Source organism: Drosophila bipectinata, chromosome 4 (genome assembly GCF_030179905.1).
Source record: "Drosophila bipectinata strain 14024-0381.07 chromosome 4, DbipHiC1v2, whole genome shotgun sequence".
Taxonomy (NCBI): domain Eukaryota; kingdom Metazoa; phylum Arthropoda; class Insecta; order Diptera; family Drosophilidae; genus Drosophila; species Drosophila bipectinata.
This window is the reverse complement of record NC_091740.1, coordinates 5,829,414-5,898,974: the sequence shown is the minus strand read 5'-3', so window position 1 is coordinate 5,898,974 and position 69,561 is coordinate 5,829,414. Positions and strand designations below refer to the sequence as shown.

Genomic DNA, 69,561 nt, shown 5'->3' with positions numbered 1-69,561 from the left:
GTGGGTCGACGAATCCAAGGAAGAGGAGGTACTGGCGTTAACGCACGGCCTAGAGGAAAGATTCGGACAAAGATCAACCCCCAGGCAGAGAGCAGCCAGCGAAACCGAGAAGTTTATAGAGAGCCTGGCGGTACCAGATCCAAGAATGGGAAGGAGCATAGAGCCGCAGTCAAGGAAGTATGTTCCGGCCCCGGTGGATTACGCCAAAGTAGCCAGACAAGTGCGGGACTGGTCGTTTCGTTTCGACGGTACAGGGGACCCGTTAGAGTTCCTGGACCGAGTAACGTGGTCCGCAAAGACATACGGATTGGACATAAATACGATCCCCAGAGCCATGCCAGAGCTACTGCAGGGCAGGGCCCAAAGATGGTTCATCATGGAACGACGAAGAATGGCCAACATGGGCGAGGTTCAAGGCAAGCTTTGAGAATTTCTTCCTGCCGAAAGGATACTTCGAAAAGTTGGCGGACCAAGTTCGCCAACGGAAGCAGCGTCGTGGAGAGCCTTTCAAAGAATACATGGTGGACCTTCAGTCACTAATGAAACCATTAGGAGAAACCACGAAAGAAGTGATAGAGAGGCTCGTCGAGAACTGCATGCCAAGGATGAAGATGTTCATAAGGCCATACGCCTGCGCGTCGTTAGAGGAGGTGATGGGCCTAGCAGAGGAGTTTGAGGAATTAGCACAGGAGGAAGAGGCCTTTAACAGGCAAGTGGCCACAGAACAAAGGTGGAGCCACAGTCAGCCGCCCGTAAACGAGAGATATAAGAGAGAAGAATCGCAGCATAGCGAAGCGGCAAGGTACCAGAGGGACCAATGGACCCAGAAAGGACAAAGGGACGAGTTCCACCACCAGGCCGTCCAAAACACACAATGGGCACCGAGGTGGCAAAGAGAGGAACCGCGCCAAGGCCCACCGGAGCGACAAAACAGCATGAACCAAAGTTGGATGCCAAGATGGGAACAAAAGTTAGTATTTAGACCAAAAAAAAAAAAAAAAAAGTTAGTATTTAAAAAAATAAAAAACAAAAAAAAAAAAAGAAATAAAAAAAATAAAGAAAAAAAAAATAATAATAATATGAATATATATAGGATAGGAATACAGAATTACAAAAAAAAAAGGGGGGGGGGGGAAAATTTTTTTAAAAGGGTTAGCATAGTTAGTATTCAAAAAAAAATTAGTATTAAAGGATTTATAAAAAAAAAAAAAAAAAATAGTAGTTTTAGCATAGTTAGTATTTAAAAAAAAAAAAATAAAATAAAATAAAAAATAGTAATATATAAATATAGGGTTAGTATTAAAAATTAAAAAGAAAAGGAAACAAAAAAAAAGAGGGGGAAAAGGGAAGGGAAAAAAAAAAACCAAAAACGACCGAACAACGCCAGCGATAGGGGGAAGCCGTCTTCCGAAGGAGGGGGGAAGTGGATGGGCATCCACACCAAAGAGAAAAGCGATCAGTCACAGTTTTTTTTTTCGGTGAGCTGAGAGTGGCCACGAAGTTTTCGTTACGTTGGCAAGTGTCTCTGTCGTTCCCGAAGAAGGGGGGAAGTGTGAGGAGAATTAGCCTCCTCACACGCTAAGACAGCAATGGCCAATCAGTTTAGGGGGGCCGCGGGAGATAGGCCGAGGACCAATACGAACGGGGAATGGTAGGGTTTCACCATCAAGTACGAAGACGGAATCAACGTGGAACGTAACGGTTCCCGGAGCAGCAGCAGACGAATGGGAAGACCAGGTTACATCGCCCAGTGGGAAGACAGAATCAACGTGGAACGTAACGGTTCCCGGAGCACCAGCAGACAAATGGCAATGCAAGGTTACATCGCCCAGTGGGAAGACGGAATCGAGGTGGAACGTAACGGTTCCCGGAGCACCAGCAGACAAATGGAAATGCAAGGTTACATCACCCAGTGGGAAGACAGAATCGACGTGGAACGTAACGGTTCCCGGAGCACCAGTGGACGAATGGAAAGGCAGCGAGGGCAGTGAGGGGCAGAGCTCCATCATCGAGTGGGAAGACGGAGTCAACGTGGAACGTAACGGCTCCCGAGGCAACGGTGAGCACTATGAGCCCGCCGCGCAGCGGAGTTCAGGATGAGCGACCAGACTGGGGGCAGCAAAGGAGCAAGGAGCAACAGGAGAGGCGAAGGAGGCCAGCGGCACGTCGCATAGCAACAGCAGGGGTCAGCGGCCGAACGGAAAGGGGCAACGACCGCACGGATGGCAGCCCGCCAACGGGAAAGTGGCGTGATCTTGGAAGCAGGAGTAACGGCAGCCCGCCAACGGGAAAGTGGCGTGATTCTGGAAGCAGGATTAACGGCAGGAGCAGAATCCAGGAGGATTAACGGGCGCTCCAGTCAGTATAAAAGGAGGCCCACTGGAGCGGCTCGGGACGAGTCTTTTTAGGAAGCTTGTAGCGTTGAGTTGGAGGACCGCCTGTGGAGAGTCCGCCAGTCAAGTGTTAGAGCGTTTCTAAAAAGGATTCGGTTGTTTGAGTTGAAGGACCGCCTTTGGAGAGTCCAACAGCCAAACGTAAGGAGAACGAACGAGACAAGGAAAGAACAGTACGATGACAGTTACGTGGAAAGACCTAGGCGACAGGAGACGAGTTGGACCAGTTCCTGGCCACGGCAGGTAGCCTTGCTAGGAAGTGCAAAAAGGATAAGTCTGGCGCACGCCACTCGGACTCCTGACTCACAACCAACAGGCGTGGTCCTGCACCGGAAAGGACAGGCCAACTCAGGATCCCGAGCCCGGTTTCGCTCCGGAGGACGAGAAGGACAGGACGAGAGAGGATCGGCGTCGGTTGGTTTCCTCGAAAGCTACAGGGTAACAGAGTCGAGTGTGGGCTATTCCAAGTCAAAGCAGGTAGCCTTGCAAGGAAGTGAGGAAAGAACAAGTCTGGCGTACGCCACGCGGGTTCTTGACTGGCAACCAACAGGCGTGGTCCTGCAGGACGCGGATAAGCCAACTCGGGAACTCACGCCCGCTTTGGAACGCGATCGGGGAGGCTCCGATCACCTACCGAGCAGCTCTTGACCCGGGCCCAGTGGCGCGTACGCGCGGTGATCACCCGGACGAAAGGGAGGCGTGACGTACGGTCCTGGACAGGCGACTTCCGACCCCGTCGGAAACTGACAAGACTTCGGCGACTCCCAATCCAGGCCCGCCGGTGCGAAAAGGCACGGCGTCTCCTGGCGTAGAGGAGCCGGCTGTAGAGAGCTAACTCTGAACCAGGGCCGCTGGTGCGCATGCACAGCGGGTTGCGGGGACGACCACCAGTAGCCATCTCCCAAACCGGACTCGCCGGTGCGAAAAGCACGGCGTGTTTTCTGGCGTAGCGAAGCCTACTGCAGGCCGCACACCCCGAACCAGGTCCGCCGGTGCGCATGCACGGCGCATCTCCCTGGTGGTGCAGAGGTGACAGTCAGTAGCTATCTCCCGAACCAGTGTCGCTGGCGCGCAGAGCACGGCGTTCATCCTGGTGTAGCGGAGGCTACAGCCCGCCAACTCCCGAGCCCGGCGGTACAGCGCGTAGGCGCGTATCCCCGACGGCGTAGTGGAGGCTTTCAGTACATAGCCGAAGGCCAGACCAGATCAAAGAGGTGGAAGGCTTGACGACGGATCAACGAAGAGGAACCCCGGCAACGAGAGCAACAGCGGAAACACCAGCAACGGAGGAGATCACCCGGACGGGTACACCAAGGTCACCAAGGACGCACCAAGGGTCATTCCCGGGAACCCGCATAAATCACCATTGTAAGAGAGAGAGCAGAGAATAAAGAGATTGCACAAGGGAAAGCTACTTGTATTATTTTCTGGGCTTGGGCAATCACGTCGAATCTATAAATTCGGTGGAACGGATCCGCGAAACTCTGTGAGCTAGCCGCGGCAAATTGTGGCGAGCGGAAGCAGAAATAACAGTTCGTTACAACTGGCGCCCAAACTTCGTGATTGCATTTAGCCTAGAAAATAACGTAGCAGAAAGATGGGAAGAAAGAATTGGATCTACACATTGAGAAAGGAGGAGCTGAGCGAGGGTCTACCAGCAGACGGGACTGTGGAAGCAATGAGGTCCTCAGTGGCGAGGTGGGTCGACGAATCCAAGGAAGAGGAGGTACTGGCGTTAACGCACGGCCTAGAGGAAAGATTCGGACAAAGATCAACCCCCAGGCAGAGAGCAGCCAGCGAAACCGAGAAGTTTATAGAGAGCCTGGCGGTACCAGATCCAAGAATGGGAAGGAGCATAGAGCCGCAGTCAAGGAAGTATGTTCCGGCCCCGGTGGATTACGCCAAAGTAGCCAGACAAGTGCGGGACTGGTCGTTTCGTTTCGACGGTACAGGGGACCCGTTAGAGTTCCTGGACCGAGTAACGTGGTCCGCAAAGACATACGGATTGGACATAAATACGATCCCCAGAGCCATGCCAGAGCTACTGCAGGGCAGGGCCCAAAGATGGTTCATCATGGAACGACGAAGAATGGCCAACATGGGCGAGGTTCAAGGCAAGCTTTGAGAATTTCTTCCTGCCGAAAGGATACTTCGAAAAGTTGGCGGACCAAGTTCGCCAACGGAAGCAGCGTCGTGGAGAGCCTTTCAAAGAATACATGGTGGACCTTCAGTCACTAATGAAACCATTAGGAAAAACCACGAAAGAAGTGATAGAGAGGCTCGTCGAGAACTGCATGCCAAGGATGAAGATGTTCATAAGGCCATACGCCTGCGCGTCGTTAGAGGAGGTGATGGGCCTAGCAGAGGAGTTTGAGGAATTAGCACAGGAGGAAGAGGCCTTTAACAGGCAAGTGGCCACAGAACAAAGGTGGAGCCACAGTCAGCCGCCCGTAAACGAGAGATATAAGAGAGAAGAATCGCAGCATAGCGAAGCGGCAAGGTACCAGAGGGACCAATGGACCCAGAAAGGACAAAGGGACGATTTCCACCACCAGGCCGTCCAAAACACACAATGGGCACCGAGGTGGCAAAGAGAGGAACCGCGCCAAGGCCCACCGGAGCGACAAAACAGCATGAACCAAAGTTGGATGCCAAGATGGCAGCCTGAGACCCAGCATAGGCCGGCTCCGCAACAGCCTAGTCAGCAGTGGGCAGCAGGGCCAAGGCAGGGTTCTGTGGAAAACCCGGCTCAAGCATGCAACAGGTGCGGTGGCATGGGCCATTGGGCCAGCGGGTGCAGGAACCCACGAATTTTGTTCTGCAAGATGTGCGGCGCAATAGGGGTAAGGAGCACGGAATGCTGCCAGAGGGCGGGAAACGCGCAGCGGTCTCAGCAACAAGGAGGAGAGCCGGGATCGCACGGTGCTGCCTCTCAAAATTAATAGGAGGACTATCCGAGGAGGAGCAGCAGCTGACGGCAACCATCGAGGTCGAGGGCACAGAGATAAAGGCCATGCTGGACACGGGAGCAACGGCGAGTTTCATCTCTGAAGAGCTAGCGGAAAGGCCGGGGGTCACCGGGCAACGAATCGCAAAAAGGAAACTTGTGAAGCTGGCTAACGGGAGCCATACGGAGACACGCGTCGTGCTCCAAGCCAGGATAAGTTTCGGCGATCGCACAAAAACCCTAAACCTGCTGGTGATGCCAGGCATGGAGGACAATCTGGTGCTAGGATGGGATTTCCTCAGCGAGTTTGGCACAACCTTGACGTGCGCAGGCCACCGGATTTCAATACCCAAAAGGAAAAGATGGGCCGGCTGTCTGGAGGATAGACTGTCCGTAGCGGTAGCCGGATGCCCAGAAAAATGGGAAGAGGAACGTGTCAAAAGATTCATCGAAAGGGAACTGGAGGCGTTCGCAGGCCAGAAGGGCTGTTCGAACATAACGCAGCACAGGATCACGATGAAGGACGACATTCCCATAAAACAACGGTATTACCCCAAAAATCCAAAAATTCAGGGGGAGATAAACTCAAAGGTGGAGGAATTGCTGGAAAGGGATGCATCGATCCCTCAAATAGCGCGTACAGTTCACCCATCGTAATGGTGAAGAAGAAAACGGGGCAATGGAGGATGTGCGTGGATTTCCGACAAATTAATGCAAAATCAATAAAAGATGCGTACCCGAAGCCTCGCAAAAATTTCATTTTGGAGCAGCTGAGAGAAGCAAGGTTCTTCAGCAGTCTCGATTTGAAGGATGGGTACTGGCAGATCCCCCTAGAGGAAAGCAGCAGGAAATTCACCGCCTTCACCGTTCCAGGGAAGGGTCTATACCAATGGAAAGTGATGCCTTTTGGGTTGCACTTAGCCTCGGCAACGTTTCAAAGGGCCCTGGACCAGGTCATAGGCCCGGATATGGCTCCACACGCATTCGCGTATCAGGATGACATTATAGTGATCGGACGCACCAAGGAGGAGCATATGCGGAATCTAGAAGAGGTATTCAGGAGGTTGAGAGCGGCAAACCTGCGGATAAATACGGAAAAGTGTCATTTCTTCAGGCAGGAGCTGCTCTACCTGGGACACCGGATAACAAGCCAAGGGATCGGAATGGATCCGGGAAAGGTGGCCGCGATTACAGAGCTACAACTCCCGACGAACGTCAAGGGAGTGCGCCAGTTCATAGGGATGGCATCGTGGTATCGGCGTTTCGTCCCAGACTTCGCAGGAATAGCGAAGCCCCTGAACGACCTTCTGCGAAAAGGAACAAAGTGGGAGTGGACAACCAAGCACCAAGAGGCCTTTGAGACTTTAAAGTCACGGCTGGCGGAGGATCCAGTGCTAGCGTGCCAAGACTTCGAAAGAAAATTCGTGCTGCAAACGGACGCCAGCGACTACGGCGTCGGGGCGGTCCTGACCCAGGACACCGAGGAGGGCGAACGAGTACGGCGTACGCGACAGTCAAACGTTGATTGGGGCCGAGAAAAACTACTCCGCAACGGAAAAGGAGTGCCTGGCCATAGTATGGGCGATAAGGCAAATGAGGCCCTACCTGGAGGGGTACCAGTTCGACGTGATCACGGACCACATGGCGTTGAAGTGGCTCAATAACATCGAGAGCCCACTCGGCAGAATAGCGAGGTGGGTATTCGAACTACAGCAGTATGACTACGTCATCAGCTACCGGAAGGGAAAGCTCAATGTGGTGGCCGACGCTCTGTCCCGCCAGCCGGTAATGGAAAAATTTAGGAAAGCCATGGAGGTGGTCGCCAAAGTATGCGGGTGGATAAGCGCATTGAGGAAAAAGATGACAACAAGCCCACAAAAATTCCCGGATTACGTGGAAGAGGGCGGTTTGATCTACCGCCACGTCCCGCACAGATCCGGAAGCGAGGAAGTGGCGTCATGGAAGCTGTGCGTGCCGCTGGAGATGAGGCAGCAGGTCCTCAAGGAAAATCATGACGCACCAACGGCGGGACACTTGGGCGTAAGGAAAACCATAGCCAGAGTGGCCGCTCGGTATTTCTGGCCAGGGATGCAGAGGGACATCCGGAAATACGTCAGGAGATGCGAGACGTGCCTGAAGTACAAGCCGAATCAGATGCAGATGGCCGGGCAAATGCTGACACAGGTTCCGGAGGAGCCATGGGCGACGGTATGTGCAGATTTCGTAGGCCCACTGCCCAGGTCGAAACACGGCAATACGATGATCCTGATGATAATCGATCGGTTTTCGAAATGGACGGAGATAGTGCCTCTTCGAAAAGCAACAACAGAGGCGCTGCAGAAGGCATTCAGGGAGAGAATTGTCGCTCGGTAATAATAACCGAAAATAATAATAACGGACAACGGGGTGCAGTTCACCAGTCGCAGCTTCAAGAAATTCCTCGGAGAACTCGGCGTACGCCATCAGTTCACCGCACCATATACGCCGCAGGAGAACCCCACGGAAAGAGCGAACAGGACGGTAAAAACAATGATCGCCCAGTTCGCTGGGAAAGAGCAAAGGAAGTGGGACGAACACTGGCCGGAGCTAATGTTGGCGGTAAATTCCGCAGTCTCGGAGTCCACGGGGTACTCGCCGTGTTTTATAACGCAGGGCAGGGAGCCAAGGATGCCGCGAGCCCTGTTCGACGAGAATGTGTTGGGCACGGGAGCCGAACAAGGAACACCCATGGAAAACGCGGCGAGACTCAAGGAGACATTCGAGATAGTAAGGAGGAATATGGAGCGAGCTGCCCAGGACCAGGCGCGACATTACAACTTGAGAAGGCGGAAGTGGATCTCAAAGGTCGGTGAAACTGTGTGGGCAAAGGAGCACCACCTATCAAAGGCGGCTGAAGGATTCGCGGCGAAACTGGCCCCTCGGTATGACGGGCCATATACGGTGGTGGATTTCGTTTCTCCAGTAATTGTCACGTTACGACACGGCAGGACAAGGAGGGAGAAGAGAGCCCATGTGAGCGAGCTAAAGGCTCAAGACACGGGAGAAACAACAAAGGAATAACGAAAACGGACAAATACATTGTGTCCGCATAACGGGCACACAAAAAAAAAAAAAACAAAAACCCCCCAAAGAGGAGGAGAGCAAGCAACGGGAGCAGTAGCGGGACATTTCCAGCAACGGGATATGAATGCGCTATATAAGTGGAGACATGGGAGATGGCCTATTCGAAATCAACACGCAGCCGCAACAATGTCATCAAGCGCATCAATGATTGTGTCTTCCGACGACAGCGACATTGAGATCGTCGGCGATCCTTCATGGAACGCCAAGAAGGCAAGGGCAGAGTGGATGGTCCGGCGGGCAGCAGGAGGAGGTGGATGCATCCCGGTCGGGTCCTTCGAGGTGGAGCGGCGGCGCAGGAGCGAGGAGCTGGGCCTGCACCTGCGAGTGGAGTGGTGAAGTCTACGGAAGACATGGCGAGGGCCCGCGTCAGGGTTATTGCCCAAATGTGAAGGAGGAGCACGAAGGAGGCCAGGCAGCGGCGCATCGATGGACGCATGAGGGCAATGGTCAGGGCGAGAGCGAAAACGGCACGGCAGCGGCGGACCCGGAAAATAGTGGAAACTGCGAGGAGAAGGGCCGCCGCCGGAAGGGTGCGACAGGCAAGAAAATGGAAGGCGAAGATACCGCCGACGCCACGCCCCAGACCGGAGAGGCCGGAGGAGAAGCCATGCAGGGCGGCCCCGAGTTGGAGGAGGGTCCGGGAGGCGACGCCGTGGCCCGCGGTGCCCCCGACACCGTGTTCACAGGAGCGGAGAGAGGAGCAGCCGGTGGAGAAGGGGCCGTGGGTGTGGCCGGAGCCGCGGAGGCCTGCGCTGGCCCGGCAGATATCATGCCCAGAAAAACGGCCGGCAAGGCCGGTGCTGGAGCGGCAGGCATCGGTCGGAGGCGGGCGAGAGGTGCCGGAGGACAGTTGGCCGCCGGAGCTTGCCGCAAGAGTGAAGGCGGAGTTAACGAAACGGCGAGGAAAACCCGGAAGGTGGTGCATCCTGGCACAGGTGGGTGCCACATGCTTCCGGGTGCGAGGAGACGGCAGAGGAGTAAGAGTGGTTAGGAGGAGTTGAAAAAAAAATAAAAAAAAAATAAAGAAATAATAAAAAACACAAAAAAAAAAAAAAACTGAATAAATATATAAATAAGTATGACGAAATAAAAAAAAATGAACAAGAAATATATCGGATTGAAAAAAAAAGGGGGGGGAACAAAAGTTAGTATTTAGACCAAAAAAAAAAAAAAAGTTAGTATTTAAAAAAAAAAAAAAAAAAAAAAAAAAAAAAATGAAATAAAAAAAAAATAATAATAATATGAATATATATAGGATAGGAATACAGAATTAAAAAAAAAAAAGGGGGGGGGGGGGGGAAATTTTTATAAAAGGGTTAGCAAAGTTAGTATTCAAAAAAAAATTAGTATTAAAGGATTTATAAAAAAAAAAAAAAAAAAAAAAAAAAAAAGTAGTTTTAGCATAGTTAGTATTTAAAAAAAAAAAAAAAAAAAAAAAATAAAAAATAGTAATATATAAATATAGGGTTAGTATTAAAAATTAAAAAGAAAAGGAAACAAAAACAAAGAGGGGGAAAAGGGAAGGGAAAAAAAAAAACCAAAAACGACCGAACAACGCCAGCAATAGGGGGAAGCCGTCTTCCGAAGGAGGGGGGAAGTGGATGGGCATCCACACCAAAGAGAAAGCTCAGTCACAGTTTTTTTTTCGGTGAGCTGAGAGTGGCCACGAAGTTTTCGTTACGTTGGCAAGTGTCTCTGTCGTTCCCGAAGAAGGGGGGAAGTGTGAGGAGAATTAGCCTCCTCACACGCTAAGACAGCAATGGCCAATCAGTTTAGGGGGGCCGCGGGAGATAGGCCGAGGACCAATACGAACGGGGAATGGTAGGGTTTCACCATCAAGTACGAAGACGGAATCAACGTGGAACGTAACGGTTCCCGGAGCAGCAGCAGACGAATGGGAAGACCAGGTTACATCGCCCAGTGGGAAGACAGAATCAACGTGGAACGTAACGGTTCCCGGAGCACCAGCAGACAAATGGCAATGCAAGGTTACATCGCCCAGTGGGAAGACGGAATCGAGGTGGAACGTAACGGTTTCCGGAGCACCAGCAGACAAATGGAAATGCAAGGTTACATCGCCCAGTGGGAAGACAGAATCGACGTGGAACGTAACGGTTCCCGGAGCACCAGTGGACGAATGGAAAGGCAGCGAGGGCAGTGAGGGGCAGAGCTCCATCATCGAGTGGGAAGACGGAGTCAACGTGGAACGTAACGGCTCCCGAGGCAACGGTGAGCACTATGAGCCCGCCGCGCAGCGGAGTTCAGGATGAGCGACAAGACTGGGGGCAGCAAAGGAGCAAGGAGCAACAGGAGAGGCGAAGGAGGCCAGCGGCACGTCGCATAGCAACAGCAGGGGTCAGCGGCCGAACGGAAAGGGGCAACGACCGCACGGATGGCAGCCCGCCAACGGGAAAGTGGCGTGATCTTGGAAGCAGGAGTAACGGCAGCCCGCCAACGGGAAAGTGGCGTGATTCTGGAAGCAGGATTAACGGCAGGAGCAGAATCCAGGAGGATTAACGGGCGCTCCAGTCAGTATAAAAGGAGGCCCACTGGAGCGGCTCGGAACGAGTCTTTTTAGGAAGCTTGTAGCGTTGAGTTGGAGGACCGCCTGTGGAGAGTCCGCCAGTCAAGTGTTAGAGCGTTTCTAAAAAGGATTCGGTTGTTTGAGTTGAAGAACCGCCTTTGGAGAGTCCAACAGCCAAACGTAAGGAGAACGAACGAGACAAGGAAAGAACAGTACGATGACAGTACGGAGACGAGTTGGACCAGTTCCTGGCCACGGCAGGTAGCCTTGCTAGGAAGTGCAAAAAGGATAAGTCTGGCGCACGCCACTCGGACTCCTGACTCACAACCAACAGGCGTGGTCCTGCACCGGAAAGGACAGGCCAACTCAGGATCCCGAGCCCGGTTTCGCTCCGGAGGACGAGAAGGACAGGACGAGAGAGGATCGGCGTCGGTTGGTTTCCTCGAAAGCTACAGGGTAACAGAGTCGAGTGTGGGCTATTCCAAGTCAAAGCAGGTAGCCTTGCAAGGAAGTGAGGAAAGAACAAGTCTGGCGTACGCCACGCGGGTTCTTGACTGGCAACCAACAGGCGTGGTCCTGCAGGACGCGGATAAGCCAACTCGGGAACTCACGCCCGCTTTGGAGCGCGATCGGAGAGGCTCCGATCACCTACCGAGCAGCTCTTGACCCGGGCCCAGTGGCGCGTACGCGCGGTGGTCACCCGGACGAAAGGGAGGCGTGACGTACGGTCCTGGACAGGCGACTTCCGACCCCGTCGGAAACTGACAAGACTTCGGCGACTCCCAATCCAGGCCCGCCGGTGCGAAAAGGCACGGCGTCTCCTGGCGTAGAGGAGCCGGCTGTAGACAGCTAACTCTGAACCAGGGCCGCTGGTGCGCATGCACAGCGGGTTGCGGGGACGACCACCAGTAGCCATCTCCCAAACCGGACTCGCCGGTGCGAAAAGCACGGCGTGTTTTCTGGCGTAGCGGAGCCTACTGCAGGCCGCACACCCCGAACCAGGTCCGCCGGTGCGCATGCACGGCGCATCTCCCTGGTGGTGCAGAGGTGACAGTCAGTAGCTATCTCCCGAACCAGTGTCGCTGGCGCGCAGAGCACGGCGTTCATCCTGGTGTAGCGGAGGCTACAGCCCGCCAACTCCCGAGCCCGGCGGTACAGCGCGTATCCCCGACGGCGTAGTGGAGGCTTTCAGTACATAGCCGAAGGCCAGACCAGATCAAAGAGGTGGAAGGCTTGACGACGGATCAACGAAGAGGAACCCCGGCAACGAGAGCAACAGCGGAAACACCAGCAACGGAGGAGATCACCCGGACGGGTACACCAAGGTCACCAAGGACGCACCAAGGGTCATTCCCGGGAACCCGCATAAATCACCATTGTAAGAGAGAGAGCAGAGAATAAAGAGATTGCACAAGGGAAAGCTACTTGTATTATTTTCTGGGCTTGGGCAATCACGTCGAATCTATAAATTCGGTGGAACGGATCCGCGAAACTCTGTGAGCTAGCCGCGGCAAATTGTGGCGAGCGGAAGCAGAAATAACAGTCGTTACAACGCAAATGCATACATTTCTCTCGCCACATAATCTTACTCGATTTTTTTGTTATTGATTCAATACCTTTGTAAATAAAACTAATTATTTAAATTTAAATTTGGCTTACCAGCTCCACTGAACCCACCAGAATTTGACGAAGATGCGCACGCCAAATCTTCACTTGGTAATGGTGGTAATGGTGATCGCGGCCTGTTTGCAGTTTTTTGGGAATTGTTTTGGACATTTTCAACATTACTCTCAATAAATTATATAGTCTCAGCATCCTCTAAAGCAGTATTAAGAGCATCCATTATAGCAATATCTTCGTCCTCGTCCTCGTCCTGAACACTTCTTCATCCGATGAAACTGAGTCAAATATTTTGAGCAACTGTTCATCTGTCAAGTCGAACAGCTTGTACCGAAACCGGTTTGCCATTTTCTATAATATTTCTTATTCTATTAAGTAACATCACTCCATAAACAGAAACAGACACATAAATAGCAATCAATTGTGAAATTATCAGCTGGCAACAAAAGTTGTTTTGGATCCCCCACCATGCCTCAAGGCACGTATCGCTATTTCGTTATCACAACGCATGCTTTTTATATATTTGCAAATCTTTTACTTAATTTTAAAAGTAAATAAACTTACCTTTCAAGACAAAAAATTATGACCTTAAAAGATTTTATATATTTACTACTATTTGAACAGCAACACACAACAAACCGCAGACCAAATTTTAAGCGCGAAAATTATGATAACGTCATGATAAAACCAATTAATCACAATAAAAAATCTAAAAATAAAGTCCCAAGCTTCTATCTTCAAAAATACGAAAGTTGATATTTCTACCAAATACCATTTCCGATCGTTCAATTATATGGCAGCTATAGGATATAGTCGGCCGATCCCAATTAAATTTCGAAGGTTGGATTAACTGACCAAAAATAGAATCTGTACCAAGTTCCAGCTTTCTATCTTCAAAAACACGAAAGTTGGGTCATTTCCGATCGTTCAGTTATATGGCAGCTATAGGATATAGTCGGCCGATCCTAATGAAATTTCGTAGGTTGGATTAACTGTCCAAAAATAGAATCTGTACTAAGTTTTAGCTTTCTATCTTCAAAAACACGAAAGTTGGGTCATTTCCGATCGTTCAGTTATATGGCAGCTATAAGATATAGTCGGCCGATCCTTATGAAATTTGGCATGTCGTAATGTGTTGCCAAAAATAGCTCTCGTGTCAAATTTTAACTCTCTAACTCTAAAAACACCAAAGTTATACCATTTCCGATCAATCAGTTATATGGCAGCTATAGGATATAGTCGGCCGATTACGGCCATTCCGATTTATACACTGCGTGCAAAGGAAAGAAGGGTGTGTGCAAAGTTTCAAGACGATAGCTTTTAAACTGAGAGACTAGTTCGCGTAGAAACAGACAGACTGACGGACAGATGGACAGACGGACATGCTCATATCAACTCAGGAGGTGATCCTGATCAAGAATATATATACTTTATAGGGTCGGAGATTTCTCCTTTACTGCGTTGCACAATTTTGGACAAAATTATAATACACTCTGCAAGGGTATAAAAATTAAAAACTATGGGAAAAAACCAGCCTTACGTCTTAGATGGTTAACTTGAAGGATCTGCATACCATTTAGTGACAGCGGAAAGCATGTTTGGCTATTAGGAGTAATGCGTTTATTTTAATGCGCCAGTCGGACAGCCACCTTTCCACTACTATTAAATGATTAGCCAGTTTGGTTGTTGCTTGCGTTGGGCATCTAAAGCGACTAAGGATAGCGATATCGTCGGCGAACGTTGACGTTTTTAGTTGTGCGCTCGTAGGAATATCCGCAGTATACAAAACATATAGACGCGGGCCGAGTGCGCTTCCTTGTGGAACTCCAGCTTCGATGGTGTAGTCGCCCGAAGTAGCAGTGTTGCATCTCACTGAGAATACCCTATTGTAGAGGTATGATTTCAGTAGCTTTTGAGTGTATGTTGACAAATACTTTTTAATTTCGTGCATGAGTTCAAGTCCAAACTCGGTCGAAAACTTGAGATACGTCGACAAAAATAGCGATAAATTATTCAAGTGGTATACGAACTACCGAACTGAGCGGACGTGCTTTGTCCGAGCTCCGGGAAAACTGAAAAATACAGCTAATCAAAAAAAACTGGGGTAACCCAATATACTAAAAGCGACAAACAAGCTTTTTATAACAGTTGTGATGTGCTAAACCAAAACTAGTGCATTGTTCAAAAAAAAATTAAGAGCCACGCAATGAGCTCATTGAGTAACGATCAAAAGAACGAGCGTAGAAGTTCAGTAAACCAAAGAAACGGCTTCTTCTCTTATTTTTCAACCCGCGATACCGAAGTGGAAAAATCGGCGATTATAAGCAACCCGGCGTTACTGACCGTTGAAACCCAAAGGGCACGGTCTTACTCCCGCGTCATGGAGTTCGCAGTGTAAAACCCCCCCTCCAATATCGGAAACAAATTTCGCACCAACAACTAGCAGCGCTACAACTTCTGCAACAACAGCGAAAACATCTGCAACTCAAAGTACCGCGACGTCAACGACTACAGCGAGTACAAAAACAACAACCTCGGAAAGTGCCAAAGCGGTAACGGCCACACAGACTGGAATGGATCGCTACATCCAAATTAAGCGCAAGCTTAGCCCGCAGAGTAATCCGGCAGGCAACAAAACAATAATTAACCGTGTCCTGAATATCGATAAAGAACCAGACAGATCCACTACTAACAGATTTGCCCTACTGGCGGAGGTTGAGGAAAACCAACCAGCCCAAGACACTGCAAAAAAACCCAAGCCCCCTCCAATCTATATTAGGGAAAAAAGCTCGAGTGCCCTGGTCAACAAAATTGCGTCGTTGATCGGGAACGGTGACAACTTTCATGTTGTTCCGCTTATCAAAGGGAACATTCATGAAACAAAGGTGCAAACCAAGTCTGAAGAGCACTTCCGAATCGTGTCCAAATATCTGGACACTGTACAGAAAAACTACTACACGTACCAGCTGAAAAGCAGTAAGGGCCTACAAGTGGTAGTAAAGGGAATAGAACCTGATGTTACCGCCGAGGAAATAAAAACCGCCCTTAAAGAAAAGGGCTTTGCCGCCAAGAATGTTATTAACATTCTAAATAAAGATAAAAAGCCACAACCCCTCTTCAAGGTCGAGCTCGAGCCAGAAAGCAGGTCGCTAAAGAAGAACGAAGTCAAATCAATCTACAACCTGCAATATCTTTTGCATCGGAAAATCACTGTTGAAGAGCCACATAAACGCAACGGTCCAGTGCAATGCACTAATTGTCAAGAGTATGGACACACAAGGTCTTACTGCACACTACGGGCTAGACGTTCAACAAATGGCAAACCACGTGCGGAGGGCTGAGCTCGATCTCCACACTACAGCAAACGACTCGGCGGCGGCGCTTGCTACGGCCCTTGATGCGGCCTGTAACGCATGCATGAAGGCGCGCACGACCTTTGCTCGGCATCATAAACCAGCTCCGTGGTGGACAAGCCATATCTCGGCTCTTCGTAAGGAGTGCCTAAGGGCTAGAAGATCCCTGCAGCGAGCTCGTGGCACTGACGCGCAGGAGCAAAGACGCCTAAAATTCAAGGCAGCGAGGAAAACGCTGAAAAAGGCCATACGGGACAGTAAGCGCGAGCTGTTCCTCAAGTTATGCGACGAAGCCGAACTCGACCCATGGGGACAGGCGTATAAAATCGTAACAAAAAAAGTCAGGGCAGGGAGCCAGCCCCCTTCAGACCCGGTCGCACTGAGCGCCATAATAGACATATTATTTCCAAGCTGTCAAGGAGAAGGAACACGCCCGGCTATTGAGGACGTCGAAGAAGAGTCAGTGGAAGCGGTCACAGCAGAGGAGGTGCTAGCGGCTGCACGAAATCTAGCTCCCAACAAAGCTCCCGGCCCAGACGCGGTGCCAAACCGAGCACTCAAGGTGGCCCTGGCCCAAATACCAGAAAAGATTGCAGCAGTCTATAATCAATGCTTGCTGGAAGGATCCTTCCCGAAGGTGTGGAAGAAGCAGAGGCTTCTTCTACTAACAAAGCCCGGTAAGCCACCCGGTGATGCCGCGTCTTACCGACCCATCTGCCTCCTTGACACCGTAGGCAAGGTATTGGAGAAGATCCTGGCCACGAGACTCCAGGCGGCGATAAGCCGGGAGGGCGGACTGGCGGAGGAGCAGTACGGGTTCCGGAAAGGGAGGTCAACGATAGATGCCATCATGAGGGTGAAGACCCTGGCAGCAAGCGCCATCCAAGGCACCAGATGGGAGGGGGGAACCAAACAATACTGTCTGGTTACCACCCTGGACGTAAAGAACGCATTCAACACGGCGAGCTGGTCGCGGACTCTCGAAGCCCTGAAGGAGCTTAGGATCCCGGAGTACCTGTTGAAGATGGTGGATAGCTACCTGAGTGACAGAATACTCCTATACGACACGCGGGAAGGCCAGAAAGAGCGAGTGGTCTCCGCCGGAGTGCCGCAGGGCTCTGTGCTAGGCCCGCTCTTGTGGAATACGATGTATGATGGAGTACTCCGATTACCCATGGATGAGGGTACTACCATCGTTGGATTCGCCGACGACATAGCCATAGTGGTGGTGGCGAAGACTGTTCGCGGGGTGGAAACCCAAACAAACTCCGCGGTGGCGAGCGTAGAGGCATGGATGTCTAGGGCAGGCCTTCAGCTCGCTCCACAAAAGACGGAAGCAGTGCTAATTTCGAGCCGGAAGAAGGTTGAAACAGCGACAGTTCATGTAGGAGGAGTGGCCGTTACCTCGGGGAGAGCTCTAAAATACCTGGGGGTCTGGCTCGACACAAGGCTCTCGTTCCGGGAGCACCTCGAGTACGCCCACAGGAGGGCGAGCGAGACGACGAGGGCCCTCTCGCGGATGCTCCTCAATATCAGAGGCCCGAGGCAGGAAAGGCGCAAGCTCATCACTAGCGTGGTAAGCTCCCAAATCCTGTACGCTGCCCCAGTGTGGGCCGAGGCGATGGGAGTAAGGTCCTACGCACGAGGAATCGAGGCAGACTACCGCCTATGCGCGCTACGGACGTCCTGTGCCTTCAGGACGGTTTCGGACGACGCGGCCCTCGTGATCGCAGGTCTGATACCTCTAGGAGAGCTAGTCCGAGAGAGGAAGGAGCTGGCCAACATGGCTCAGGACAGCCCCTCATCGGCGTCGGACAGGAAGAGGGAAGCGAGAGCCACTAGCTTGGCAAACTGGCAACGACGATGGGAGGCATCTTCCAAGGGACGTTGGACATTTCGACTCATTCCGGACGTGGGAGAGTGGACCGGAAGGAAGCATGGCCAGGTAGACTTTTACCTCACTCAGGCCCTCAGTGGGCATGGGTGCTTCAGAAGCTACCTAAAGCGTTTTGGCCATGAAAGTGAGGACTGCTGCCCGTCATGCGGCAGTGGAGTCGCAGAGGACGCACTCCACGTCCTCTTCGATTGCAGGCGATTTGAGGAGGATCGCCTAACCCTGGAGGAGATATTGAAAGAGGCCTTTACACCAAGCAGTATGGTGCCTCAAATGCTCCAGACGCCGGTCAAATGGGAAGCGATAGCCGAATTTGTGGCCAAGATGATGACGGAGCCGAGAGCCCTGGAGAGGGCGCGTAATGGGCGGGAGGAGTAGGGCGCCAGAGGTGTGCGAAGCATTGCTTCACGGCCGTACCGCACAACTTAGGCCCATGCTCCTACAGCCCTGTCGGGGAACAACAATGTATAGTAGGCTTATAAGATAGTTTTAATTAATAAACACGAATATAAAAAAAAAAAAAAAAAAAAAAAAAACCACTACGGGCTGTCTGTGTAGTCTGCGGGGACGCCCACAAGTCCGCTTGCTGCACCACAAACAAGGACAGAACCGTAAAGAAATCCGTGCTGTATGGAAACTGCGGAGGCAGCCATACAGCAAACTATAGAGGATGTATGGTGTATAAGGAGTTAAAGAGTCGCATGCGTCAAGCGACCGCAACGCGCAACCAAAATCCACAGAATGCGTACATTGCGTCAAAAACTACGCCAGACGTCTTCTTCGCCAAAGCTGCGAGATCCTCATTTGGTCCACTAAACACCACCAACGGCTTCTCCTACGCCGATGCTCTACGATCTGGAAGAGAAATTCCAATTCAGCCTAACTCTCAAAGCGCTCAACAGGCCCCAGAATAGCCGCACAGCAAAACGGAAACTATGATGCTTACCCTCCAACAAAGTATGATGGAGCTTATGTCATTCATGAAAACGACCATGCAAACGCTTGTTCAAAACCAGAACATGGTGATACAGCTGCTCGTAGCACAACAGTCTAAATAATCTATGCAGGCGCAACGAATATCAATGTGGAACGCCAATGGTGTCTCACGGCATAAACTAGAATTATCACAATTCTTAACCGAAAACCATATTGACGTTATGCTACTGGTGGAATCGCATCTTACAAGCAAATACAACTTTCATATAAGAGGCTACACAATGTACCGCACAGATCATCCAGATGGGAAAGCCCACGGCGGAACTGGAGTTCTAATCAGAGAACGCATTAAACACCATTTTCACAAAAGGTTTGCAACAAACTTCTTGCAGGCCACATCGATACAAATTCAGTCAAGCAACGGAATCCTTACAATCGCTGCCGTTTACTGCCCTCCTCGTTTCGCAATCTCGGAAGGACAATTTATGGACTTCTACAATTCACTTGGGGATCGATTTATAGCCGCAGGAGACTACAACGCCAAACATACGCACTGGGGATCACGTCTAGTGACTCCCAAAGGAAGACAATTGTACAATGCAATTATAAATGTGAGAAATAAACTGGACTACGTTTCCCCTGGAAGTCCCACATACTGGCCAACAGACTCACGAAAGCTCCCAGACCTTATTGATTTTGCAGTGACAAAAAACATACCTCGCAATCTAATAAGTGCCAAAGCCGTCTCGGACTTATCATCAGACCACTCGCCAGTGCTTCTAACGCTTCTTCAAAGCCCAGAAATAACCGAACACCCCTTCAGCCTGACGTCGCCAAAAACGAACTGGCTAAAATACAAAAAGTACGTGAGTGCCCACACAGAACTCGCCCCGGAATTTAACATGGAATCGGACATCGACAAACACTTCAAATCTAATCAGCAAATCGAACAGCTCGTGCGAGAAAAGAGGCCCACGCGTCGTGATTGGCAAAACAGCAGATCACCAGCTTCAAAACAACGCCTTAAGGATGCAACCCGATCACTCGACCAGGCTCTTCACCAACAGGAAGAAAATGCACAGCTGAGGTACATCCAGAATCTCTCGCCAACAAGCACAAAGTACCCCCTGTGGAGGGCCCACCCAAATCTTAGCGCCCCAATTTAAACGACCACCCCGATAAGAAACTCTTCGGGATGCTGGGCTCGTAGCGACGAAGACCGAGCTGAAACATTCGCCACACATCTCCAAAGTGTCTTCCAGCCAAACCCATCCTCAAATTCATTCCTCCTGCCAGAAATTCAGCCAGAGTCCTCCCCTCAGCCAGCCGCACCTTCATTCCGGCCGAACGAAATCGAAAAAGTCATAAGAGGGCTAAAACCAAAAAAGGATCCCGGTGGTGACCTATTGACCCCAAAGATGCTGATCGAACTTCCAAAATGCGCTATAGAGGTCGTCTGCAAACTATTTAATGGAATCATTAATCTTGGCTATTTCCCAAAAAAGTGGAAGAAATCCATCATTATAATGATACCGAAGCCTGGAAAAGACCACACAATTCCGTCATCATACAGACCAATAAGCCTTCTATCTTGTTTGTCTAAATTGTTTGAAAAATGCTTGTTAACACGCATAATACCACATCTGGAAGCTTGCAATATTATCCCGGCACACCAATTTGGCTTTGGAAGAAACCATGGAACCATCGAACAAGTGAACAGATTAACATCCGAAATACGCTCAGCCTTCGAACAGCGAGAATACTGCAGCGCTATTTTCCTCGACGTATCTCAAGCTTTCGACCGAGTTTGGCTCATCGGACTCATGTACAAAATTAAAACGTATTTGCCAACATACACCCACAAGCTACTGGAATCATACCTCTACAATAGGGTATTCTCAGTGAGATGCAACGCAGCTACTTCGGGCGACTACACCATCGAAGCTGGATTTCCACAAGGAAGCGCACTCGGCCCGTGTCTATATGTTTTGTATACTGCGGATATTCCTACGAGCGCACAACTTGCAACCTCAACGTTCGCCGACGATACCGCTATCCTTAGTCGCTCCAGATGTCCAACGCAGGCAACAACCCAACTGGCTAATCATCTCACAATAGTGGAAAGGTGGCTGTCCGACTGGCGCATTAAAATAAACGAACAAAAGTGTAAACATATAACGTTTACTCTTAATAGACAAACATGCCCTCCGCTTTTACTAAACGGTATGCAGATCCCTCAAGCTAACGACGTAACGTACCTTGGCGTTCACCTTGATAGACGACTTACCTGGCGCAAGCACATCGAATGCAAAAAGATGCACCTAAAACTGAAAGCCAGCAGCCTCCACTGGATCCTAAACTCACGATCGCCACTGTGCCTGGACTACAAGTTACTACTGTACAATTCAGTCCTAAAGCCAATCTGGACGTATGGCTCCCAGCTGTGGGGGAACGCGAGCAGCAGCAACATAGACATCATACAGCGCGCACAATCAAAAATCTTGAGAACTATCACAGGGGCACCTTGGTATGTTCGCAACGAAAACATCCACCGGGATCTGGGAATCCTCGCAGTGAAAGACGAAATCCAGAAGCAAAAAGAGTCATACAAAGAAAAACTGTCTTCGCACCCAAATTTTCTCGCTCGGGGATTGACTCGGGTTTCTAGCGTATCCCGCCTTAGACGCAACGACCTCCCAACCCAGCAATCGATTTTTAGGGCCGTCTAACTCCGTATCAGTCAATATGACTGTTAGTTAAGTTAAAATATAAGATTTGATACACCTCTTATTAGTCTCGCAAAGAGAAGATTCAAGAAATAAAAGCAACGTTAAAAAAAAAAAAAAAAAATTATTCAAGCTCGATGGTTCCGTGGTTTCTTCGGAAGCCAAATTGGTGTGCCGGGATAATATTGCAAGCTTCCAGATGTGGTATTATGCGAGTTAACAAGCATTTTTCAAACAATTTAGACAAACAAGATAGAACGCTTATTGGTCTGTATGATGACGGAATTGTGTATTCTTTCCAGGATTCGGTATCATTATAATGATGGATTTCTTCCACTTTTTAGGGAAATATCCAAGATTATTGATCCCATCAAATAGTTTGCAGACGACCTCTATAGCGCATTTTGGAAGTTCGAAGTTCATTGGCGTCAATGGGTCACCCCCGGGAGCCTTTTTTGATTTTAACCCTCTTATGACTTTTTCGATTGAATTCGGGTGCAGCTGGCTGAGGGTTAGCCTCTGGGTGAATTACTGGCAGGAGGAATGAATTTGAGGCTGGGTTTGGCTGGAAGACACTTTGGAGAAGTGTAGCGAATTTTTCAGCTCGGTCTGTGCTTTGTGCTTGGTGGCGAAAGATTCTGGATGTACCTCAGCCGTGCATTTTCTTCCTGTTGGTGAAAAGCCTGGTCGAGTGATCGGGTTGCTTCTTTAAGGCGTTGTTTTGAAGCTGGTGATCTGCTGTTTTGCCAATCACGACGCGTGCGCCTCTTTTCTCGCACGAGCTGTTTGATTTTGTGATTACATTTATCCATACAGCAGCGGACAACGGTAGAAGCGGTAGAAAACGAGAAGTTTAACGCTGCATATATTGGTATGTACGCTGAATTATTTATGTATTATTTTAAATAAAAATGTTAGGCTGCATATATTTTTATAAATTTTGTCCACATGCAGTTTGTTAGTTATGTAGTATTTATGTTAGCTCTTCTAATTTTCAAGTACGTATGCGACAAGAATTGAAAGGAGAGTGCAATATTTCAGCAAAAGACTTGGGTTTAATTTGTTTTTTCTCGTTTTTAAATTTTTTTCACAAAAACCTGCGGTTTTGCCTAAGGATCTTTTAACCCTGCTGTTACTTTTCTCTTGCAGTCGATGCAGGTGCAAGACATGTGGAGGCTTTCTGTGGAGGCGGTGGGATAATCCTGGTTCCTGGCTAATTCTCGCGAATGTGACAAGCAACGTATTTTGTTTTGTTTATGTATAAAAACTGTGTCACTTACTCTGTTTATGCGATATGTTTATGTGTTAATACCCGATATGCGATATGTTTATATGTTTGTTATGTTATTACCAACTTAACGCTATACAAATCAGATGGCAGCGCCTTGAATAAAATTATTAATAATGAAATTTTCGGTTCATTGAAATTATTAAATTGTTTCACAATTCTAGCCGATTTGTGTGTGCAAATTAGAATAAATTTGGTAATCCCTTTCTGCGGTCGGTGACGTCAAAGGTGTGGGAAATGAGTTTGATCCCTGGCGGTTGCCGAGGGAATTCTTCGTTCTATCGGAAATTTATGGTGGGAGTTACTAACTCCGTTGTTAATGCCCTTAAGGCACGGTTACCAATTTGACAAATGAATTGACTTTAACGGCTGTGCCGGAGTATTGAATTTACCTATAACTTCATTATAAATTCGTGTAAAGCTTAGATACAAACTGGCTTAAATCGAACAAATATTGGATATCATAGCAGCCACGTAAATATGAAGTGTTTGCAGCTTTTGGATAATCGGACATTTCCGTCGCGCGGCTAACTAATCCCCCTTCAGGAATGAGGCCGCTCTCAGCCGACTCTATTTGGAAAATCCTCGCTTTATGTTGGGCCGCTGTTTTTCGGGCCTGGGTGACTCGCTGATAGGTTAAACCGATGCAGATCAATGCGCACCATATTGCTCTTACAATAAATACCATCTGATACGACCAATGGTAGTTGATCTCCTTCCTGAACACCTTGATATGTTCCAAGTAACACTCACTCAACCGGTGAAGGTATGGAAAACTGAGGGAAGGCGAGCTGGGAACTCCTGGAGCCCTTTTCTGAGCTGTCAGTGGAGAAAATGTCTATTTGTAGCATTTCTCTTACGTGAGATGGGATTGGTGTTTCACCAATCATGTTTTTTGGGATGTTTATCATATTTAACCTTAGCGCATGTCTTGCAATTTGCAACAATTTCAATCGTTAGCTTGACCATTTTTGGGATGTAATACTCTGAGGGTACCTGCTTTACGTTTTCTTGGGCCGATCTATAAGCCCTGTTGTGCTCGACAGGGAGCACAAAGCTGCGTTTTGACGGAAATCGTGCTTCTTACAGACTTATCTGGTTTTGGAGAAATTAAGAGGCTTGTCCGTAGATTGAATAGTGTGGGTTAGTAACAGCTCACTGTGAATAGTGGCCATGCTTGAGAATGCTTCTTCCTCTTCTAGAACGTTAAGCTGTTGTCTCGAGAGGGCATCCGCAACGAGATTTTCTTTAACAGGCTGGTAAAAACTTTGGCATTGCACTCGTCGATGAACCCTTTCCACTTTTTGATTCTGGTATTCGGATTGCATACGGAATACTTTTACAATAATTGGAAAGGCACAAGATTGCACTGACTTGTTTTGGGAAAAGCGTTATAACTTTAACAATTTTCATAATTTTGTAATGGGTCTGTTTTTATTCAGGAATGCGACAATATTGATATGTGTTAAAAATGATACCATTTCTTACAGTTGTACCGAAAAAACAATTTTATAAGGATCGGCCGACTATATCTTATAGCTGCCATATAACTTAACTCTAATTTATTTCTACCATATTAATATTTAAAATGATCTATAAGTGAAGTTTATGTGATAACATTTAATGGTTGTCCCTAAAGGACAGTTTTAAATAAACGTTATCCTGCTATTACAAAAAAAAATATAACTATATATATCAGTTATATATATATAACTGAACGATCGAAAATGACCCAACTTTCGTGTTTTTGAAGATAGAAAGCTGAAACTTAGTACAGATCCTTTTTTTGATTCAACCCACCAAATTTCATTGGGATCAGCCGACTATATCCTATAGCTGCCATATAACTGAACGATCGGAAATGGCATTTGGTAGAAATAGAAGCTTGGGACTTTTTTTTGATGATGTGTTAGATGATAGGTCTGAAACAGATGTTACTGTTTCAGTGCGTATTAGGCTTAGCTCCAATCTTCTTGTTACAGCGAATTCCATAATGAATGGGTGTTTTCCTAACTCGTTGTTAGAACTTTTTGGGGTAGTGATAACTTTGTATCATTGGCGATATTTAGGGTTCCCGAAACGAGAGCCCCAGACATTTTATTCACCGGCTGCATAAAGCTGTTACCTTAACAGTTGTAGAACAGTTGCGTAGTTGTAAGCGGGCTGCTATGTTTATGCGGACTGAAGTGACCTGAATGTAGTTGGTTTCAAAAGTTTTTAGAGAAATATGGCTTATTCACTTATTTATTATTCGGGATACCGGTACCTCCGTGCGCTTTGCAGTCCAAGTTGTTTTTTTTTTTTTTTTTTTTCGCGGTCTTTCAGAATTTGGAAATGGCTTGTGCATCAATAAGAGCATCAGCTAGCATTCCTGTATTCATCATAAAGCTTAGAGGCCCAGACGACCGAGGGGCGCTCAAGAAACGATTTGTTAGAGTATATTAAGTTATTGGTTAATTATTAAGCTAAGAGGAGTTAGTAAGGAAATTTAAAATTCTATATTTTAAATTAGAGGGACAGGAAAGAGATGTAATAGAGTAGAGACCATTGTAGTTCGAACATAATACCCTAAAAGGGTCATGCAGTGCATATGTCGAACTACAACGGCTAAGGAACAGAGGACTAAAGTTTCGAGTCCTTCTATTAGGAATGTTGAAATTTAAGCGTGTTAGTAAATGCTGGCTATCTACATCCCCGTTAATAAGGTTATGCAGAAAAACTAAACCGAGCATTGTCCTACGATTTGTTAAGCTAGGTAAGTTAATAAGTAAAAGTCTGCTACTGTAGGATGGAAGCTCAAGATTTGCATCCCAGTATAGACCTCTAAGTGCAAATATTAAAAAGTTCTTTTGTACGAATTCTATGCGGTCCTTATGTACTCCATATTGGGGACTCCAGACACATGAACCGTACTCTAGTATCGGACGGACCAAAGAAATGAATAAAGTTTTGGTTATATAGGGGTCATTAAATTCTTTTGACCACCTTTTAATAAAACCAAGGACTCCTTTAGCCTTATTAACCATTAAGGAAATATGGTCGGCAAATTTAAGTTTTATGTCTAATAGGATGCCGAGATCATTAACCTGGGTTAATTATTCTAAGGCAATCCCATTAATGGAATACGTAGCTTGCAGAGGGCAAGAACGATAAAAAGACATATGCTTTCATTTTGATCCATTAAGTATTAGATCATTAGCCAAACACCATTTTTGAAAGTTATCAAGGTCAGACTGAAGACTGCATTGGGCACAGATGGATTTATACTGAAGACAAAGCTTTACATCATCTGCATACATAAGAACTAGAGAGTTCGTTAAAGCAGGGGGCAAGTCGTTTATAAAAAGCGTAAATAATAACGGGCCAAGATGACTTCCTTGAGGGACGCCGGATGTAGCACGGACCAGACGGGACTGTATGTTTTTAAATAAGACTCTTTGTGTCCTTCCATCTAGGTAGCTGGAGATCCACGTTAAGAGGTCTTTAGGAAAACCCAGCATATTCAGTTTACTCAACAAAAGTGAGTGATTAACTGAATCAAATGCTTTGCTGAAGTCTGTGTAAATTACATCGGTTTGATATTCCTTACAAAAGCCGTCTATGACAAAGGATGTCAACTCCAATAAGTTTGTGGTGGTGGAGCGACGCTTAATAAAGCCATGCTGACAAGGAGTGATAATCGAAGAGCAAAGGTGTTGCAAATGAGGGGTAATTAATTTTTCAAATAACTTTGGAATTGCCGATAAGATAAGTTGAAAAGTCTTAGAAGAGGTTTGCACAGAGCCCTGGCGCAGTATTTTAGCACACAGCCTGGTACTCCGTCGGGGCCTGGCGAATAAATGGGTTTTACCCTTAAAAGACCAGATAATAAGAGGTTCTCAGAAAAAGACGGACAGAAAATAAGATTTGCTGCTTGAATGTTATATGCGTAAGGCTGATCAGTCAATTTAGGAGGAGAATAAGTTGTTTGAAAAAATTCTGCGAATAGATCGGCAATGGCCTGATCCTAAGTCGCAGAGGAATTTTCAAACGTAAGCAGAGGTGAAAAAGATACGTGTTTACGCTTAGTGTTTGCAAAATTATAAAACTGCTTTGGATCCTGAGTAAATTGAATCCGGCAGCGGTCAATATAATTCCTATAACATTCAGCGTTATGCACGGTAAAATTCGACCGAGCTAGTAGGTATCTTGAGAAATCAACACTACTGCAGGTTTTTTTATATTTAAGTAAAAGCTTATTTTTTTTATTTTTTAAGTTAGCGAGGCACCTTGTAAACCAAGGAGGATTTGTTGAAGCGGACGGATGTTTCCAAGGCACACATGAGTCAAAAAATGTATTTAAAGTAAAATAAAATTTTTCTAAAGTGACATTAAGATCAGTGCACGCCAGAATATCAGACCAGTCAAATGTATCGATAAGGCTATTAAGTTTCTGAAAATCAGCTTTACGGAAACAGCGAATCTTATTTACCACGCTCGGAGACATCTGATCGATACCAGGAGTGGTTTCGATTGAGACCTCCAGTGTGGGGTGATATGGATCCTCTGGGGCTGAAAGGGGAAAAGCTCTGGAGAGAGCGGTACCATCCGGATCAGATACAAAACATAAGTCTAAGAGCCGACCTAGCGAATTTCTAACATGATTGATCTGACCTAGGGACATGTCAAACATGCCCGCGGTGAAGTCATGGTAAGTTATAAGTGACAAAGATGGTGAGTTATCGACGTTGGACCACTTTAATTCTGGGATATTAAAGTCGCCCACCGCTACGAGTTGGTCACGATCCGTCATAAGATTAGAGACGTATCGAATAGCGGACAAATGCTGCCAATATGTGGGCGGTTCAGACATAGGAGGTATATATGAACATGTAATGTATAAAGCTTTCACGGACATAGTGATTTTAACGCAAATAAATTCTATGTCACCAAACTCATGGGATTTCACCTCTTCAGAAGCAAAAGTAGAGTCTACCGAAATGAGGACTCCACCTCCTCTTCGCTGAGATCGATCCCGTCTAAAAGTGGTGTACTTACTTGGAAAAACTTCGGAGCTAAAGATCTCCGGATTTAACCAAGTTTCTGTAAATGCTATTATATGGGATGCAAAGAAAGAACTATCAGAATATAGCTTGGGGAGTTTGCTACGTAGCCCCCTAGTATTCTGATAGGTAAGAGTTAGTGAGGAAATTAGTTTTTTGGGTTAGTGGCCAAAGAAGAGGTGGAGGGTTGGTCAGTGGTTCCGATATTGGGAAGTCTCACTCCCACTGGTTTATTAACTTTTTTTTTTACGGAACTAGGCTGATGTTCTTGGACGAAAAGATTCTCTGGCCAAAAACTGGGAGAACAAATCGTCTTGAACATCAGCGCGGGCACACGAATCTTATAAGAAGACGTGCGCCTTGTATAATTGTATTTAAATTTTTGTATGTCCTTCACCTTTATATCGGCTTTAGTTTTGGCTTTGATATAAGCCGAGATATCAATCTCTGAAGTATCAGGGGCAAGCCGAGAAACAAATATATGTTTCGATGGAGGAATCACCTGTAAGGGTTTTGGTGTCGCAGGTACAAGAACTGCAGCATCAGTCGGTGCCGGTGGTCCGGACTGTGGAATACCCTTTTGGGTGACCCTAATGGGGGTTTCGTTCCCTAGGACCTGTGGCATCACTTGAAGGGATGCCATGGCGGACATATCGGACAATGGCTCATTATCCCTGAGAAATTCTGACGAATTTTTCTCAGTTAAGGCCCTTGGGGTGGCCAGAGATATAAGCGGCTGCATTAATGTCGGCTGAGCAGGCTGAGGCGGATCAGAAACAGCGGATTTCTTACGCTTAGGGGACTCATTTAGCAGCTGAAGGCCACTAAATTGAGTGTCAAGCGCACAGAGCTGGTCATTGATTTTACGAAAACCAGTGATCAGCTCTTTATTCCGTAAATGTTCCGTTGTTGGTTCCGTAAATTATGGGAATACTCGCTGGCGTTTTGTTTTTTTAGTATTTCAAGAGAAGGTTTTAGTTTCATGCCAACTCTTAGAGGGTACATTGCTTCGACAGCGTTGAGTTCGTGAGCGTAGCTTCGAGTTTGGTCGGCGTTTGTGAGTCGTTTTTATTTTCTTGGTGGAAGAGTGGTGTCTGGTCAGGCAGAAGCCGCTGAATTAGTTTTTTTTTTCCCCCTTATTACTCCTCTTGGGAGCTTAGGGCCTCTACAAGGGTTCTTCACTCACTGCATTTTCTCTATTTCTCCTTTAAACTGCGCCAGTCTGGTTGATTCCATTAAAGTTCTCACGTTCCATTGTCCAATTCGAGTCCGTTTCGATGTGCGAATGGTCGTCCACGGGTTGGGGGGTGGTTGGTTTCTTCTCTTGTATTGGTTTCATTAATCAATTGTTTTTCAGTCGATCCGGTGATTAGCCAGGTGCGACCAATCCCAGAGGTGGGGCTGCCATCTGTCGATATCTGGGAGTACCGTTTTTCGACATCCCATGTTTAGTAGCGTCGGAGAAGAGTCCACTAAGCATAAAGATGCCGAAAAATTTTGAAGGTCATGATTGTCATGAGTGGGGTTCGAACCCACGACCCCACGCTTAGCGTGCAGCTATGCTACCCACTAGGCTATAGGGCCCCCCCCCCATGAATTAGTTTATAGTTTATTTAGTTGGTCTCAAGACGACTTTTTCTCGGCCGCTAGACTTCAACGGACCTATCTTAAGAGAGCTTTAGCTCCGCAATGTCTATTTCGGGCCGCCCTCTCCGCTATCGAGAGCTTTTACTGTGCTTTGTCTAGTCGGGCCGCACTCTCGGCTTTCATTAAGTCACTGCTTAGCACCTATGTATCATAAATATCATAATTGATGTTCTATCACAAATTGATCATCCAGTTTTATCTGCCTGCAGAATAAATAACTTGCAATTATGTCAATGACCAAACCAGGGGGTTTCTTTGATCTGCTAATTTTGGCGAGGGTAGACTTTAAAAACTGACATTCTTTGTTGCTGTTAAGGTCAACGCAGACTGAAAGAAGAGTGTAGAAACTTTTCGTATGCCTATATTCCTGGCAATGCACTGAACAGGAGCGATTATTTTATGAGGGTCCTCCAGTAAATCTAAGGTTCCGAAAGTTAAATAAAGTGAACTGAGTGCTTTTTTGGGTTTGTGCTCTCGTGCGCTAGTTCGATCCTAAATAGTGTCTGTGCGATGTTTGCCATGTAATCTGTAGGATTGTAGGACAGTACCTTTTTCAAGTGGTGTAGATTTTGGGAGAGGAAAAGTCAACGACGGTAATTACCTATGGTAGCGTAGTAGTGATTGTCCAAGCTGATATATTGCATCGATTTGTGAGTGGGGGGAAAGGGTATTGTGAGCTCCATGATTCTAAGACACATAGAAGTTACCGCTTTTTGGCTTCGGTAAGACTCTACGAAATTTGGTGATCCTGTTCAATATATATATTTTATGTACTTTTTTTATGTATACTTTATGCTCATATCAACGGAGGAGGTGATTATGATCAAGAATATGTATACTTTATAGGGTCGGAGATGTCTGCTTCACTGCGTTGCACACTTTTGACCTAAATTATAATACCCTCTGCAAGGGTATAAAAAGGGAAATCGGATGTCTTGAGCCTTATTTGAGCTCGTTTCCCTCCGCACATCAGCCAAGCACTCTACCACTCAGCTATCCCTGACTTGTTGCCGCGGGAAAAATTTCCTGCACGGTCCAGCGCTGAAACCCGCCCTAGGAACTCATTTGTTCTATGAGATAGGCCATCTGTATACTGTATAATTTTTGCATTACTGCAATGTATTAATAAGTTGTAGCGGAAGTCAGTCGAAGCATTTTTTGCGATGAACTTTTTGTCTGTGTCTATGTTGCACTTATTTCAAAGCGCTCAGTGTTACAGTAGTGTCGACTATATCAGTCGTTTGTCAACGTTTGGAAAAAAATAAATGAAAAATGAAAAAGGTGAATATGTTTATGATTTGAAAAAAAAATTAAAATCTTTTTTTATTACAGGCTGAAAAAAACTTTTAATAGCCATAAATATTACATTACAGTAGTGAAGTAGAACCATACTTTATTAATTTTTTACCGATCAATCTCGCCAAACACGACGTCTAATGTGCCAATAATGGCCACGACATCGGCTAACATATGTTGTTTTCCGATCTTCTCCAGCGCTGCCAAGTGGGCAAATCCAGGAGCCTTTATTTTACAGCGATATGGACGGCTGGAGCCATCTGAAACAATGTAAACTCCAAATTCTCCTTTTGGTGCTTCAATCGCCGTATAGGTAGCTCCTGGGGGCACTTGGTAACCTTGGGTAAATAGCTTAAAATGGTGAATAAGGGCTTCCATTGAAGTCTTCATTTCGGATCGTGATGGAGGGGCCACTTTCACATCATCCGCCTTAATTTCTCCAGAAGGCATTTTATTCAGACATTGATCAATTATTCGCAAGGATTGACGCATTTCCTCAACACGGCATAGGTATCGGTCGTAGCAGTCACCTTTTGTTCCGATAGGTACATCAAAGTCAACCAAGTCATATGCATCGTAAGGTTGCTGTTTACGAAGATCCCATTTAATTCCGGAGCCACGAAGCATGACACCGCTGAATCCAAAATTTAGAGCTTCCTCAGCAGTCACAACACCAATATCTTCGGTTCTCTGCACCCAAATTCGATTTGTCGTTAGAACATCCTCTACTTCGTCCAAGCGCTCGGAAAACTTTGAAGAAAATTCATAAATGTCGTCCAACAAACCAAGAGGGATATCCTACAATAAATCGGTGAGTAATTTTTACTTAATAACAAATGGAAATTTATTACTAATGAAACCCCTCCTGGTCGGATGTAGGCAGCATGCATACGGGCGCCAGAAACGCGTTCATAGAATTCCATCATCTTTTCTCGCTCCTCAAAAAGCCAAAAAAAGGGGGTCAAAGCACCAACATCCAGAGCATGAGTTCCCACAGCCATTATATGATTGAGAATTCTAGTAATTTCAGCAAAAAGGGCTATAAAACACGAAAAAGCAATTAAAACATTTGTGCATTTCCAGCATTATATGCAGAATGCGCGATAGGATTATTATTACTTATAGACTATTATGTAAAATTGGTAACATGAAGATTGAAGATTACCCCTCAATTATAAATTAAAATTTTTATTGGATTTCATTTTAATCAATTTTTTTTACCCTAAGTTATAAAAAATTTATAACAAGCAAAAACTAAAATTTTGACTAAGCAATCTGGCACTCAATATTGAAAATGTGTGTCAGGGCGAAAATGTTTCAATGTTCCTATTCCTATTATTAAAGTCAGTGAAAAAGTATTGTTACTACTAAAGTCGGTTATTTAGATGTACAAGTTAACTGAAGTTAACCAAGCAGCGGCAATGTCCGATTATTTAAGAGCTCGCTCTGGCCAAACTGCTGACATAGCGTCTGGCCGGAAGCCCATGCATAGCGGCAAGCACTGCACATTTGCGTGGCCGCTATGAAATACTTTTTGTTAGCTTTAAGTTTCAGTTTGTGTCAGAGTCTCATACAATAAAGAGCACCATAAAACCAATCTCCGGCACTGCCGTTAATTTGTAAATTTATTTGTTGAATTGGTCACCGCGCCTCAAGGGCCATGACAATGGGGCAAGTGCTTCCATCATAACTCCTGTCACAGGAAGGATCCCCCCGGCAACCGCCAGGGATCTCAAACACTGCCTATAAGGAGTGGCAACACCCCCCCTGCAACCGCAAGGGGTAATTATCAGAACACGTACCTCCTACATCTGCGGCATCACCGACTGCAGCGAGGGATAACCAACTACTACATTATTATACAAATCAATTTATATTTACTGGCGGCCATCGTAAAAGAACCATGTAAGTGAGCACTTTTATTTACACAGTTTTTCTAAGTTTTTTAATTTTGAAGGTCATGATTGTCATGAGTGGGGTTCGAACCCACGACCCCACGCTTAGCGTGCAGCTATGCTACCCACTAGGCTATAGGGCCCCCCCCCCCCATGAATTAGTTTATAGTTTATTTAGTTGGTCTCAAGACGACTTTTTCTCGGCCGCTAGACTTCAACGGACCTATCTTAAGAGAGCTTTAGCTCCGCAATGTCTATTTCGGGCCGCCCTCTCCGCTATCGAGAGCTTTTACTGTGCTTTGTCTAGTCGGGCCGCACTCTCGGCTTTCATTAAGTCACTGCTTAGCACCTATGTATCATAAATATCATAATTGATGTTCTATCACAAATTGATCATCCAGTTTTATCTGCCTGCAGAATAAATAACTTGCAATTATGTCAATGACCAAACCAGGGGGTTTCTTTGATCTGCTAATTTTGGCGAGGGTAGACTTTAAAAACTGACATTCTTTGTTGCTGTTAAGGTCAACGCAGACTGAAAGAAGAGTGTAGAAACTTTTCGTATGCCTATATTCCTGGCAATGCACTGAACAGGAGCGATTATTTTATGAGGGTCCTCCAGTAAATCTAAGGTTCTGAAAGTTAAATAAAGTGAACTGAGTGCTTTTTTGGGTTTGTGCTCTCGTGCGCTAGTTCGATCCTAAATAGTGTCTGTGCGATGTTTGCCATGTAATCTGTAGGATTGTAGGACAGTACCTTTTTCAAGTGGTGTAGATTTTGGGAGAGGAAAAGTCAACGACGGTAATTACCTATGGTAGCGTAGTAGTGATTGTCCAAGCTGATATATTGCATCGATTTGTGAGTGGGGGGAAAGGGTATTGTGAGCTCCATGATTCTAAGACACATAGAAGTTACCGCTTTTTGGCTTCGGTAAGACTCTACGAAATTTGGTGATCCTGTTCAATATATATACTTTATGTACATTTTTTATGTATACTTTATGCTCATATCAACGGAGGAGGTGATTATGATCAAGAATATGTATACTTTATAGGGTCGGAGATGTCTGCTTCACTGCGTTGCACACTTTTGACCTAAATTATAATACCCTCTGCAAGGGTATAAAAAGGGAAATCGGATGTCTTGAGCCTTATTTGAGCTCGTTTCCCTCCGCACATCAGCCAAGCACTCTACCACACAGCTATCCCTGACTTGTTGCCGCGGGAAAAATTTCCTGCACGGTCCAGCGCTGAAACCCGCCCTAGGAACTCATTTGTTCTATGAGATAGGCCATCTGTGTACTGTATAATTTTTGCATTACTGCAATGTATTAATAAGTTGTAGCGGAAGTCAGTCGAAGCATTTTTTCGCAAGCAGCGAGGGATAACCAACTACTACATTATTATACAAATCAATTTATATTTACTGGCGCCCATCGTAAAAGAACCATGTAAGTGAGCACTTTTATTTACACAGTTTTTCTAAGTCTGCATGAATTTTTCTTTGTGTATTAAAAAATAAAAAAAAAAGAAAGAAAGAAAGACAAGAATAGTAAAATATTGTGCCTTACGCTAATAAAAAACTGCAGCCCCATAAAATTTAAAAAAAAAAATTTTTAAATAATCTTTATTAGTTGGCTGACGGTTTAGCATTAACATTTTTTACCTATTATAAAATATTTAAGCCATTTCATTTGTGAACCAATTATTGTCCCAATATTGTTTGCATTTCTGTTTTTGTGAATAAATAAATGAATATTCCATATAACACAAAAAGTGCGGAATAAAAATTCCTAACCAAAACCAAAAAATCGCTGGCAGAAAATTTTAAATTTCAATCGGAAATAATTTATATAATCGCGTGTATTTAATTCAGCTTTTATATGTCTTTTTTGTTACACAAGAATTCTTGGTATTAGCCGCGCAGTTTTGGTTATTTATTTTTCTTTTCCGTTTTGTTTCCCCACTCCATTTTCGAGAACACGATACGGCCGCGCATGCAGTGTGGCACTTTCTTGTTTTTGTTGTTTTTTTTCTCTGTTTGCATAAGCGGCGGCTCAGTCCCCGCGCACCCCTCACCTTACCGCTACTTGACACAGCAGTAGCGCAACTTGACGAGCCCGCACACATAACTAAAGCGGCAGCTCAGCCCCCGCGGCCCCTTCACCAGTCCAATCGCCTCCATCGGCACATAATTCATACATAAATATTTTTTCTTTCGGGCGACTTTATAGCCGCAGCTCCACATGAGCAATCCGTTTCAACAATATAGAAACATAAGACAACTCTCTAGCGATTCTGAGTCGGAGACCGAAGGGCCGGCCAGATCTTCCACCCCTAAAAGCGTTAACGCTAGCGCTCCCATACTCGCGAACATGGCTTTCAGCCACCATACAGGCGGCCGTTCAACATGCTGTTCAAGAAGCCAATATCGAACACCAGCGTAGAGAAAACGAAATGCGCCTGGCTATACACCGTCTGACCGAACTGGTCAACGAAAGACAAATCGCTCCCGCCCAAGCGGAGGCTCCCCAAATAAAAAAATATGAGCCTATAGAAATTAGGAACGACATTAAGTGTGACGAGCCCCTAGACGCCGTCAAGTCCCCGAATTTTCGGGAGCACAGGAAGCATACGTCTCCTGGAGACAAGCGGCAGTAGCCGCATATTACATTTTCAGAAATTACGAACATAGCTCGCGCCATTATCATATTATTATTAGGAATAAAATAAGGGGCCCTGCCGATGCCGTACTGTCTTCGTTTGACACTGTACTAAATTTCGACGCGATTATAAATCGACTCGATTTTACTTACAATGATAAGCGGCAGATGCACGTTATCGAGCAGGAAATGGGTACTCTTAGGCAGGGAATTATGACCCTTCTCCAATACTATGACGAGGTCGAGAAAAAACTCACCTTGCTCACCAACAAAGCTACCATGTCGTACGAAGCCTCGGCGGCAACAGTTTTGTGTGACAAATTCCGGGATGACGCACTCCGAGTATTTATCTCGGGGCTTAAGCGCAGCCTCACGGATGTCCTTTTCTCGGCAAAACCGAAAGATATGCCTTCAGCTCTCGCTTTGGCACAAGAAGTGGAATCCAACCACGAAAGATACTCCTTCGCGGCTTCTTTTGCCAAAAGCCAAGAGGATAAAGATAGGAAACAGCACCCAAAAGCGCAAGAGTACCGACAGGCCTCTGCGCAGACAAATGCACAAACAAATGCTGGAAAAAATCCGTACTACGTCAAACAACACAAGGCGCAAGTACACTCCGCCCCACACAGTGGAGGCGCTCCTGAACCCATGGATATCGACCCATCGCTGTCCAAAATGCTTAGGCCATCCCAGGCCCCGGCGTACCAAAATAGGAAGCCGGCTGAGTCCGATCGATCTGCCCCACACAAAAGGCAGAGGGTTAATCACGTCGCGCAGGGCGCGAGCGAAACTGGGAACAAATATGCCGCCGCAGCTTCAAGCGCGGCCCAGGAAATTGACGACGACGCTATTAATGATTACGATTCGGACGTCATAAATTTTTTAGGGGAAAGTCCCTGCTACCCGTCATCAGACGAAGAGTAGCAGGTGTAGAAATGAAGCTTTTAATAGACACGGGCGCGTCAAAAAATTTCATCCGTCCATACGAAGGGTTGAAAGGCGTCCGCCCAGTAGATTCGCCATTCTCGGTACATTCCATCCATGGCGTCACCACAATAACAAAAAAATGCTTTGTTTCCATGTTTAACTTGAAGGCTACGTTCTTCATTCTACCAGATTTGTCCTCCTTTGATGCCATCATCGGACTTGACCTGCTAAAACAAGCAGGGGCATCTCTTAACCTAGCTTCCGGGCACCTCAGATGGGGCACCGAGACGGAAAAGCTAGAGTTCCAATCATGTCCCAATGTAAATTTCACTGAGGTGGACTGCTCTAGCGCACCACCTTTTGTCAGAAGAGCATTTTCAAAAATGCTAAGCGACAGGAAAAACGCCTTCGCAAGCCCAAATGAGGCGTTACCTTACAACACGTCTGTGGTAGCCACCATCAGGACAGTTGATGAGGAGCCCATTTATGCCAGACCCTATCCGTATCCGATGGGAGCGGCAGATTTCGTCAATGACGAAATCCAAGACCTTCTAAAAAACGGCATAATCCAGAAGTCGAGATCCCCCTACAATAACCCGATATGGGTAGTAGACAAAAAGGGCACCGACGAAGCTGGAAACCGTAAAATGCGGCTAGTATTAGACTTTCGAAAATTGAACGAGGGGACAATACCGGATCGCTACCCTATGCCAATTATCCCTATGATACTAGGGAATTTAGGCAAAGCCAAATACTTTACAACGCTCGATTTAAAGTCCGGCTACCACCAAATTATTCTGGCAGAACGTGACCGTGAGAAAACTCCCTTTTCAGTAAACGGGGGAAAATACGAGTTCCGTCGACTGCCATTCAGGTTAAGAAATGCTGCCAGCATCTTCCAAAGAACCATCGACGACGTGCTGCGAGAACAGATTGGCAAATTTTGCTACGTCTATGTCGATGATGTTATCGTCTTCTCAGAGGACGAAAACGTCCACATACGACACGTGGACTGGGTTCTAAAGAGCCTACACGACGCTAACATGAGAGTGTCAGCGCAGAAATCGGTCTTCTTCAAAAAAAGCGTAAAATTTTTGGGGTTTGTAGTCACCAACGAGGGGACCACGACAGACCCGGAAAAGGTCAGGGCCATTAAAGAATTCCCTGAGCCCAAAAACGTTTTCGAAGTAAGATCATTCATGGGCTTGGCTGGCTATTATAGATGCTTTTTTTAAGATTTTGCATCAGTAGCTAAGCCCATTTCGAGCATCATAAAAGGGGAGCTCGGAAATGTCAGCAGACACAGATCAAGAAGCATCCAGGTACAGTTTACCGAGCCGCAACGGCATGCTTTTGTAAAGCTACGTAGCATCCTGGCCTCTGAGAATGTCATCCTCAGGTACCCCGACTATAAAAAGGCGTTTGATCTAACGACAGATGCCTCAGCGTATGGCATTGGCGCGGTGCTTTCACAAGAGGGCCGTCCCATCACTATGATCTCTAGGACCTTAAAGGACAGAGAAGTTAACTACGCTACCAACGAAAGGGAGCTGTTAGCTATAGTTTGGGCACTAGAGAACCTGCGCCACTACCTTTATGGGGTCAAAGATTTAAACATTTACACTGACCACCAACCGCTGACCTACGCGGTATCGGATTCCAATCCGAATAAAAAAATTAAAAGATGGAAAGAACGCATCGATGAGTGTGGTGCCAAAGTCCATTACATGCCTGGCAAGGCCAACCTAGTTGCAGATGCCCTCTCGAGGCAACAACTCAACGTTGTAGAAGAAGAAGAGGCATTCTCAAGCGCGGCCACAATTCACAGTGAGCTGTCGCTTACCCACACAATTCAATCCACGGACAAGCCCCTCAATTGCTTTCAAAACCAGATAATTCTGGAGGAAGCACGCTCTCCGTCAAAGCGGAACTTCGTTCTCTTTGGAAACAAGAGACGGCATATTATTGACTTCACTGACGAGGAGTCATTGCTGGAGGAGCTCGCAACCATAATAGTTCCTAAAGGCGTAAACGCCATTCATTGCGATCTGCATACGCTCGCAGTGATACAGGACAAACTAATCCGACAATTCCCTGCCACCAGATTCTGGCACTGCAAATACCGAGTAACGGACATTTTTGCAGTTGATGAAAGGCGGGAAATTCTTACTGTCGAGCACAACAGAGCTCACAGATCTGCCCAAGAAAACGTGAAGCAGGTACTCTCCGAGTACTACTTCCCGAAAATGGCCAAGCTAGCGAACGAAATAGTCATTTCGTGCAAGACTTGCGCCAAGGCAAAATACGACAGGCATCCGAAGAAACAAGAGCTTGGCGAAACCCCAATCCCATCTCAAGTAGGAGAAATGCTGCACATAGACATCTTCTCCACGGATAAAAAATATTTCCTTACGTGCATCGACAAATTCTCGAAATTTGCCGTAGTCCAACCAGTTCCCTCTAGGACCATAGAGGATCTCAAACCAGCATTACTACAGCTGATGAATATTTTCCCTAAGGCCAAGGTCGTATATTGCGACAACGAACCATCGTTGAACTCGCACACCATCGTGACCATGCTGGAAAACCATTTCGGCGTTAGCATCTCAAATGCTCCGCCCCTACACAGTATCTCCAATGGACAAGTGGAGCGTTTCCACAGCACTTTGGTAGAGCTGGCTAGATGCCTTAAAATCGATAAAGGCATCAGCGATACCCTAGAGCTGATACTTCTGGCCACTGCCAGATATAACAAGTCCATCCACTCGGTCATCGACAAGAGACCGGCTGACGTGGTTCAGGCACAATCAGGTGAGCCACAATATGAAATTCAAGATAAAATTAAACTCGCCCAAGACAAGCTCCGGGACAGAGAAAACGCTTCCCGCCAAAATAGAGTATTCGAGGTTGGCGAGAAAGTCCTAGTGAAATCCAACAGACGCCTAGGCAACAAACACATTCCCATCGTTGATGGGCGAATTCTGATATGGGAGGAATTTGCCTTTGTAAATTGCCCACTCAGCAAATCTCTCGGAATATAGGCGCGTCATCGAAGAAACTAATGGGATGACCGTCATGTTCCCCCAATCCCACATGCAGAAACTCCTGGTTGGTGACGTCGCCCACCTACGCGACATGGTCGACTCTTTGAGCGTCCATCATAGAGTAGCAAGAAGCTTAGACTTCTTAGGGACTGCAGGAACGCCGGACGCAGAAGATTTTGAAAAAATTAAATTTAATCAATTCCAATTAGCAAATGCAAACAATAGGCAGATTAATATTAACAACAAAGTACAAATTCAAATCAATAAAATTTCCGCTACCGTCAACCAACTTCTGAGGTCAGCAAAAAAGTCCCAAATTGATACTGGGCATCTATTCGAGATGCTTTTAACTCGAAATAGGATGATAGCAATGGAGCTACAGGGTTTGATGCTAGCAGTGGCACTTGCCAAAGTTAATATTGTTAGCCCCAGCATCCTAGATCATGCAGACCTGGAAGGTGTGTGGATAGAAGAGCCCACCGAGACCGCGATTAGGGATGTTTTGTCCGTATCGTCCGTTAAGATCTTACAGTCCGATAACATATTACATTTTATTATTAAGTTTCCAAAGATAAAGTCGGCCTGCAGCAAGATTACCGTTTTCCCAGTGTCACATCACGACACCATGCTCAGGCTGGAAGATAACGTCATTGCCGAATGCAACAGTGAGATCCACACCGTGGAAAAGTGCTCCCCGACATCAGGAGCTACATTTTGCCGATTGGCTCGCAGAAGATCATGCGCCCAAGAGCTTCACGCTGGAGGCACGGCGCATTGCGAGATCCAGCAAAGCGATTTACATCCCATCACTTATGTTGATGAAGGAATAGTAATTGTGAATGATCGCTCGGCTCACGTGTGTGTGGACAATGGCACCTGTGCCCATATAAAAGGCACATATCTCATCACGTTTGAAAAGAGTGCCATGGTCAACGAAACCCGATTGGTCAATCATGACACAGCCCAGAAGAGGGCTCCAGGAGTGGCCAGCTCACCTTCCCTGAACATCACCATGGAACGTGACGTTCTTAGCCTTCCATACCTTCACCGACTAAGTGAACGTAATCTGGAGCACATCAAAGAGTTCGGGAAGGAGATTAATCACCAGCGACTACATCAGTTGGTGTTCATAGCGGGAGCAATATGCTGCGCTTTAATTTGCATCGGCTTGACCTATCGGCGAGTCACTCAGGCCCGAAAAACCGCGGCCCAGCTGAAAAAGATGATTGCCCAAATAGGGTCGGCCGAGGGCGGCCTCATTATTGAGGGGGGAGTAGTTAACTGAAGTTAACCAAGCAGCGGCAATGTCCGATTATTTAAGAGCTCGCTCTGGCCAAACTGCTGACATAGCGTCTGGCCGGAAGCCCATGCATAGCGGCAAGCACTGCACATTTGCGTGGCCGCTATGAAATACTTTTTGTTAGCTTTAAGCTTCAGTTTGTGTCAGAGTCTCATACAATAAAGAGCACCATAAAACCAATCTCCGGCACTGCCGTTAATTTGTAAATTCATTTGTTGAATTGGTCACCGCGCCTCAAGGGCCGTGACAACGGGGCAAGTGCTCCCATCATAACTCCTGTCACAGGAAGGATCCCCCCCGGCAACCGCCAGGGATCTCAACCACTGCCTATAAGGAGTGGCAACACCCCCCCTGCAACCGCAAGGGGTAATTATCAGAACACGTACCTCCTACATCTGCGGCATCACCGACTGCAGCGAGGGATAACCAACTACCATACTACATTATTATACGAATCCATTTATATTTACTTACATCTTAAATGAATAAATTGGTCGGTCTGAAATTTTTACATACAGGCATGCTCCGGTTTTCACTTTCGGTTTTCGTTTTCGTTTTGAAAACGAAAACGAAAAAATTGGTGCTCCCGTTTTCACTTTCACAAGACTTTTTCGAATTCCAAAACGAGAAAATTTGTCTCGCCTAAATGAAAAGTAATTGCCTTTTTCTATATTAAACCGGATCTTATTTGCAAAAGGAAAAAAATAGTTGACTTATTGGTTTATTGTCGTTCGTTTAAGACCTCTAGAAGATCAATTAGGCTTGTAATTATTTTTAAAACGAGTAATTTCTGACACCACCTCAAATTTGGATATCAAATTTTGCCGTCGGCAACAACAATTTTCGTTTTGGTGAACGACCGATAAGTCAGACACCGTGAGTCATCGCCTAAGCTGCCATAGTTTTGATAGAATGAAAAAACAATTTAAAAATACTTGTATAATCAAACGGATGGCGATAAATTTGTTAAAATTGGGTAAAATGTGTTTTTTTTTTAATTAATTAATTTAATTAATTAGTTATGTGCTAAAAGTGTATAAAAAAATTCTTGAATACACCGGAATGAAATGAAAATGAAATCCTTTGAAAAGGTGGCATCCCCTTAACTTGGCTTTTCCCCTTAATTCTTCTGGCTACGAAAGAAGCAATGGAATATAAAAAAGGCATTTTTTCACGTTGTTTGCTGCTGACCAAACCTCAGCGGTTTCGGCAGCAAGAAGTTATGAGAAATGAAACGTTTCGATAGCAAAACGATAACTAACAAGAAAGGAAACCTAACTTCGGGCGGAGCCGAAGTTTATATACCCTTGCAGTTAAAACCGGATATATATCGCAAACATCGGATATAGTTGGCCGATCCTTATGGGAATAGGAATATATAATCCAATTTATTACAATACAAAATCTAAAAAAAGTCCCAAATTTCTATCTTCAAAAATACGAAAGTTGATATTTCTACCAAATACCATTTCCGATCGTTCAGTTATATGGCAGCTATGGGATATAGTCGGCCGATCCTAATGAAATTTGGTAGGTTGGATTAACTAACCAAAAATAGAGTCTGTACTAAACGAAAATCTCGGTTTTGGTCCCAAAACGAAAACGAAAACCGAAAGTGAAAACCGGAGCATGCCTGATAATATTTTTTTTTTCTGTTTTTTACAATTTTTACACAATATTGTCCAGGTAATGACAAAGTAAATATTTTTAAACCATTTATTGAAATTGTTTTCGACAACTTAAGGGGAGGTTCTTTTGGATTTTTCCGAAAATTAAGCAAACTTTGAGAATGAATTGCGGGAAAATGAAAAGACATACGAACTTATGCTTTTGAACTTTTGATTCGTTGTTTATTAACAAGTAAAAAAAATATTCAATATTCAGGAAATTCAAAATGGCGGCTTCAAAATGGCGGATCTCGTAGACCTCTATTTTTCTGCTTTGTGGAGTGTAGGGCCGCTGGTAGTGAACTTAAATTAAAAATGTATATAATTTATTAAAATTGATGGAATTTCCTATGCCTTATACCTAACGACAATTAATTTTGGTAAAAATAAACCATGAAGACGTTTAAAAAAAAACATGACATTTTTTCTCTTTTTTTTTTTACTTTGATCTCGTTTAAAAATTATAAATAAACAATTTTTTATGCCAATTTTAGGTATAAGGCATACAAAAAAGTATGTACTTTTAAAAATTTTTTGAATGAAGAAAATCGGATCAATAGAACGAGCCCTGTGCGCGACAAGAGGTTTGAAAACATGGTTCCGAGAAAAACGCGTTTAAAGTTTTTAGAAACTTTGCCTTTACATAGCTTTCTTGTTATCATGGGTATGTTTGAAACGCTGTAGCTCAAGAAATACGCGTCGTATCGAAAAATCCCTTGGCACGTATATTCTACACATATGTAACTTTCATTTTATTAAAAAAAAAAAAAAATAGATTTTTTCAAAAAAATCCAAAAGAACCTCCCCTTAATGAAAAAATATAAACACAAAATAAAAATTGTTTTTTTCAAAGAGAAGACATTGGTACAAAAATAAGAATTTTATAAAGTCTTTCTTTCATTACCTTCAAGTACCTTTCATGTATTCTTTAAATTAATCAAAAATAAATATTCACTGAAAAAGCTCAATTTATTAACGTTTCTTACGATCTTCTTTGTAATCTTCGATCTTCGTAAGAAAATATAAATCTTTTATAATAATGCAGAAAATCAAAGTAAATGCTTGCCAAAGTCAAGTCGATGAATTTCATGCTCTGAAAATAATAGATCTAATTAAATTAGTAGAAATTCTTCTCGTCATTTCAGATTTGTTGGACAAACCATATTTTGATTACAATTTTATGGCACCAATAACAAATGAACAAAAATCAATTTAAATTTATATTTTTACACCAAAGTAGGTTTAAAATCCACAATTTTAAGAGAGACCGTAGTGCGTAAATTTATAATATACGTTCTATCTTCGCTGCTTTGTTGGTCGCGTAATTGTTAATATTGTTTTATAATGTCAAGGAACTGTAAAAAGAACTAAATATAAAAAAAAATGTATTTTTAAGCTTAGAAATAAAGTTCTTCTTTATAAATATTTTACAAATCAACAAATAAAAGTATAAAGGTAATACTTTTTAAGAGGCGAAATTTACCTTCACCTTCAATAAGGTGTTCAAAAACACGAAAGTTGGGCCAGTTTCCATTTTTTCGCAGTTATATGCGAAAAAATGTCTTTCAGTTTTAAAGCTATCGAATTGAAACTTTGCACACACCCTCCTTTCCTTTGCACGCAGTATATAAGTCGGAAAGGGCCAGATCGGCCGACTATATCCTATAGCTGCCATATAACTGATTGATCGGAAATGGTATAACTTTGGTGTTTTTAGAGTGAGAGAGTCAAATTTTACATGAGAGCTATTTTTGGCAAAAGAATACGACAAAAAAGTCCCAAATTTCTATCTTCAAAAATACGAAAGTTGATATTTCTACCAAATACCATTTCCGATCGTTCAGTTATATGGCAGCTCTGGGATATAGTCGGCCGATCCTAATGAAATTTGGTAGGTTGGATTAACTAACCAAAAATAGAGTCTGTACTAAATTCCAGCTTTCTATCTTCAAAAACACGAAAGTTGGGTCATTTCCGATCGTTCAGTTATATGGCAGCTATAGGATATAGTCGGCCGATCCTTATGAAATTTGGCATGTCGTAATGTTTTGCCAAAAATAGCACTCATTTTAAATTTGAACTCTCTAACTCTAAAAACACCAAAGTTATACCATTTCCGATCAATCAGTTATATGGCAGCTATAGGATATAGTCGGCCGATCCGGGCCGTTCCGACTTATATACTGCGTGCAAAGGAAAGAAGGGTGTGTGCAAAGTTTCAAGACGATAGCTTTAAAACTGAGAGACTAGTTCGCGTAGAAACAGACAGACAGACGGACAGACAGACGGACAGACGGACATGCTCATATCAACTCAGGAGGTGATCCTGATCAAGAATTTATATACTTTATAGGGTCGGAGATGTCTCCTTCACTGCGTTGCACACTTTTGGACAAAATTATAATACCCTCTGCAAGGGTATAAAAACTTGTGAAAACCGGAGCACCTAAAAACGAAAATCTCGGTTTTGGTCCCAAAACGAAAACGAAAACCGAAAGTGAAAACCGGAGCATGCCTGATAATATTTTTTTTTTCTGTTTTTTACAATTTTTACCCAATATTGTCCAGGTAATGACAAAGTAAATATTTTTAAACCATTTATTGAAATTGTTTTCGACAACTTAAGGGGAGGTTCTTTTGGATTTTTCCGAAAATTAAGCAAACTTTGAGAATGAATTGCGGGAAAATGAAAAGACATACGAACTTATGCTTTTGAACTTTTGATTCGTTGTTTATTAACAAGTAAAAAAAATATTCAATATTCAGGAAATTCAAAATGGCGGCTTCAAAATGGCGGATCTCGTAGACCTCTATTTTTCTGCTTTGTGGAGTGTAGGGCCGCTGGTAGTGAACTTAAATTAAAAATGTATATAATTTATTAAAGTTGATGGAATTTCCTATGCCTTATACCTAACGACAATTAATTTTGGTAAAAATAAACCATGAAGACGTTTAAAAAAAAACTTTTAGGTATAAGGCATACAAAAAAGTATGTACTTTTAAAAATTTTTTGAATGAAGAAAATCGGATCAATAGAACGAGCCCTGTGCGCGACAAGAGGTTTGAAAACATGGTTCCGAGAAAAACGCGTTTAAAGTTTTTAGAAACTTTGCCTTTACATAGCTTTCTTGTTATCATGGGTATGTTTGAAACGCTGTAGCTCAAGAAATACGCGTCGTATCGAAAAATCCCTTGGCACGTATATTCTACACATATGTAACTTTCATTTTATTAAAAAAAAAAAAAAATAGATTTTTTCAAAAAAATCCAAAAGAACCTCCCCTTAATGAAAAAATATAAACACAAAATAAAAATTGTTTTTTTCAAAGAGAAGACATTGGTACAAAAATAAGAATTTTATAAAGTCTTTCTTTCATTACCTTCAAGTACCTTTCATGTATTCTTTAAATTAATCAAAAATAAATATTCACTGAAAAAGCTCAATTTATTAACGTTTCTTACGATCTTCTTTGTAATCTTCGATCTTCGTAAGAAAATATAAATCTTTTATAATAATGCAGAAAATCAAAGTAAATGCTTGCCAAAGTCAAGTCGATGAATTTCATGCTCTGAAAATAATAGATCTAATTAAATTAGTAGAAATTCTTCTCGTCATTTCAGATTTGTTGGACAAACCATATTTTGATTACAATTTTATGGCACCAATAACAAATGAACAAAAATCAATTTAAATTTATATTTTTACACCAAAGTAGGTTTAAAATCCACAATTTTAAGAGAGACCGTAGTGCGTAAATTTATAATATACGTTCTATCTTCGCTGCTTTGTTGGTCGCGTAATTGTTAATATTGTTTTATAATGTCAAGGAACTGTAAAAAGAACTAAATATAAAAAAAATGTATTTTTAAGCTTAGAAATAAAGTTCTTCTTTATAAATATTTTACAAATCAACAAATAAAAGTATAAAGGTAATACTTTTTAAGAGGCGAAATTTACCTTCACCTTCAATAAGGTGTTCAAAAACACGAAAGTTGGGCCAGTTTCCATTTTTTCGCAGTTATATGCGAAAAAATGTCTTTCAGTTTTAAAGCTATCGAATTGAAACTTTGCACACACCCTCCTTTCCTTTGCACGCAGTATATAAGTCGGAAAGGGCCAGATCGGCCGACTATATCCTATAGCTGCCATATAACTGATTGATCGGAAATGGTATAACTTTGGTGTTTTTAGAGTGAGAGAGTCAAATTTTACATGAGAGCTATTTTTGGCAAAAGAATACGACATGCACAATTTTGTATTTATTTTGTCCGCGATTGGCCGCGAGATTGTCTATACAAACGTGGTTTCTTTGGTTTTGTTTTTGATACAATTTTTGATTTTTTGACACACAATAAAAACAATGCGTTAGGTTCAAAGCCTACACAGACACTACAAGAATTATGTGAAGTTCAATATCCGAAAAATAGCAACCGCGATTAAGTGTCGCTCGGAAGAAGTTTGTTTCGAGGTCCGAATTTAAAGAAAGTTTATTTAGAATTTACGGAAGAATAAGAATTCTTAGGTCATATGTACACTGAAGCGAATATGTTGTTGCAACTCCACACAATGTTATTAGTGTGTCTTACGGTCTCTTAACACATCGAGCAAGCTAGGAGTCATTTTCATGCGTCTTGTACACAGAAATATACATAGAAGTGCCTAAATGACTTACTGATTTACATTAGGAATCGCTTGAGTGATGTATTCAGAGATGAGGTTTTTAAATTAAAAATTGATGCTTCAGTTATGGGTCAAAGCGGAATATTCTTTTCGTGACATTGAAGCTGTTTGACCCCCATGGCTTATTGAGAACAATACTCATAAAAGTTAAGATCCTATTGGAGGAACTTTGGCTAAATAAGCTAGATTGGAAATTAGATTAGATTAGATTGGAAATAAGCTAGAGTGAATCATTCACTGCACTTGGAAACAGCGTGGAACAAAATACAAATTGCATTATCGCAATTATAGGACATCTTCATTCCGAGATTCGTGTTTGCCGAGACGATGTCGCCAATTCAAGTTCATGCCTTTTCTGACGGATCAATGAGAGCGTATGGAGCCGGCGTCTTTATTCGTTGAAGATCTGCAGAAGGTATTAAAGTTTTGTTCCTGACTGCAAACTCTTAAGAAGCGCCGCTCAAGAGAAAGATGCTCCCCAGCCTTGAACTATGTATATGGTATGATAGATATGATATGATATATAATATATGATACTATATATATGATTCTATATATATGATCTATATAGTATGATACCAAGTTTCCAGTATTTTCGACGAAGAGTTACGAGAAGAGTTATTTTTTCTTAATTTCGAGTTACGATTGATACTTGCAAGAGTCGAATTATCCGAATTACTCCGTCCATTTTCAATATGTGGTGTTGGTATTAATCTATTAATCTATATATATAAAAATCAATTGCTGTTCGTTAGTCTCGCTAAAACTCGAGAATGGCTGAACGGATTTATCTTATCTTGGCCTTGAATTATTCGTAGAGGTCTAGGGAAGGTTTAAAAGGTGAGAAAAATTCGAATAATTGCCGGGAAAATCCTCAAAACAGTATTTTTCTATTTCCCATACAAACGTTTTCTAAATAAAATGGAGAGTCAATTTTTAATTTATTACCGCTGTATAAAGTTCAAATTCGCATGCGCGTTGGAGGATCTAATATCGCGTTCCGAAACTCAACAAAAGTGAAAGTGAATCGCAAACGCGACAAAATTGCATAGTCTCACAGCTTCATATAGCTTCGAGAAAATTAATCGATGAGGCAGTACGAAGTCTGCCGGGTCAGCTAGTACGATATAAAAAATTCCTGTAGGCCATCCAATAAGTTCTACATTTATGAGTAGTTTCAATTGATTTCTTTTTCAATTGATGTCCGCCGACCGTGCACTGCGAGCGAACTTCACCGGAGCGAATCGTCTCTACGCGGAGCTGCGGCGGAGGATAGATGACGAGGTCGACTACGAAACGCAATAAGCATCAAGAAACGGATGTGTAATTCTGTTCATACCGCCCAGAATCCGTACATGGAAGGTAGGTGTGATGTCTGCCTACTCTATTTCGAAGAGCTCATACTGGGCCGGTTTTAAAAAAGACGGCAACAATTCAATAATTTAATTGAAGAAAATCTAAACTTTTTATTTAATATTTATACTAGATAAACTACAAAAAAATATCAATTAATATTTTTACTTAAAATGCAACCTTGCCATTTTTATCATTTTTCAAAGTTCAGTGGTTAAAAATATGGCATTTGTAACAATGTTGGAGCGAACATTTTGTTGACTTTATTTGCTTTGCAATTTCAGACGACAAATAAAAGTGGATTTTTAAGATCAAGGTATGTAAATTGAGCTTACTGAAAACATTTTATCAAATATAATTTTATAAATAAGGAAAAAAAGAAATAATTACCTCCACAGAAAAACCAAATTTATCAAATAATTTGATAAATTCTTGCTGAGGCATATAATGCTGAGGCCCCCCGAATGCTGAAGCACATAACACAGTGCGACAAAAATAAAAAAATTGGAGGAACTTTTGAAGAGACCCAGTAGGAATTGCTCATTAGGTTGAATATAGTATAAAACCGTGTTTGATATTTCCTAACACATTCAAAATCTTGATTTATTCAAAAAAAACGGTTTTTCGGGACTTTTTTGCTTTTAAAAATTCCTAAGGGCGTAAATTTAAACCGATTTTAAAATTATGGACGTTTTTTAATAGTTAAATGTTGTACCTTTTGAAAAAAAAATAGATCTTTAACTTATTTCAACAAAAAGGATACAATTTTTACGCAGGAAACTGACATTTTTAAATTTTTGTCGTGTTTTTGGACTTTGGCGCCATTTTTTCGGTAAAACTTCCAAAAAATGGTATCATTTTCGACACATATCAATATTTTCTCGTTAATTCTGAATAAAACAAGGTCAATTTCATTAGGAAATTATGAAAATTGGTGAAGTTATAACGATTTTCCCAAAACAAGTCACACACTTTTACACACTTTTACTCCAGAGTGCTAGTAAAATTGCACTGACTTGTTTTGGGAAAATCGTTGCGTCGGTCGATGCGGGTTTCTTCACTTGCAAAACTTTAAAGCAATCTTTTGAAGGATAACGAAAGATGTACTGTACCAATCGTTTTGAGATTAAGACGGAACAGAACTCCTTCAAATAATAGTTTACTTTACTTTATTTTATAAAAAATGTATTTAAAGAGCTGATCACTGGTTTTCGTAAAATCAATGAACAGCTCTGTGCGCTGGACACTCAGTTTAGTGGCCTTCAGCTGCTAAATGAGTCCCCTAAGCGTAAGAAATCCGCTGTTTCTGATCCGCCTCAGCCTGCTCAGCCGACATTAATGCAGCCGCTTATATCTCTGGCCACCCCAAGGGCTAGAACTGAGAAAAATTCGTCCGAATTTCTCTGGGATAATGAGCAATTGTCCGATATAGTTTAATGTTGATTGCCAACTTTCTGAGTTGGTACAAAAATGCTCTCATGACACTTGTCATTTGTTGTTTAATTATAATACGCGGATTTATATTTGTGAAATTCTGCGAGGTAAAAGCTCACTTATACAGCATGTGTACATACATATAGTATTTCTGTGTGTATGCATGTAAGTATATATGACAATATGTCCGCCATGGCATCCCTTCAAGTGATGCCACAGGTCCTAGGGAACGAAACCCCCATTAGAGTCACCCAAAAGGGTATTCCACAGTCCGGACCACCGGCACCGACTGATGCTGCAGTTCTCGTATCTGCGACACCAAAACCCTTACAGGTGATTCCTCCATCGAAACATATATTTGTTTCTCGGCTTGCCCCTGATACTTCAGAGATTGATATCTCGGCTTATATCAAAGCCAAAACAAAAGCCGATATAAAGGTGGAGGACATAACTAAATTTAAATATAATTATACACGGCGCACGTCTTCTTTCAAGATTCGTGTGCCCGCGCTGATGTTCAAGACGATTTGTTCTCCCAGTTTTTGGCCAGAGAATCTTTTCGTCCAAGAACATCAGCCTAGTTTCGTGAAGAAAAAAGTTAAAAAACCAGTGGGAGTGAGACTTCCCAATATTGGAACCACTGACCAACCCTCCACCTCTTCTTTGGCTACTAACCCAAAAAACTAGTTTCCTCATTAACTCTTACCTATCAGAATACTAGGGGGCTACGTAGCAAACTCCCCAAGCTATATTCTGATAGTTCTTTCTTTGCATCCCATATAATAGCATTTACAGAAACTTGGTTAAATCCGGAGATCTTTAGCTCCGAAGTTTTTCCAAGTAAGTACACCACTTTTAGACGGGATCGATCTCAGCGAAGAGGAGGTGGAGTCCTCATTTCGGTAGACTCTACTCTTGCTTCTGAAGAGGTGAAATCCCATGAGTTTGGTGACATAGAATTTATTTGCGTTAAAATCACTATGTCCGTTAAAGCTTTATACATTACATGTTCATATATACCTCCTATGTCTGAACCGCCTACATATTGGCAGCATTTGTCCGCCATTCGATACGTCTCTAATCTTATGACGGATCGTGACCAACTCGTAGCGGTGGGCGACTTTAATATCCCAGAATTAAAGTGGTCCAACGTCGATAACTCACCATCTTTGTCACTTATAACTTACCATGACTTCACCGCGGGCATGTTTGACATGGCCCTAGGTCAGATCAATCATTTTAGAAATTCGCTATGTCGGCTTTTAGACTTGTGTTTTGTATCTGATCCTGATGGTACTGCTCTCTCCAGAGCTTTTCCCCTTTCATCCCCAGAGGATCCATATCACCCCACACTGGAGGTCTCAATCGAAACCACTCCTGGTATCGATCAGATGTCTCCGAGCGTGGTAAATAAGATTCGCTGTTTCCGTAAAGCTGATTTTCAGAAACTTAATAGCCTTATTGATACATTTGACTGGTCTGATATTCTGGCGTGCACTGATCTTTATGTCACTTTAGAACAATTTTATTTTACTTTAAATACATTTTCTGACTCATGTGTGCCTTGGAAGTATCCGTCCGCTTCAACAAATCCTCCTTGGTTTACAAGGTGCCTTACTAACCTAAAAAATATTAAAAATAAGCTTTTACTTAAATATAAAAAAACCTGCAGTAGTATTGATTTCTCAAGATACCTACTAGCTCGGTCGAATTTTACCGTGCATAACGCTGAATGTTATAGGAATTATATTGACCGCTGCCGGATTCAATTTACTCAGGATCCAAAGCAGTTTTATAATTTTGCAAACACTAAGCGTAAACACGTATCTTTTTCACCTCTGCTTACGTTTGAAAATTCCTCTGCGACTTAGGATCAGGCCATTGCCGATCTATTCGCAGAATTTTTTCAAACAACTTATTCTCCTCCTAAATTGACTGATCAGCCTTACACATATAACATTCAAGCAGCAAATCTTATTTTCTGTCCGTCTTTTTCTGAGAACAACTTATTATCTGGTCTTTTAAGGGTAAAACCCATTTATTCGCCAGGCCCCGACGGAGTACCAGGCTGTGTGCTAAAATACTGCGCCAGGGCTCTGTGCAAACCTCTTCTAAAAGTTTTCAACTTATCTTTGGAAACCTCGATTTTTCCCCTTAAGTGGAAGGAATCATTTATAATTCCCCTACATAAAAAGGGGAAAAAGTCCGAGGCTGCCAACTACAGAGGCATCTCTAAGTTGTCGGGAATTACAAAATTATTTGAAAAATTAATTACCCCTCATTTGCAACACCTTTGCTCTTCGATCATCAGTCCTTGTCAGCATGGCTTTATTAAGCGTCGCTCCACCACCACAAACTTATTGGAGTTTACATCCTTTGTCATAGATGGCTTTTGTAAGGGATATCAAACCGATGTAATTTACACAGACTTCAGCAAAGCATTTGATTCAGTTAATCACTCACTCTTGTTGAGTAAACTGAATATGCTGGGTTTTCCTAAAGACCTCTTAACGTGGATCTCCAGCTACCTAGATGGAAGGACACAAAGAGTCTTATTTAAAAACATACAGTCCCGTCTGGTCCGTGCTACATCCGGCGTCCCTCAAGGAAGTCATCTTGGCCCGTTATTATTTACGCTTTTTATAAATGACTTGCCCCCTGCTTTAACGAACTCTCTAGTTCTTATGTATGCAGATGATGTAAAGCTTTGTCTTCCGTACAAATCCATCTCTGCCCAATGCAGTCTTCAGTCTGACCTTGATAACTTTCAAAAATGGTGTTTAGTTAATGATCTAATACTTAATGGATCTAAATGCAAACATATGTCTTTTTATCGTTCTTGCCCTCTGCAAGCTACTTATTCTATTAATGGGATTGCCTTAGAAAAATTAACCCAGGTTAATGATCTCGGCATCCTATTAGACATCAAACTTAAATTTGCCGACCATATTTCCTTAATGGTTAATAAGGCTAAAGAAGTCCTTGGTTTTATCAAAAGGTGGTCAAAAGAATTTAATGACCCCTATATAACCAAAACACTATTCATTTCTTTGGTCCGTCCTATACTGGAGTACGGTTCATGTGTCTGGAGTCCCCAATATGGAGTACATCAGGACCGCATAGAATCCGTACAAAAGAATTTCCTAACTTTTTTACTTAGAGGTCTAAACTGGGATGCAAATCTTCAACTTCCATCTTATAGTAGTAGACTCTTACTCATAAACTTACCTAGCTTAACAAATCGTAGGACAATGCTCGTTGTAGTTTTTCTGCATAACCTTATTAACGGGGATGTAGATAGCCAGCATTTACTAACACGCTTAAATTTTAACATTCCTAATAGAAGGACTCGAAACTTTAGTCCTCTGTTCCTTAGCCGTTGTAGTTCGACATATGCACTGCATGACCCTTTTAGGGTATTATGTTCGAACTACAATGGTCTCTACTCTATTACATCTCTTTCCTGTCCCTCTAACTTAAAATATAGAATTTTAAATTTCCTTACTAACTCCTCTTAGCTTAATAATTAACAAATAACTTAATATATTCTAACAAATCGTTTCTTGAGCGCCCCTCGGTCGTCTGGGCCTCTAAGCTTTCTGATGAATACAGGAATGCTAGCTGATGCTCTTATTGATGCACAAGCCATTTCCAAATTCTGAAAGACCGGCAAAAAAAAAAAAAATAAAAAATAATAATAATTTGTAATTATAGTTGTAATTAATTTTTACACAAACAAATCACCCGATAAAAAAAGCCCGACGTCACTACCATGAAAACTTGTTAATAAATTAATTTTTTTTTTGCGCTCGGATGATTTTGTGGAAAATTTTGGTGTATGCCGCCAATTCATCCTTTTTATACCCTTGCAGAGGGTATTATAATTTTGGTCAAAAGTGTGCAACGCAGTGAAGGAGACATCTGCGACCCTATAACGTATATATATTCTTGATCAGGATCACCTCCTGAGTTTATATGAGCATGTCCGTCTGTCCGTCTGTCTGTTTCTACGCAAACTAGTCTTTCAGTTTTAAAGCTATCGACATCAAACTTTGCACACACCCTTCTTTCCTTTGCACGCAGTATGGAAGTCGGAACGACCGGGATCGGCCGACTGTATCCTATAGCTGCCATATAACTGATTAATCGGAAATGGTATAACTGCGGTGTTTTTAGAGTTAGAGAGCGCTAAAATTTATTTTATTCATGTTAAAATTTTACATGAGAGTTATTTTTGGCAAAAGAATACGACATGCAAAATTTTGTAAGAATCGGCCGACTATATCCTATAGCTGCGATACAACTGAACGATCGGAAATGACCCAACTTTTGAAGATAGAAAGCTGGAACTTGTTACAGATTATATTTTTGGTCAGTTAAGGATGTAGTCTCATGTGTGAGGTTGAAAAAATCGATTTTTTTTTTTTCACATATTTCGATAGTATTGTTTATTAAGAATGTACTGTTAAAGTTTCAAATAAAAAATATCAAATAATGACAGAGATACAGCCCATAATCGAGAGCGCGCCTACACCGAAAAGTATGAGTTTCTCGGTAGCGTCTAAACTTTAAACGCGTTTTTCTCGGAACGACATTTTTGTGTGCGGCGCAGGTGATTCACAAAATTCTATGGTACCGATCTAGCTGAAATTTGGATATGTTTTTCTAAAAAGTAACACCTCTGTCCCGTACTAGAATCATTTATTTTTAATGATTAGTTTTTTTTTTTATCATTAATTTAAGACAAATTTTTTAAATTAAAACAAATTTTTTTTTTTGTCTGTTTGCCATTTTGTTGTTTATTGATGAAAATATTTCATTCTAGTACGGGACAGAGCCATAAGCTTACAAAACAATAATCTATTCTAATTTTTTGTTTCGGATGACTCTAGCAGTCGAAATCACCTACGCCAGGGACCTACCTTTTTTTTTTATATGCATAATTTGGCATTTAAACAAAATATTTTCAAATAGTTTATAATGCCTATAAAAACATATGTGAAAATTGAAACGATCGCATTATTTTTTATTACAAAAAAAATTTCTTGAAATAACCTCTAAAAAGTAGGCCGGAACATGAGACTACATCCTTAATCCGACCTACCAAATTTCATAACGATTGGCCGACTATATCTTATAGCTGCCATATAACTGAACCATCGGAAATGGTTTTTGGTAGAAATAGCAACTTTGGCATGTTTGAAGAAAGAAGTTTGGGACTGTTTTTAGATTTTGTATTGTAATAAATTGGGTTATATATTCATATTCCCACAAGGATCGGCCAACTATATCCGATGTTTGCGATATATATCCGGTTTTATCTGCAAGGGTATATCAACTTCGGCTTCGCCCGAAGTTAGCTTTCCTTTCTTGTTTTTCTTTGTTTTAGGCGCATCCGGCATTACTTCAAACTCGGCTTATTACCGGTAGAGATAATGGGGGTCAAGATAGCCACGCTATCAGCAATTAGGCTACACGAGACGACCATGGAAATGGACTGACTATGGACATACCAAGTTGGATCTACACCACTGCACGCCAACGGGGCTTCAGACTACTGCGTACCTGTTGATCATCCCACCTTAAAATACAAGGTTTCCATTCCAACAAGGGAGGAATGGGCCACACAAATCCCGGGACCAGCCGGTTCCCTCCATATTTGCACAGACGGTTCAAAATTGAATGGCCAGGTGGGAGGCGGTTTCCATTGCGAACGGCTGTGTCTAAATGAGTCCTTCAGACTCCCCGACCACTGTAGTGTGTTCCAAGCAGAACTAATAGCTATCGGGGAAGCACTTAGATCCCCAGCACTTACTGGCAATCAAGAAACAATCTGTATCTTTTCAGACAGTCAAGCGGCACTCAAAGCCCTTGACGGATTATCATCCAACTCCAGGACAGTAAATGACTGTCGCAGATCTCTTAACGAGATGGCAGAGCAGTATGACATCCACCTCATATGGGTGCCCGGACATAGGCACCACGAGGGAAATTGCGCCGACGAACTAGCAAGAGCAGGTACTACCAATCCAAGGAACCAGTAGGTATCCCCTTAGCTACGTGTAGGCTAAAATGCAGGGATCACTTTGACCGCGCATCACTGAGGAAATGGAGAAATCTCCAAAGCTGCAGGAACTCACGAATGATATGGCCCATCCGCGCTAGGAAGAGGTCAATGATGCTTATCGCCCTTATTAGGCAGGACTGTAGTCTGGCAGTCAAGGCCATTACGGGACACTGGTTAATAGGAGCACACGCGGCTGGACTAGCGGTGCCACATTACGACTACTGCAAGAGTTGTGATGATGTTGAAGAAGAAGAGACAGTCGCACACCTCCTGTGTTAATGTCCTGCGCTGGGGCGCAGCCGACTTAAAGCCGACTTGGGCGCAGCAATACTCACGGACCTAACAGACCTCGCGGAGATCGCTCCACGCAGACTCGCAGCTTTCATCCGTAAATCTGGATGGGACCGCGAGCCGCCGCAGGAAGGATAGAACACTCTTGGGCACATCAGTAAATAGGAAGGGAGAGGTCCTCTTGTAGGACCTCTGCCTGTGCGGTATCACAAGGAGCCCCAGCGGCTCAAGTGGGGGTCAGTCACTGGCCCCACATCCCCACCTCAACCTAACCTAACCTAGGCGCATCCGGAGATGGCATGGATAATACTAACCAATTTTTAATAATTACTATTCTTTAAATATTGTTTTATTAAATGGTATCAGTCTCTTAAAAAAAAAAATGATTGTGGTGGTTGCTGGGATCAGCAGAAGTAGAAAGATTTATTTTGTATATATACGCAATGCAGCTGCGCTCAATGAGCTATGAGCTGCGCTTCAGCTGAACATAAACATTGTTATCTTTTGTCGTTAATTACCGATACCGATTAATCTTCCCAAGTCAGGGCAAACATCGCTTCCATGATTTCTGAGATTCAAACTAACGAGCATATTGGAATATACTATACTGGAATATCGCGACTGGACTGGAATATCGCGAAAGACATGGTGCTCGTCGCTCCTAGCTTCCATGAGCCTCGCTACATCGACTTCTTGATTGGTGCTACTCTCTTTTTTTCGATCTGTTGTTGGTTGGACAAGACCAGTTGCGACCGGACCTTCAATTTTACTGAAAATGCAACTTGGATGGTTTGTTTCTGGTGGCGGCAGCCGATCTGGAGAAGCTACCTTAACCGCTTCTTGTCACTTGTCGGTTCTGGGAAGTGAAAACTTGTTAGAACCGCTGGTAAAGGTCACCAAGGGAGACCACGACTGAGGCTCACTTCGTCAACCATCATATAAGAAAGGATAGCGGTGCATACTCGGTTCGGCTTCCAATGAAACACAACTTGGAACTTTAAGGTGAGTCATATGATCCGGCTGTTCAGCGATTCCGAGTGCTTGAGAGAAAATAAAGTGGTCGCCCGCAGTTGAAGGCCAAGTTTGCATGCTGCATTTATGAAGGAGTTTCTAGATTTGGGTCATATGTCATTGGTTCCAGCCGCCTTGAGGAGCAGTTGCTTGTACTTTTTGCCTCAGCCCTAAGGAGGACAGGAGGACGAAACTCAGATTTGCAATAGACGAATTTGCTGTAACTGCCATAGGCTACTCCCTCAACGGTGTGTTGGCCGGTGACTGGGCCGGTCAATCCAAGCTGTTCCATCTTCTACTGCGGTTCCGGTCTCATGTTTAAGTGTGGCGTCCGACGATAGTTTCTTCGAATAAATTCTGTGGAGGAACTCTATGCAGGATGAGATATCAGTATTTAAGCTGGACACCGTCACTTATGGCACAAAGCCCGCTTCATACTTAGCAGTCCGTGCCATGTATCAGTTAGCAAAGGATCAAAAAGAGATAGCAAATGTTATGTCGAGAGAAGTTGTCATGGGACACTTGAAGATCATTGGCAAGATCATAATGTGATGATGAAAATTTATATATTGGACCAATGACGACTATCGCAATGCGTTAAAGTTCAGAAGAAAAACGGCTGGATTGTGCTGCTCAAGTGAAAAGTCAAACTGGGTTCATAACGCTACTGATTGAAGTAGGAATGATTGCGCCAAATCGACGATGCACTATACATTCAATTAACCACGTTATTTAAAAATATAAGATCAAGAATTTTGGATAAATCATTAAAAATATTATTTACTTGGGAGAGGCCCAGACTAAAAATATCATCTAAAACAGTGGTCGGCACCCCAATACATTGATATGTTTTTACCGCATTAGTGTTAGTAACGAATATCAGGAAGTAGGCTGTGAGCATGACGTTTCACACATGTATACTGTGTGTGTGTGGTAGAGCTCGGGCAGAGAAATTTCCTATGCCCCCGAGATAGGGCCGTGCCGACCTCTGATCTAAAACTATAATTTCATGACTTTGGTGAACGTTGCTGGGTAGCATGCAGGGAGACTCCGGGTCCCGCACCAGACAATGGAGCCTAATTGAAATCGCCAGCTACCATCAGAGCAGTAAGTTCCGACCTTCTAGCAGAGACACCAGTGATGTTTTTTATATGCGCCTGATAGAAAATAAATGCGCTGTTTGGAGGGATATAATTTAAATATATAAAATTTTAAGTACTGTGGGATATACCTGTAAGGCATCGCCGCCAAATGGAAAATTTCGACACTTTGACCGGACTCTTTCTTAGGGTATGTTATTTTTAAGACCCTAAAGAATTTTTTAAGCGAAAAACAAAATTTTTGATTTTTTAAAAATGTTTTTCAGATTTCCCCTCTTAATCATATTTTTGTTCCGTAATTACAGTGACGCAGACAATGCGCGGAAACCGTGGAGCTTCAGACAACTCCAATCCGCGTGCTGTCGTTCTATCCAGTTTCTATCTTCAAAAAATCGAAAATTGTGTCATTTCCGATCGTTCAGTTATATGGCAGCTATAGGATATAGTCGGCTGATCCTTATGAAATTCGTCGTATAACTTTGCCAAAAATAGCTCTCATGTAAAATTGGAACTCTCTAACTCTAAAACAGGGACCGTAAATAATGATTATGAGTTTAAAAAAATTGAAGCCCAAAACAGTCTCCAAAAAAATTGAAAAAAATTTTCATAAGTTAAATTTTTATGGCAAATTCAAAAACAAGATAAATTGTTTTTTTTCAATTTTATATGAAAAAAATTGATTTTTAATAATTAAAATTAATTTTAATAATAAAAAATTTGTAATAATTATTAAGTATCAATTTTTATATAAAAATTACGCAATAACTTTTATTTTGTAATTTTTATTATATAAATTGGAAAATAAAAATTATTCGATAACTTTTATTTTAAAAATTGAAAATAAAGATTGAATCTATATATCTTTTGATCCGTTGAAGCCAGATCCAATATATATATATATATATGATCAACACATCAATACCTTTCAGATGGTATATAATAAGTATGTATATATGTTTATCCGCTTATGTGCCTGTGCAGTATTGGCAGTATTCATAAATAACTATTTATAATAACTATACTATAATAACTAACCCAACTATTGTTGCGGCGGCTGAGAAAGAGTAGTTCATTAAATTATTAATCAAGATTAAATTAAGACAATTTATAAACGAATATTCACCAAAGCCCATAGATCCAAGCGTGAATATCATGAGCTATTGGGAGTTGAAAAAATTCACGTATCCACGCTTGTACCGTCTGGCTCAAATAGTACATGCAGTGCCTGCAACGCAGGTATCGGTTGAAAGGGCATTTTCGGCCATTAAATTAGTAATTACTGATCTTAGATGCAACCTTGCCGAAGACTCTGTGCAAAAGTTAATGTTCTTGAAATTAAATAATTAGCCATTTATATATTAAAAACTAATAAATTGTTGTAATTTAATCTTGATTAATAATTTAATGAACTACTCTTTCTCAGCCGCCGCAACAATAGTTGGGTTAGTTATTATAGTATAGTTATTATAAATAGTTATTTATGAATACTGCCAATACTTCACAGGCACATAAGCGGATAAACATATATACATACTTATTATATACCATCTGAAAGGTATTGATGTGTAGATCATATATATACATATATATTGGATCTGGCTTCAACGGATCAAAAGATATATAGATTCAATCTTTATTTTCAATTTTTAAAATAAAAGTTATCGAATAATTTTTATTTTCCAATTTATATAATAAAAATTACAAAATAAAAGTTATTGCGTAATTTTTATATAAAAATTGATACTTAATAATTATTACTAATTTTTTATTATTAAAATTAATTTTAATTATTAAAAATCAATTTTTTTCATAAAAATTAAGAAATAACTTTTATTTTGTAATTTTGTGCTTTTTTAATTATAACCGTTACAGTCCCTGCTCTAAAAACACCAAAGTTATACCATTTTCGATCAATCAGTTGTATGGCAGCTATAGGATATAGTCGGTCGATCTCGGTCGTTACGACTTATATACGGCGTGCAAAAGAAAAGAAGGGTGTGTGCAAAGTTTCAAGTCGATAGCTTTAAACTGAGAGACTAGTTCGCGTAGAAACAGACGGACAGACGGACATGCTCATATCAACGCAGGAGGTGATCCTGATCAAGAATATGTATATCCTCTTGCCTTGCCACCAAAGTATTGGTGATTTTTTTTTGTATGAGAGTTTGCACCACGTACAACTTACATCTTCTAATTAAAGCCGAGGTAACGCCTATCGAACCTAGAATTGAACTATATTTCAAATAAAATTCCTTTCGCTGAAAGATTACTACAACAACTACACATTTAATACACAGATGGATCCAAGTCCGAGCATAGAGTTTTTTTTAGTATACCTACTGACACAAATATAATAAAAACAGCACTCCTACCAGAATATACATATAAAGCTCTATCTTCACGGCAGAATTGGCAGCAATTTATTCAGCTTGCAATTACGCTATTTCTCAAAAGAAGAGATTCGTCAATTGCTGGAACTCACTATCACGAGATCTCAACAACTTTCAATCGAACAAAAAATTATTGTGGATCCCATGACACACGCACATAGCTGGAAACGACGCGACTAATGCAACTGCCAAAAAAGCTCATATCTTTCCACACATTTATGAACACAATTAGAAGGGCAAAAATTTTCAATTTTCAATTACCATCTAACCTGAAAATAAATAAAAACCTCAATCAAACGGTGAGTAAATAACCTGATCAAATTTGAGCAAAAAATATCGGTTTATCTCTGATTGAGACCCTTTAATTTAAAAACCAAAAGGTTGGTTTCTGACGAATTTTTAAAAAGGTCCTGTTTTGGAGTTTTGGCCATCATGGACCGGAAGGAGTATCTGGGACAAAGGGACGATGAGCTTTTTTTGTCCTTATCTGGACTATAAGGTGCTTGGCAGTTCTCGGTTCTGAACCTTCACCGAGTTACATCGCGCTGTCCTCTTCGCCTGGAGGAAGCCACGTAATCGCCGCTGCTCGATTCTATCGGTGCCGATCTCAGCCAGCTCTCATCGCCATTGTAGCCTCCAACCCTCAGAACGTGAAACGTCGAAGAACTTGAACTATACCCGTTAAAACTCCGGGTATAGACCGGATTTCATACCCAATGCTCAAACATTTTCCCTCTGAAGCTAAGTATCGCTTATTAGAAGTGTACAATAAAATGCTTGGTAACGGCTCCTAACCCCAATGCTTGGTAAAGGCTCCTAACCCCTCGTCTGGAAATCCTCTACTATAATCCCCACTTTAAAACCTAATAAACCAACCCACGAAATATCTTCCTTTAGTCCCATTTATCTCCTTCCCTGTTTAAGCAAGTCTTTTGAAAAAATGTTAACCAAAAGAATAATGAATGTGAGTATGTAAAAATATGAATAAAACAAGAAAGGAAAGCTAACTTCGGGCGGAGCCGAAGTTTATATACCCTTGCAGTTAAAACCGGATATATATCGCAAACATCGGATATAGTTGGCCGATCCTTATGGGAATAGGAATATATACTCCAATTTATTACAATACAAAATCTAAAAAAAGTCCCAAGCTTCTATCTTCAAAAATACGAAAGTTGATATTTCTACCAAATACCATTTCCGATCGTTCAGTTATATGGCAGCTATAGGATATAGTCGGCCGATCCTAATGAAATTTGGTAGGTTGGATCAACTGACCAAAAATAGAGTCTGTACCAAGTTCCAGCTTTCTATCTTCAAAAAAACGAAAGTTGGGTCATTTCCGATCGTTCAGTTATATGACAGCTATAGGATATAGTCGGCCGATCCTTATGAAATTTGGCATGTCGTATTATTTTGCCAAAAATAGCTCTCACCTAAAATTTGAACTCTCTAACTCTAAAAATACCAAAGTTATACCATTTCCGATCAATCAGTTATATGGCAGCTATAGGATATAGTCGGCCGATCCGGGCCGTTCCGACTTATATACTGCGTGCAAAGGAAAGAAGGGTGTGTGCAAAGTTTCAAGACGATAGCTTTAAAACTGAGAGACTAGTTTGCGTAGAAACAGACAGACGGACAGACAGACAGACGGACAGACGGACAGACGGACAGACGGACATGCTCATATCAACTCAGGAGGTGATCCTGATCAAGAATATATATACTTTATAGGGTCGGAGATGTCTCCTTCACTGCGTTGCACACTTTTGGACAAAATTATAATACCCTCTGCAAGGGTATAAAAAACCAAGATAATTTGTAAAATATTTTTAGTGTTTTTATAATACCTTTTTATGAATAGAGAACGTGCAACATAATTATATAATGGCATAGCACACTTGATTCTCTTCTGCATCGCCACCATTATGCATCTGATGCCCTTTCCACCAAAAATCATGTTACCATTCTGGCAACTGATTTTGAGAGGGCTTTTGATCGCATAGGGGTGCAACTTTCCCGGTGGGGGTAGGTCAAAAGACCTTCAACTTAGCGAAGGCTTTCATGATCAACCGTTAGAGTAACATTAAGTAAGAGTAAGAGTAAACTTTACTCTATCTAAATCAGGTGTGCCCAAGCTCAGCATACGGAAGAGCAAACTCCAATACCAATGCAAAAAATCACCAATACATTGTCTTGCACCAATGTATTGGTGATTTTTTGCATTGGTATTGTTTGGCAAGTCGGTACACTGAAAAAAATTATAGTACCATTTTCAATGGAAAAAAAGTAATACAAAAAATAGTATTGAAATAGAAATTTAAAAACTTTAATAAAATAACAAAAGAAGGAATACATAGCTTTGTTGTAAACCATTCTGTTTGAGATCTCAACCAAAAATGATTTTTGCAGTGAAAATTTTTCGACAATACAAAAACGAAATGCCTGTGTATTAGTACGAAAAACTGAGAGACTATGCATTTGTGGTTGTTTAGCTCGGTAACAATCAAAAATAGTAGGAAAAAACAATAAATTGTTTTTGTATTTTTTTTTTTAGCAATTCCAACAACAAAGGAGCAACGAGAGCAATGGGGCTGGGCACCCCTGATCTAAATTCTACATTCTGCACAATGGCATTCCAAAAGGATCGGCCCTCTCTGTGGTGTTGTTCATGATCGCCTTCCAATCTTTAAATAACATCATTTTAACATATAAGAAATTTAACCTTTCAATCTATTCAGATGATACCATTATTTTTTTCCAAAGATAAGAATACTCTACATAAAGTTCACAGATATGCTTAATGAAATACAAATATGAGGAAATACTTCCGGTGCTAAACGTTACATCTCTTACTTGCCTTACACCTCATACAATTTTGGGACGAACACAATCATACGACACAAACACTTATGAAACACAAATGTTCTGTTTGAAGCATGCTCGCAAATAACTGTTAACTTTTTTTTTCCTTATGAGAACCACCATAAAAAATTTTGACAATCACTCTCTCTCAGAGCAGAAGACTTACTTTCTTTTGATTTTGGTTTTTGGTTGAGTGTTTTACATTGAGCGATTCGTAAAATGCTTGCCTACTGAACATCGCTCACTGAGTGATATGATTGAAGTTCGCACAGAGACCCTCATTAAAAGACCGATTGACCGAAAAAGTATATTCAAAAAGTCTTTTCAGCACTTTGAATTCTGTTTGATGCATAGTGGTACAAAATGTAACTTTTTGAATGAATAAGTAATTTCATTTAATATTTTTTTTTCTATTATACTCATTTAAAGTTCAGCTTAACAGTAAAGGGGAAGGGTTTTGGGTATTTATTAATCTCCGTCGTTCGCTAAGAATAAATTGTAAAGCTGAAAATGCTCTCTCAACAGATACTTGAGTATTCAGGATGGCCAAGCGCACTCAAGTTTGGCGATTTTAGCCTTCCATTTGTATAATAATGTAGTATATCGTCACTCTAATTTTGTTTATTTCTCTTCCCATTTTTGTTTTATTTTTTCTGGATATCCAAATGTCACAAAGGCAGATGAAACAAGACTTCTTTTTTATAGCGTCGCAGATCTCTCCTTCACTGCGTTGCACACATTTGTTTAAAATTATTTTATTTTTAAATTCGAATGCAAAAACATAATTTTGTTAATGTTTCCACTTCTCTATCTTCCTCTTAAGCGAACGGTCGTGTTTTTTTTGTGCGCACTGCGTTAATGATAAATATTGGTAAACCGGTGTTTACTTACTTGTGAAGCTCTTGAGAATTTTAAGTGTTGAGAATCTTAACCTAAACCGTATCGCTTCGCGAGTGCTGCGGTATATTTGGAGGAGAATTAATAATTTGTCTAATTTCAATTCCAAGCATAGCTCAGCTCTGCTTCTTCCCCGTCTTATCTATATTTCTCATCCCAGCCTACCATCCATTGCTGGCTATATGAAAACGTCGTCCACGCCAAGTGTACGACTCGGATGCCATATTCCGTAGGTCTGGTATTCATTATTGCTGTTCATGAGACAGACCAAAAATGGATTTAATGAGCTGATCACTGGTTTTCGTAAAATCAATGACCAGCTCTGAGCGCTTGACACTCAGTTTAGTGGCCTTCAGCTGCTAAATGAGTCCCCTAAGCGTAAGAAATCCGCTGTTTCTGATCCGCCTCAGGCTGCTCAGCCGACATTAATGCAGCCGCTCATATCTCTGGCCACCCCAAGGGCTAGAACTAAGAACAATTCGTCCGAATTTCTCAGGGAAAATGAGCAATTGCCCGATATGTCCGCCATGGCATCCCTTCAAGTGATGCCACAGGTCCTAGTGAACGAAACCCCCGTTAGAGTCACCCAAAAGGGTATTCCACAGTCCGGGCCTGTTATGAATGTAATCATGCAGATGTCTTGTATCTACGTATCTAAAGTATCTGTATCTACATGACCTATAAGTCAAACAAAAAAAAACATTTTAATTTAATTTTTTTTATATTTAAAAAAACTACTTAAGATATAAAAATCTTCTAGTTTTTGCCATAGTCAAGCATGTCCTAAAAATTTTTTTCAAGAAAAAAAAAAATTTTTATTCATTCTTTTGTTTAAAGGTAAGCTATAAACGAAATAGATAAATCTGTAAAAGAACGATTTTTCAAAATATTCATTTTTTTTTTGTGTAATATATTATTTTTAAACATATTTATATTTAATTATTATTAAAATTGTATCAATTTAATAAATAAATTCCCTTGTTCATTACCTGTGGAATATATACAAGAAGGTCGAGTTTAAAGGCCCTCTGGCTTGGATATAAAATATGATGTATTAAACCGATAATGTGTATCGGAATTTTCCGATTGAATTATTTATGTATTTACCATTAATATTGTTTTGTACAAGAAAATTTAAAAGAACTTACTTCGGATATACTTGGCACGAAGTGGTACTTCAATGTTCAGAAGTTTTTCGACTGCCAATGAGTAACACTGTTCATTGCACATCATTGATACGTAGTCTAATCGATCAAAATAAGGTAACGCTTGTGTGTACGTTTTATACTCTATTAGTTTCTCAGTTCCTCGATGAAGAAGTCCGATGTGAGGATCAGCACGCATCACAGTCTATAAAAAAAAAAAATTAAAATAAGTTTTTAAGGTGGCTAAAATTACAACCTCTCCGTCCAGCTCCAAAACAAGTCGAAGTACTCCATGTGCCGCAGGGTGCTGCGGACCAAAGTTTAGGGTCAGGTTTCGAACAGACTTTTCGACAGGTATAACTTTACCTGACAAAGGAAAATCGTATATATGTTAAACAAGAAAATATATATGACAGTAATATAGAGCCCCCAAGAGGTGAGAAGTTGCCTCAGGGCCCCGGAGGTTCTAGTTACGGTTTTGCTTCTAAGTTAAATAATTTCTAAGTGTTTCTAATAAGCTTCTAAGTCAAATACAGCATAATTAATTTAATTACAAATTGAAAATCTCATAAATTTTATATTAAAATATTGTACCCGATCCAAATTGACGCTAATTAAATTATTACCGTCGAGTTTTTTTATTTTACAGGAACAGATTCACCAGTTTTTGTACCATTCTATATTGAATATTTGATATATAAATCCTATCAGCTTTAAAATTTAAAAATGGAGAGACTAGTTGACGTAGAAACATGCTTATATTGACTCGAATGTGATCCTAATCAAGAATATTATCGGAGATGGTACCTTCACTGGGGGAATAAAAATTACGTTAAATACATACTGTTCCACGGAGGTACTTTCCATAATGAAGTAACATCATCCGGGTACATTACCGGTCCACTGAATTGTTGCATAAATTCTGGATCGGGATACCATTTAGCAGCTCCACGTCGAGTTTGCTGAAAACTAATATGCGACAGAAATAATAAAATTGAACAAAATGCATTATTAAACCGATTCATTTTTTTCGAATTATGTAAGAGTGATTATTTACTTTTGAATGCCATACCTTGCTGACGTAGATGGAAAACTACTTTTTAAATGGGTCAATACAGGACTGACGGAACGTCTTGCAATGCTCGCAAACCCCATTGCTACAATCCCACTTTCCTGAAGTAATTTGAATATTAATGCTTTTTGGTTTTTTATTAACATATAAATCAGCGTTACCGTTTTTAAAAACAGACAATAAACAGGGCAATTGACTTAAGTCCGTCATACTAACGTCGCCCAGTTAGCGTCGATGGGAAACGTAGGAATTGAAACACGGCAACGAATTTTTCATTCAAACATTTCTGTTTTGTGATAAATCAAATAACACAGTGCGACAAAAAAAGAAAAGTTGGAGGAACTTTTGAAGAGACCTAGTAGGAATTGTTCATTATACTATCGAGTATGTATAGTATAAAACCATGTTTGAAATTTTTCATACACCCTCAAATCTTGATTTATTTCGAAAAAACGGTTTTTCGAAAGTGTTTTGCTCTTAAAATATCCTGAACGCGTAATTTTAGGCCGATTTTCAATTTTTTTACGTTTTTCATAGTTAAATATTCAATAGTTAAATGTTGTAGCTTTTGAAAAAAAAAATACATCTTTAATTTATTTAAACAATTGCATGCCAATTTCATCGCACCAAATGCGCCAATTTGAACAAAAATCATTAAATTAATATTTTCATATAGTTTTAAAATCTACAAAAAACTCCACAGTGGATCCAAAAGCCCTGGAATTTTAATAATAGGTCGATTAAATGAAACGATATTTCAATGAAACTTTGTTTTCAACCTATTTTACGAAAGTCCTCAAAATTTCATTATGCTACGTAAGTTTTTCCCACAGCTCCCATACAAATGTTAAAAAAAATCGTATACATGTACAGTATACATGTATACATACAGCTATATTTTTCTTAAAATTTTAACAAATAGATAAATAGAAATATAAATTTAGATATGTAATATAAAATTTAATCTGAATTATAATAATCAGAATCATTATTTATGTTTTCAAAATTTATTGAGGCCAGCAATGGCGTCATTAAAATTAATAGACTTTGCAGACCTGGATGAAGTTTTAGATAATGATGTAATTAGTGGATCAGAAGATACCAGCAAGGCGTGCATGACATCTTCCATTTTATTACGTCTACTATTTTTTCGAGAATGATTTTCCCTTATATTCCGGCAATCTGTATTTCTGGCTTCATGAGCTTCTTCAGACATCATACCAATAAGAAGACCCACATGATTTATGATGTCTGCACCATGTTTTAATATCTTATGGACAGAAGATGGCATGTAACATCATGGATATAATTCGACAAAGATTTCAGCTGTTTTCATGGCATATGACCTGAATGCATCATTATTGATTATTGATTATGCATCATTATTATTGTTTGGTCATTGATAATTTTCAATGCCAGTAAATAAAAATCAGAATTTAATTAAGTTAAACGTTATAAACTTTATTTGGGCTGCATATGAAATAAGGATTTGTATAAAATATTTGAAATCCAATTTAGGATGCGAGCGCAATAAGAAAACGAACGAGAGTGGCGCCAACCTTACAGAATAGGCTGAGCGAATGCTCGCTAACTTTAAATGCCGAATTACTAAAGCCGAGCGGCCGAAAGAGAGTCGGCTTGCGACCAACAAACATCAGTTGATTATTAATTATTATGTTTAAATTAGTCGTTAGCTGCTTGACCCGACATTCTCCCCCCAGTTGGGGCTTATAGTGCAACTTCATCCTTAAGGGGCAAAAGGCACAGCTTAGTCACTGCTCGCTTGGTAACTCCAGATGAGGTTTTTATCACCGCCACTTGAAAGATTCCATCTCGACCAGGGATTAACTTTATTTATAACAGCCCCAATGTACGGGCGTTATTTATCTTTTCGATTTATCGCTCCATCTTCAGCGAGCTTAGAATCCACCCAGATTTCTCCCTGTAATCTTTGCAAAGCTTTCCTTATCTGGTCTCTCCCCTAGTAAAGTTATTGTTTTAAGAAGAGTCGTAGAGCAAGCAAGGCGATCGAAGTAGTGGAGGAGGTCAGAGAAAAACCACGCAGGATTAAAAGATTACCCATTAAATATAATTGTAAATTAACCAACATAAATTAAGCAAGTAAATAAAATGAAGTTCAATGCGTAACTCTGTCTAGTCGTTTGGATTCAAAACCCCCGAGCAGAACTGTGCTCAACTATGACATTACGTCCATGAACGGCATTTGTCACAACATTTTTGGTGGCCCATGAGGGGATCAATCCACACACGACTCCACAATCCATGGGCATCTCCAACATTTCCATCAAAATCGTTAATGGAAACCTAATCTCAACACGGAACCATTATCTCCTTTTCAACTCCTTTATTCTCTTTGACAAAGAGAAAGCGAATATAACGGAATCAAACTTTGCATCGCACGTGTCGCGTTAACGCTTGCCCATGGTCGCTCTCTCACTTTGGAAGATACGTACGTAAGTGTGAGTGCATACGCAAAATGAGCAAGCCCAAGCCAGCGAGCACTTCCAGTGCAGAGTCTGAAACAATGGCAAAGGGTGGCAATGCCGACAGCTTGTTTGCGCTCCAGAAAGATCACAATCGCATGGGATCTCATCATCAAACGCTATGATAACCCCCGTTTACAATTCATGCACCACATGAACGCCCTCTACGACTTACCCTTTATCTCAAGGGAAAGCTCATCAGAGATCAAACATATGCTGAACGTAACCAACGTATGCATCAACGAGTTCAATCGTCTCAAAACGAATATCGATTCTAGCACGCAATGGATAGTCCATCATTTGATCGCTAGACTACCTACGACAACTGTACGAGCCTGGGAGCATTGCTTGGGAAACTCCAGCGATATTCTGAGTTTCCTCCACTTGGAAACCTTCCTCAACAATCGCCTCGTCAGCATGAACATCATTGAGAACCGGAAATGTTCACAGCCCACGCAAAACTT

The 69,561-nt window shown here is 42.4% G+C and overlaps 2 protein-coding genes and 1 long non-coding RNA gene across 5 annotated transcripts; 2 read left to right on the top strand and 1 right to left on the bottom strand.

Annotated features, from left to right (window-relative positions):
• Positions 1-8,548: 8,548 nt before the first annotated feature.
• On the top strand, positions 8,549-9,454 carry LOC122322122 (spidroin-1-like). The gene is made up of 2 exons (XM_043213563.2): positions 8,549-8,591; positions 8,631-9,454. The coding sequence occupies exons 1-2, from the start codon at positions 8,549-8,551 to the stop codon at positions 9,452-9,454; spliced, it is 867 nt and encodes a 288-aa protein (XP_043069498.2).
• Positions 9,455-30,783: 21,329 nt separating this feature from the next.
• Positions 30,784-66,688, bottom strand: ND-49 (NADH dehydrogenase (ubiquinone) 49 kDa subunit). Of its 3 annotated transcripts, none has more exons than XM_070282356.1 (6): positions 66,579-66,688; positions 66,366-66,490; positions 65,778-65,887; positions 65,525-65,726; positions 31,641-31,828; positions 30,784-31,587 (listed from the first exon to the last, which is right to left on the bottom strand). In XM_070282356.1, the coding sequence occupies exons 1-6, from the start codon at positions 66,674-66,676 to the stop codon at positions 30,898-30,900; spliced, it is 1,413 nt and encodes a 470-aa protein (XP_070138457.1). In that variant the 5' UTR covers positions 66,677-66,688; the 3' UTR covers positions 30,784-30,897. The 3 variants fall into 3 exon arrangements, with proteins under 3 accessions (XP_070138457.1, XP_043069607.2, XP_043069609.1); XM_043213672.2 differs by having other exon boundaries at positions 66,594-66,688; XM_043213674.2 differs by lacking the exon at positions 66,579-66,688 and having other exon boundaries at positions 65,778-65,881; positions 66,362-66,471.
• Positions 58,012-66,367, top strand: LOC138926814 (uncharacterized). Its single transcript, XR_011443492.1, has 3 exons — positions 58,012-58,228; positions 58,286-58,411; positions 66,171-66,367. It is a non-coding gene; the product is annotated as an uncharacterized lncRNA (long non-coding RNA).
• Positions 66,689-69,561: the final 2,873 nt, after the last annotated feature.

Excerpts from the sequence above, each read along its gene's own strand:
- LOC122322122 (XM_043213563.2), top strand. The coding sequence starts at position 8,549 with ATGGGAGATGGCCTATTCGAAATCAACACGCAGCCGCAACAAT. Across the intron at positions 8,592-8,630 it reads CAACACGCAGCCGCAACAAT|CGACATTGAGATCGTCGGCG; the intron begins GTCATCAAGCGC and ends TTCCGACGACAG.
- ND-49 (XM_070282356.1), bottom strand. The coding sequence starts at position 66,676 with ATGGGGTTTGCGAGCATTGCAAGACGTTCCGTCAGTCCTGTATTGACC. Across the intron at positions 66,491-66,578 it reads GCAAGGTATGGCATTCAAAA|TTTTCAGCAAACTCGACGTG; the intron begins GTAAATAATCAC and ends GTCGCATATTAG. Across the intron at positions 31,588-31,640 it reads GACCAGGAGGGGTTTCATTA|GATATCCCTCTTGGTTTGTT; the intron begins GTAATAAATTTC and ends GATTTATTGTAG.